At 44.2% G+C, this 70,949-nt stretch overlaps 4 protein-coding genes across 4 annotated transcripts; all 4 read left to right on the top strand.

Annotated features, from left to right (window-relative positions):
* Window positions 1–14,296: 14,296 nt before the first annotated feature.
* On the top strand, window positions 14,297–39,550 carry lratb.1 (lecithin retinol acyltransferase b, tandem duplicate 1). Its single transcript, XM_069671921.1, has 20 exons — window positions 14,297–14,593; window positions 15,489–15,589; window positions 15,996–16,065; window positions 16,199–16,329; window positions 18,601–18,689; window positions 18,959–19,058; window positions 19,211–19,254; window positions 19,344–19,421; window positions 19,627–19,823; window positions 22,606–22,670; window positions 22,791–22,897; window positions 22,993–23,095; window positions 24,239–24,338; window positions 24,975–25,014; window positions 25,098–25,149; window positions 26,107–26,215; window positions 28,959–29,042; window positions 30,292–30,409; window positions 33,660–33,750; window positions 35,123–39,550. The coding sequence occupies exons 1-20, from the start codon at window positions 14,341–14,343 to the stop codon at window positions 35,195–35,197; spliced, it is 2,007 nt and encodes a 668-aa protein (XP_069528022.1). The 5' UTR covers window positions 14,297–14,340; the 3' UTR covers window positions 35,198–39,550.
* A 3,550-nt stretch (window positions 39,551–43,100) lies between these two features.
* On the top strand, window positions 43,101–47,333 carry LOC138600701 (lecithin retinol acyltransferase-like). Its single transcript, XM_069672179.1, has 2 exons — window positions 43,101–44,300; window positions 46,455–47,333. Exons 1-2 carry the CDS (start codon window positions 43,734–43,736, stop codon window positions 46,605–46,607), a joined length of 720 nt encoding a protein of 239 aa, XP_069528280.1. The 5' UTR covers window positions 43,101–43,733; the 3' UTR covers window positions 46,608–47,333.
* A 2,208-nt stretch (window positions 47,334–49,541) lies between these two features.
* Window positions 49,542–52,615, top strand: lratb.2 (lecithin retinol acyltransferase b, tandem duplicate 2). Its single transcript, XM_069672181.1, has 5 exons — window positions 49,542–49,750; window positions 50,238–50,343; window positions 50,465–50,539; window positions 50,651–50,803; window positions 52,409–52,615. Exons 1-5 carry the CDS (start codon window positions 49,542–49,544, stop codon window positions 52,562–52,564), a joined length of 699 nt encoding a protein of 232 aa, XP_069528282.1. The 3' UTR covers window positions 52,565–52,615.
* A 1,042-nt stretch (window positions 52,616–53,657) lies between these two features.
* On the top strand, window positions 53,658–64,053 carry rbm46 (RNA binding motif protein 46). Its single transcript, XM_069671920.1, is given in 10 exon segments — window positions 53,658–53,671; window positions 53,761–54,087; window positions 54,266–54,422; window positions 55,743–55,790; window positions 57,803–57,874; window positions 58,554–58,660; window positions 58,746–58,798; window positions 61,959–62,131; window positions 62,285–62,387; window positions 64,043–64,053. Coding segments are annotated over 10 exon segments (1,065 nt in total).
* Window positions 64,054–70,949: the final 6,896 nt, after the last annotated feature.

The following is a 70,949-nucleotide window of genomic DNA, read 5'->3' as shown; positions in this document are numbered from 1 at the left end:
CATACAAATGATTTGCGCCCTGTGCAAATACCTTTTCCCTGAAATAATTAGTGTAGCAGTGAAACTCCTACATTTATGGAAACCATGTGTGCTTGGAATTATATTTTTGTTATTTCAAGATCCTCAGTAATGGTTGTGTCTCAGAGATTATTAGTGCCATGCCAAGCAACTGACAACAACAAGCAACTGATTAAAGCGTAATATGTCAGATCAATGCCTCTTGCCAATGGCAATCAATGCCATCTGTTAATGATCAACACACCAGACTGTACTTAAGTTCAGTCATGAATCCTCTCCAACTGTCATGACGGGAATCTTGAAAAGTGAAGTCGATCTCGTTATCTCAAGATATCGGGCCGTTGTTTCTGGCGGTCTCAAGATAACAAAGTATGTCTTCTGTAGATAACAGCTCTGAAAATACCACCACAGTTCATGACTTCTTCGGGGTAGCTTTTAATGGTTCTTATGAAGAGTGAATTATTATGTAAAGAATTGTTTTGGTGTTTATGAAAGTAAGTAGGGATGAAATGAAACCAAGTACATGTATTTAATGTACTAATAAGACACATATGATTAGTTTATGAAGTCCCTGTGAAAATTTAAAGTATCCCTTTTTGTTTAAACCTTTTACTTTTCCTGTTTGACTTTCAAAATAAAGCTTTTTGACAAGTAAATTAACAATGTAAATTAAATAAGTATCAACGTATGTGTCTCGTTATGTAACCAACTGACACTCTTACATTACCTAACAAGTACATACTTAGCAGTCCACTTCTTCTAGTGTAGATCATCATATGTTGAAGCTTTGACCCACTGACCAAGCTGCTGTTTTTGACAACTGATCAATATGATTATAATAACATGGGATGATTTTTTTTCTTTAGAACTAAACTTCTTATCTCCGCCTCTCTTCTCCCTCCTTTTCAGACCTCCGTATTATGAACATGTCAGTCAACTCCACCTTAGCTGATTTCCCCTTTTACACTGCTAACCTCTCCTCCAACTACACCTTCCCTGCTCTGGAGTGCTCCTGGTCCAGACTTGACATCTTTATCCTCACAGCCTTCTTCATTACCAACATCCTTCTACTCCTTGCTCTCTCCACCCTCATCTTATTCCTGGGGTGCAAGCGATGGAAACGACAGCGATCCAATTCCAGATCAGCAGCAAAGACCAGCCACTCTGACGTCTTCGCCTACCACATGGTCACGATGGAGATGATCATTGTCCTGGCTTCTTTCTTCTTCTGTGTGGGTGTATACGCTGACCTGCCTGGCATGATGAAGTATGGCTATGATATTTTCTCCTGCACCTGGTGTGTAAAAGTGAACTTTCATTCCGTGACCTGTGTGGAGCGCTACCTGGCTGTTGTTCACCCCATCACCTACCTGCATCTAAAGAACAAGGGCGGGGTCAGGATCAGAAACATCAGCATTGGATGTGTTTGGCTGTTGTGCTTGGTGTGGGCATGTGTAGTGGTGCTAACCAGCGTACAAGCTAACATGATTATGTATTTCTGCTTTGTGGCTTTTGCCTTAGCAGTGGTCTGTTTTTGCAGCCTCTCAGTTCTCTGGGTTTTGAAGCGTCCAGGCCCGGGAGACGTGGGTGGGGACAGGAAGCCGCTTGATCCAATGAAGCTCAGGGCTTTCCGCACCATTGTGACCATAACAGGAGCGCTGTTGTTGTGCTTTGGAGGGATGTTGGTTTGTGATGCTCTTGAGGCCTCACAGCTGCTGGACAGACATGTTGGGTGTGCAGTGATGACATCTGCAGTCTGGTTCTCTCTGCCCAGCAGTCTGGTGTTACCACTGCTGTTCCTACATGGGGCAGGAACTCTCCCGTGTTGTAAACGTAACAACAAATCTGGCTGATGCTTGGACGAGAGTAACGTCGGCCTGCTAACTGTGATACACCACTTAACTCATAAAATATTCCACTCCGCCAATCTTAAACTAAATATAACCTTACATCCACCATGTGAAATATTACTCTTTCTGATTTAAAGGAAACAAATAAGAAGCAGATATAAATTTCAATCATGCAGATTATCTTAATGACCTGAGAAAAATAAGGCTACCCATAAAATATGTCTTAACAAACACAAATCTCATCCTATGCTACGTTTGAGTATCTTAATCAACAAACTTTATTCCTTCAACTACGCACGATACTAATCAGAAAGTGCAGCTTAGCTCGACATGCTGGAGCTGGATACTGATGAGAAGTTGTTGATACAAGTAAAAAGGATTCGTCCTCAAAGACTCCAAAAGATTAAATTCAAATTCTGATGAGAGAAAAAAAATTACAACAGTACAAATCCAACCATATAATTAGTACATGTTTCTTACACTGTTGCTAGGTGGTTACAAGGGTATTTTTGACGACACATTCAGAGCAATACCTGTCTTATTAGCAATCTTAATTTGCCAATTGTTACTGGTGGCATTGGAGTGTTATTATTTTTGCTAAAAGACTCTGGACAGTTGCTTTGGGGTATCTAGGTGCTTTGCACTAGGATGTAGGTAATTCTTTTTTGGACAGGTGTTTTCCAGGTCTTGTTTTTATGGTGCTCCGGGTCGTTGATAGTTGCTTCGTAGTTTTTGCAATGGTTACTTGAATGTTGTATATTTATGTCTGGGGTCTTGAGTGTCTTGAAGTTTTATATGTAGATGCTGAGATATTACTGTGAACTTATTAGGTTGGCTTTAATTGACATTTAATTTGTATTGTGCATGATAGCAGTGTTTTAAAACCTAATTATAACTTGCTCTGTTGTACTTTCTTTAAAAAATATTCCAGATAAAACAAATGTACAAACTATTGAAGTTTTTCATTTATAATAAAGAAGTTGCTACGCTGCCAGTAATTGTTCCTCATCGTTCTGTTGATTGGTGGATATCAGATCTGATAAGTTTCAGTCTTTCTGTTTTCTTTGTGGTATTTGACTAATTCGTGTGTATTTGTGAGCTCTCCAACAGATGGACACAAAAAGCAGCAATAGTGTACCCGGGATGAAAATAAGTCTCTTAATCTAATTATGAACCTCCTCTGGCCGTTTCATCTGCTGCTATGTTCAGAGCTGGAAACAAATGCAAAACAGAGGTTATGTTGTGTATCTAGTGGGCACGGAGGCAGAAGAAGCTAGGGGCCATGCAAATGACACAATAAATCATGTGTTATATAAAACAGTGCCACAAAGTTACTGATGCGACCTTTTCTTTTTTTAATCTCTATTATTTTGAAAACTTTGCTGGGGTTTGAATTCCAATGTGGCAACAGAGCTTCAGACCCCTGAACAAATGATTTACACTTCGTCTCAGTTAATTGTTGCTCATGACACGTAGTGTACCACAAATGCTGAGCAATGAAACAGCAGAGAACTTGGTCGATGTTCAAGTTTGCAGCCAACATCAGGCAGGTCAAAGAGCTTCGGTACGCTGAAGATGATGCAGTTTGTTCAGCATCAGTTCGTTCACTCTAAAGTTTCTGACATGGGTTGTTTCACTTAAAGATTTAAAACACAGACACATAAAAACTCCAGAAAGTCATCCATTATTAAACAGTTAAAAACATAAAATCAATTCAAACTTTAAGAAAAAACAATAAATGTGGTGTTGGTTATGAATCCATGCATTAAAAAAAAGCAAAAAGTGAACACAAATAACAGGGTAAAACAATACATTGTTTTTTTTATATTAGATATTAAGAAAACTAACGACAAAGGTAAAACAGTTCATTACACTGCACAGGTTCCATCACACCCAGGACTTCGCTAGTCCTGACGGCTCTGATGGGCCCCAAATTAATCTAAACTATTAAAATCCACTTAGCTGTTCATGTTATTGTGAACTGCACTCTTAATAATGCTAAACTATATTATACACTATACTCATGTTTCCATAAGTTTTCAATAAAAAAATTACATCAAACAAAGTTCAGAGAATGAAATACACTAAAACTCCATGGAGTATATTAAAACGGTAAAATAAACACATTAAACAAAGGATTGAGAACAATAAAACATAGTGCTAACAATGATAAACATCTTTAGAAATATCATTGAACAGAATATAGATCTTGGTGTCATCTGCATAACAGCGCTTGAGAATGTAGCAGAGTGGGACCATTTTTGTAAACAACAGGGGGTCATGTATGCAGCCTTGGGGAACGCCACAGAAGAGGAGACTTCAGCAGTGACTACTGACAAATTCTACATGACAATTCTGAATCATAGTGGAATACGGGACAGGTAACAGTGTTATTTAAAATGGAAATACCCTGAAGCAGAATTCATTTATACAATTAAACAGTGAAGGGAGTCCCAATGTTTATCCCTGCTAGTGACAAGTGAGATCACAAGTGGTCTCTTGAGAAGCATATGGAGACATATGCTAATTCAAACCGTACAAAGGGCCTCAGTCTTACTCAAAACTTTTTCTTAAACTTTTGATAAAAAGAGAAACTTACTGTGTCGACCCCTGATCTTGACTCTTTATCCTGATTCAGTTTTGTGCTGACAACAGGCCAGTTTTCCTGCTTTGTGTAGAAACAGCAGAGGCAAAACCAAACTGCTCGGCAGGCAGAGCCAGAAAGCTGACAATAGCAACACACAGAAATCATTGCTGCTTCTCATCACCAGACTGACACCAATGCAAACCAGAAGGCCGCCAAATTTGATCAACAGCACTCCCATTATGGCCATGACAGTGTGAAAAGCCCTCTGCTTTGATTGGTCAACGCGATATCTGTTCCTGTCTACGTCACCTGGCCCTGGACGAATCAGAACACAGAGAACAGACAGGCTGCAGAAACAAACAACTAATAAGGTAAAGGCAAAGAGGCAAAGAAATGGGATGATGGGAAAGTTTGGGCAGAACAGAATTATCAAACCAACCCATCCGAAACAGAGCAGCCAAACACACCCAATGACGATATTTCTGATTCTGACCCCACCTTTCATCCTCAGGTAGGTAATGGGGTGAACAATAGCCAGGTAGCGCTCAATGCAGGTGAGGATGTGGAAGTGTGAGTGTCCAGGTAAGATGATGGAGCAAGCGTAAAACCCCAACATTATGCCCCCCCGGCTGTCTGAGTAAAGTCCACAACAGTAACAGCCGGATCCTAAAATGCCGATGATCTCCATTGCGACCATGTGGTAGGTGAAGATGTCGCAGTGACTCATTGTTGACCCGCAAGAAGCAGAGCGGTGTCGCTCCCACCGTTTGACGCCCACATAGAAGATGAAGATTGACAGAGGGAGGAGGAGGAGGATGTTGGTCACAGAGAAAGCAGCAAATGTGAGATTTACAACTGGAGAGTTAAAGCACTCAAAGTAGAGAGGATGGAGGTGAAGGAAGGAGGAGTTGACAGATGTGTCTGTAAAAACCATCTGTAGAGGAAGTAGAGGAGAGACAGAAAATACAATTTAAGGTCCGTCTTCCTTAAAAGTTAACAAAGAAGTAGGAGTGTGTTGCCATACAGTGCGGTCATAATCTGTCTTGCTTTAGCACAACAGCATGGATAATCAGTGTCCACAAAGAAACGTTTTCTGGCTTGGTCCTGACGATAACTCGCAAAACACAAGACATGGGCAAATTTCAAAATGGCTTGATATTGATGCACCTGACTTATACTGACAGACTTGTTTCGACTTTTTGTGTTTGCGACACTTTAAGTTCAAAAGTTACAGGTCAGAACAAACAGTTCATCACTATAGAGCCAAACTGCACCAAATTCTAGACTGCACTTCTTTAAGTCCTCAGCAATGCACCTGACAAATGTAATGTTAAATTAATTAGCTGACAGACAGACTGTACTATACATACATACCTACATACAGAAACCCCTTCCTTTATCGTGAGTTAAAGTTGCACAACAGCTACATAAATGCAGTATCTAAAAAAAGTTGCCACTCCTTGAATTACATTAATATGACCAACATTAAATTACTTATGAGGTGGTATACCATAAGATTCTTAAACTTAAGCAACAACTGGGAAGTCTTTTCCTTTGTTGTCTAGCTGGAGCCAATTATTTAAACATCATAAAAGCACACAAGAACAAAGGGTTACCTTGCTTTTTCGTTGCTTCTCCACAGACAGGAGACGTTCCATAAGTGTCCCGTCAGAGAAGATACTGAGTGATTGAGTTTTGTGTTGGTGTGGGAGGAAATGAACAGGATTGTGGGTTCTTTGCATGTTCCAAACACTCTTTTAGTTTTGGTCAGTTTCCTTATTTTGCATGAAAATGATCTCCCCATTTGCCTGCTCAGACCGCAGGAATATTGATCAGCACATCTTTTCTGCCATCAGTGAGTTATTACACAACAAGGTGTGCAGATTTGAAAGGTCCCTTCGAAACTAAAGTGTGAAGGTGGGACAAAAGAAAAGGCAAGGCTTCTTGCAGTTATTTTTTTTATTATTAATATGATATCCCATAAACCAACAAAAAAAAACCCTGAAACAAGTAAAAGTGACACAACATAGTTCTGGCTTTTGAAGTTATACATTTACAAATATACATGTTGAAGCAACATCGTCATGAACCAAATAAACAGCAACCCGAATCTAAATAACTGGCAATTGAAATATAATATAAAGACACAATTAAATGTGATAAATAGTGACCCAAACATAATATGAAGCAGTTTAAACACAATACAACACAAACAAACTAACAGCAGCTAAAATAACACAAATGCAAATAACACACACACGTCCAAATGTTATATAATATAGCAACTACCATACATACAATATAAAATAACAACCTGCATATAGATATACAATCCACAGCAACATGTGTCACCTCCTATATGGGTGTTACACTTCAACTATAAAATTACTGCAGATTTCTTTGTTAAAGTCGAGCTGAGACGGCATTTCGAGAGTTTCTAGCTTCCGTATCGTGACGTATTTCCGAGTGAAACAGGACGTGCAGGCGGGACATATCATTAGAGGGATTTGATTGGATCGTTGAGAAGTGGGCGTAGACAGACGTTCTCCACAGCGCAGCAGCTAGCTAACTGACCGAGCGTTCTTGGTGCTCTGCGGTTAAATGTTGCAGATTGATTGGTTGAAATTGTTTGGTGCTAACTTACGTAAGCACGCGTGAAATTTAGTTTTACAGGAAGAAAAAATGATCCGATTTTGATATAAGAATATATGCCCATATAGTCAAATAGATGCACAATGTTACCGGGGATGTGATCTAAAAGGATTAAAATGACATTTTTCATTTCACCTCGACTTTGAAGAATTAAAATACCTTTTGCAATTTTTTGAACAATACATTAAACCGTCAGCTTTCTAATGTTGCTGATGCAACTGATGATACTAAAGCTGCTGGTACCACTGCTACAAGTACTAACACCTTAATAACCCAAAAGTACAAGCAAAAAAAAAAAAATTTGCTGGTTCCAAATCGACTGCGAAAGGTTGTCTGTCAGCCCTGTGATTGACTGGCGACAGCTGGGATAGGCTCCAGCCCCCCCGCGACCCTGAACGGGATAAGCGGTATGGATAATGGATGGATGGATGGATGGTTCCAAATCTATGTAAGGATTTGTTGCTCTTTGTCCTTTTGTAAATGAAAGGTCTTGTGTTTTAAACTGTTGGTTGGACAATAGAGAACATACGAGTTGCACTGTACCGAATCAAAAGCTGGATTTTTAGGCGTTTGCATTAAAACAATTGTCAGTTGGATTTAAAGTTGGTTCTTGTGCTTCTGGAACTACTGTTAATCAAAGCTGCTCATTTAATTGACACGTTATCCTGAAACAGCGCTGTGCCAACAATACACCAGTTTTCCTGTCTTGTGTAGAAACAGCAGAGGCAGAACCAGACTGCTAGGAACAGTCAAAAAGATTCCAAAATCCATCAACACACACAAAACTTCTGGTTTGATGGACTCTAAATGGTACAAGCCAAAAGTACAAAGAACCCCTATAGACCTCAACAGCAGCACTCCAGTTATAGCCATTATGATACAGAAAGCTCTCTGCTTTGATTGGTCAACCCGCTCCTTGTCTCCGCCCACATCTCCAGGCCCGGGATGCATCAGAAGAAAGAGAACTGAAAGACTGCAGAATGAAATAAAAATTAGACAGACAACAAAAATGCAGATCAGTGGGATGGCAGGAAAATCGGGAAAGTACATCGTTGTTACCCCAACCCATCCAAAACACAGCAGCCAAACACACACAATGCTAATGTTTCTGATCTTGACCCCGCCTGTGTCCCGCAGGCGTATGTAGATGATTGGGTGAACAACAGCCAGGTAGCGGTCCAGACAGGTCAAGCAGTGAAACAGTGTCTGTCCGGGGAAGATCAAGCTGAATGCCAAAATCCCCAATGTAATGAGGATGGAACTTTTTACTGACATGTAAATGTCTATAGTAAAGAAGAATGATCCCAAAACACCAAAAATCTCCACAGTAACGATGTTGTATGTTAAGATGTCAGAATGGCTCGTTGTCTGCTGCCTCAAGTGTTGGTAACCGGTGAAGAGGACAAAGATGTACAGAGGGAGCAGGAGGAGGATGTTGGTGAAGGTGTACATGGAATACAAGACCTTGCTGGCCAGAATGTCAGCGCATTGTGAGTAGAAAGACAGGATGGAAGAGTTGGAGAGGGGGAGGGAAGAAGGGACAAGGGTGAAATTGGGGGAAGATGAAGAGTTGACGGACATGGCCTGTGGAAAAGAAAATAGAAGAAATATATGAAGAATGAGAGTCTGGAAGGCAAAATATGGAACTATTTAATACTACTACTACTGTACCATTACTCAGTATAGGAGGATACTCTGAGTTGAGGTATCAGAACAGGTACATAACTTGTATACTATAGAACAAGGCGAAACAGTTCCTGACCTTACACTGAACAGACTTGTTATCAAAGTACTCAAACAGCAGGAGGAAGCTGTAGTCTCAACGCAGACGCCAGGATTCTGTTCAGCTATAAGATTCATCACGAATACATTCATTTGTCTAGATTAACCATTATTTCGTTGCCTCGTCCAAAGAAGATTTTGGACCATTTAATAACACCAAAAAGGCCTTTGATAAACTATAATTCTTTAAAGTACTACACATGAATACATTGAGTATACTAAAAGAAACAAACCTTGTCAGTCTTGTTTTCTTTTCTTCCCTTTTTTCAGGTGAATCAAGCTTCGTTCTTTTCCAGCTTCTCCGCCGACTGCAGCTCACACCTGAACCTGTCAGAACATCTGTAGTTGAAGTAGGTGTGTCAGGAATATGTGGAAAATAAACATAACTGGGAGTTCTTTGCATTTTACAAACCACCAATGACCACCTGGTTAAATCTGAACTGGGCACTCATGGTCTTTCCATTTGCAGGGCGAAGTGTCATGTGTATGGAGCAGGTAAAAAAAACAACAAACAGGTGTTGCTGACACAGCCCTTGGACCTTTGGCCAGGTTGGCATGAGGTTTTGTATCTTTTAAATGTCAGAGCTTGGAGCCTTGGCCCAAAGGCGATTGAGTCCCACGATGTGGCTTGCTTTCATGCTTAGCAAGAGTTATTGTCCAGGTTGCCATAAAGACGTCCTACAAGGGCAACTTCCTGTCAAACTTAGACATCGGATTGGAAAATTCCAGCCACAGTTTGACATCCAGGAGCAGCTGATTTGTACAGCTTGCAGAACAGTGGACCAAGAGTGTACTCCCAATCTGATAGTCATGTAAATTGACTTAAACTGATCATGTCCTGATGGATGTGGAAAAGGTCTATCACCATGATTCTCACATTGCCTGGCCGGTTGCACTTTGGAACCTGTTAGCAAACACAACGATTTCACAAAGTAATACCCTTAGCTGCCCCATACACCGAAGCAAAAACCATGACACTACTTACTCATGCACCAACATACCAAAACCAACATACCAAGTAAAGTTTGTCCAAGCCTGTATGTCAGCATGTATTAGCTTATGCTAATATCAGTGCATCAACTGGACTACAGAAATGCTTAAAAAATATATTTATTTCAAATTATAAACCGCCTCTATTGTTACCAAATTTTTCAGTTGAGCAAATGTCAGTTTTGGGCTCAACAATAATATTGTTTGGGCTATAACTGCAACCACCTAGCATAAACCACCCAAGCAAACACTCTGATAATCACACAATCACAACACCCAATCAACAAATTAACAATGTCCTTATCATATAATCTTGCAAGACTTGAGCAATAACCTGTTATACCCTAGCAATAACCTAGCAGTGTCCTACCTACAACCGAACAGCACGATAAACAAGTCCAAGCATATATCGCCTTTTAGAAATCACTCTTACCAAAGTTATCTAAACGAACAGTTTTCCGACTGTATCTGTCGTTACCTGTTGCGACAAAAACATGCAAGTCTTCCTGCTCTTTGTAAAAACAGCAAAGGTAGAACGAAGCTACTTGGCAAACAGAGCCACATTCCAGACAATAGTATCGCAGATGCATTTTCATCATCTATTGAACTTGAGCTGAATATTATAATGCAAACCAGTATCCCACAAAACCTCAACATCAGTGTTGCCATTATGGCCATGACGGTATTCAAAGCCCTCTTCTTTGATTGGTCAATATGTTCCCTAGCACCACCCACTTTGCCCAGCCCGAGGCGAACCAGAGCATGCAAAACAGAAAGGCTGCAGAAAGAGGCAACAATTACGGTGAAAGTTAAAGTTGCAATAGCCAAAGTCGTGGGGAAATCAGGGAAGTACAGTGCTGTGATATACATAAAAACAATGCAAATCAGCCAAACACAACCAATGCTGATATTTCGGACCTTCACCCCGCCTGCTATTCTCAGGGATCGATAGGTGATGGGTTGACATACAGCTAGGTAGCGGTCCACACAAGTAAGGCAGTGAAAGAATGTTTGTCCAGGGTAAGTGAGGACAAAGAAATTATACCCAACCATCATCATCTTTTGGATACAAGTGTACATGCTTAAATCATACAAGACCATTCCCAAAGTACTAATAATCTCCATGGTGACCATGTGGTAGGTGAAGACATCGGAGTGGCTCTCTGTTCTCTGTGATATGGGGCTCTGTTGCCTCCATCGTTGGAGACCTGTCCAGAGGACTAGAGTGTTGAGTGGAAGGAGGAAGAGGATGCTGATGGAGACGTAGATGGTGAAGCTGATTGAGTGAAGATTGGTGTTAGAGCATGTAAGAAACCCTGAATAGAGGAAGGAGTTTTGGGTGAATAGCAGGGAGAAGTTGGAGGAGTTGTTGACGCGCATGTTTGATGATCGAAAGCCTATGGAGGAGAAGATACATAGACTTCATGAGGAGATAAAAGTTACGTTTTGGTGCCACGTTTAAAAACAGAGGTTAGTAAAGAGTAATTTGACATAGGGCATTTGTAGTCACCATTTGTATTAAGTACACAAAGCTGTGCATCGTCTGCATAACATGAATGAATATTTGCCAAAACCCACATAAAACATAGCACCAAATCGTAGCCTTATGACACATTAGCAATTACATTAGCTTTAGTTGAGAGCCTTGCTAAAAACAATAAACCAAGTAGTTTGACATTTTGGGCTATGGTTTTGTATGCCTCTTTGCACAGAGTAAAATGACAAAATAACTACCACAGTCTTATCTGTCCATAAAGCTATTAGTGGGATGTGGTTGGCTTGAGTACAAAATACTAGACGCAGAAAAAACAGCTAGCCAGACTTTGTGAGACAACAAGTCCAACTATCAGAATCTCTACAGCTCAGATTTTTCACTTTTTCAACAACAAGACTCAATGAAGTCACTGTGCTTGACAAAGACAGTCCCAGAAGAACCCCTTCTAAAACCAGAAGTTGATGATTTTACGATTATGTTAGATATTGATTAGACATGAGACTAGCCACTTCTCTCGGATCTATTTTTTGTGCTAAACTAAGCTAGCTGCATCATGCTTGTATGAATGTGGAAACTATTTCCCAAAATATAGCAATGTATCAGAGCCAATTACACACTTACACAAAGCATAAAGATTAAAAAAAGTAATTTGCTGGACTGCAGTGAAAGCAGTCACCTGCATCAGATGCAGCCATAGACGTGATAAGAAAGTGGACATAGCCTCAAACATGAAATATAAAGCCGGGGGTGACTTCACTGGTCTAAATCTATGAGCCTACTTCTATCTTAATTTACTAAATAAACATTTTCCTAATAAGTTTATGTGAAGTTAATTACGTTTCTAATTACATTCTGTAAATCCATATTTTGTTAGTTAACCTTAATCCAAACGTTATTTAAACGTAAAACACATTTAAAAAAATGTTAAATAGACCCACCTTGTATATTTCTGATGTGTATATTTGTGTCCAACGTTAACAAGTCTGCTTTCAACTGTGTCCTGATTATGATGATTGACTGTGTTGTTTTTGTCTGCATTGGAGGGAAATCTGCAGGTTGTTTGCATGTCGCCAAACCACCAATGTTATTATTCTTATCCATTTTATCTTCCAATAACAAGTCTGCAACCTATTCCGACAATAAAATACTTTGTTACTCCCCTTTTCTACGTTTTAAAGACCTTTAAAGAATGTTTTTTTAGCTTGTGTAGATAAATATCTTTGCTGCTTCAGGCTCAAATCAGGAGATATCAAGACCATCGTAATCAAGCCCCTGAGTATGGCACTAGGTCATGAGGTTAACCTTTGACCCTGCTGGGTAACTTGATGAAACTGCCAAACACAGAAAAAGAGAGAGAAACAGGAATCAGTTGACACTTGCAGCCGACCTCGCAGTGGCTCCAAAGACAGGCAGGGACTTCAGCACCATCAGGACCTGCACCAACACACATTTCCAGTCATTTCAGTTCTTATAGAATGGAAGACTATGTTAAAAGGGAATAATTCAAGAATATACTAAAAACGTAAATCTTCCAGACATTAAAAAACACAGAAGAACAGAGTCAAACAGGGAGGGGACACTTCACAGAGTCCTACCCGAGAGACACATAGAGGGGTTTAAACACATGAATTGACTCATATAGTCAGTGAATGTGTGCCTGTTGTTTCTCAGACCTCAGGTTGGTGACAGGATGAACTACTCCAAAGCATCTCTCCTGACACACACATGCCTAAAACGGAGAGAAACATGAGGAAAAAGTGGTGCATTCGGATCGACATTTCAACCCCGGCTCAAGTTCATTATGGTGTCCCCCAGGGCTCAATTGTAGGTCCCATCCTTTTCCATCCTTTATCCAATGTTGCCAAATGCTTTGTAATGTGATTACTGATCATCAGTGCAAACTCTTAAACTGAGTCTGACACCTATACATATAAACATGTTTCAAACAGTACACGCACTCATTGATTTTCTCTTACAGGGTATTCAGGCCACAGCACTGATGTTTTGCATAATAGCTCTGCACCTGCATCCCAGCTCTGACCTGATGTGCTATTTGCTTTCTGCATCAATGAATGATTTGTTTGTTTGTTTTTTATTGTAAACAAACCATGAAGATGTTTTTAGAGCCTCAGAAGGGGTCAAACATGCTGGACAAACCTTTATGGATATGAGCAGGTAGACTGCTACTTTTTTGATGTTTTTTATTCAAACTAAAAAACTGTTTCAAACTCTGCATCTTTTTTCAGATGCTGTAGGCGTCCATCCTGTCAGTGTTTTCACTCAAGGTTGTGCACGAAATAAATACACTTACAGATACGCCTCCAGAGTAAACACTACATAAATGAACCTCTGGATGTAGCCTCACTCTCATCATTGTCTTCCTTTCATCAATATACCACTTTAGAGCTCATTGTGGACTATTAAAAGTAAAGTAATATGAGTTTTTTGAAATTAAAAAAGTGTTAAAATAAAGGAATTAATTTGCAGGTCAGTTAGGTTGAGCAGATCCTGTAACCTTATGTATGTTTACCCTTTAAAATTGCTCTATTTTTCATACTTAAACACAACAGAATGACGAGTGCTGGATTGGATTATATTAAATGATGCATTTATATGTTTATCACTTTAATTTTGCTGCTGGTAAAACCTCATTTGGACTCATTTATAAACAAGATTATTAGATTATTATCCCTTATTAGTATGTTTTAAATGCTTCTACTCCTCACAGAATCTTTTTACAGTGTGAAATTAATAATTGTACCTACATAAAGTATACTAATACTTTTTTTACATGTTGTCAGATGATACAGGAAAGAACAACCCGGATGGACGGAACCTTTCTCTGACGTGTTTCCGGTCGGACTGTTTTTATAGATGGACCAGTGCACCTTGAACTTATCACAGACAGTCCAGTCGCCTTTCTCTTTTCTTCTCGATTTATGTGTAAATAATAACATTAATTAACGATGTCTAGTTTTACACATTTACTGCGTCACGCGCCGCGTCCCCTCGTGCGGTCGTTGCGCGGCACGAACGCAGAAAAACGCGTTAGTTTGCGTATTAACTTAGAGTTTTTGCGCTTTAGTTCGTCTGCTATGTTGTCACCGAGTGTAATAAATCAAAACAAACCCAGCTCCAGGTGCTACATGAGTTCCGCCAGGACGACACCGGTCCGGATCGGCTGTGCTTCTGGGTTCTGGGGGGACACAGCCACCTCAGGTGACAGCCAGGATTAACCGTTACAGCTAACCGAGTTAGCATAGAGTCATGTTAAAAACAAAGGTTTCAACAGGTGTTTATCTTTATTAAATGTACTCTGTGGCTGTGACCAATAACAATTACAACTTTTTGTGTTGTCTTTGCCTTTATTATCTCTTACAGTGGTGGAGGAAGTGCTCTGACCTTTAACTATACTTCAAACAGCAGCACCACAGTGTTAGCATACATTGTCACAAGTAAAAGTTAAAAGTACTTAGATGCACTATAACTATATCTTTAATTTATTAATGAATCAATTAATATAGAGACAATCTGTAACAGTTATATATAAGAATGAGCTCTTTAGAGACGTTTCCACCACTTAGCTATAATAAACTTTATTTAGATAGCACTGAAAACAATTAAGAAGTGGTTGAACCAGGATTTAAACATTTTAGTGTTGCAAAGAGGCACATAACGTCTGAAGGTGAACAATATGATATAAAAACTAGGGATGCACGATATTGGAATTTTTGCTTTTTCAAATGTGCACATTCACTGGGCAATGTAAGAAAAGTTAATGTGGTAGCATTACGTCAAGCTTTTTTAGGGAATCACCGAGCATTTAGGCAGAATTAAAGCGTTGTTTTATCAACGGAAAATATCGGCAGAAAAATTAAATGTCTGCCGATTCCGATATGTCATACCGACAACGTGCCGATAATGTCGTGCACCCCTAATAAAAACAATAATAACAATATAAATACACATGTGACGTGTTAGAAATAGAAATAGCAAGAGATAAGACAAATTGTTAGGGCCTTTCTTTTGCTGTTGAATCTCCTTCTTGTCCTTCTGTTTAACTGGTGTGTGTGTGTGTGTGTGTGTGTGTGTGTGTGTGTGTGTGTGTGTTCAGTGCCTCAGCTGATCTACAGTGGGAAGCTGGACTTCCTGGTGTTTGACTACCTCAGTGAGATCACCATGTCTCTGCTCACAGCCGCCAAGACCAAGATGCCTGTGAGTCAGTGTTAGGGTTATAATTGTCTTTCTAATGTACATCTCTGTACCTCTTAAATATCCCCTTCCTCTTCTTAATCACACAGTTCAGCTGTTAAAACGTATATTCACTAAAATATGAATAATAGTACTCAAAGTGAGAGAAATGTTGTTCCTTTAAGCTGTGACTGTGAATAACAATCAAACTAAAGTAGTCTTTTATCGAACAACAAAGATCATTCACGCAGAGTTCACTGTCTGCAGTTTCCCGTGTTTCTGAGGATGCTTTGGGGTAAAAGAATCCAGAGAACAAACAACCTGTCAGCTTCTGCTCCTGTAGTGTCTGCTGTCGGCCTGCAGGGGGCAGCGTGGAGCCTCTGTAATCTCTCACAGTAGATGATTGTTGTGTCTGTCTGTCCTGTCGTAGAATCTGGGTTACGCTCCAGACTTCGTCCAGGTCGCTCTCGCTCCGTTCATCAACGACATCCACAGGAAAGGTGAGTTCTTCATTTTTATTTCTTGTCTTTAATCTTATTTTATTTCTTTTCTTTTACTACATGTTATTTACCCTGGTCAGTGAAATCTGGCCCCTTTAATGTAATCTCATAAATCTCTTACTGATTCCTGCAGGTATCCGTGTGGTGAGTAACGCAGGAGGCGTGAACCCTCTGGCCTGCGCTGAGGCCATACAGGAAGTCATTAAGAAGGCGGGCCTCGACCTTAAGGTTGCTGTGGTGACAGGCGATGACCTCATGCCCCATGTAAGGCCTCTTCAGCAACAGTATGACATCATTGTTATCTTTTTGTTAACATGGTTACCACCGATTCATTCGTTTTATCTCCTCTCTGTTTTTTCTTCTCCTTTCCTCTTTGTTTCCTCCTTTCCTCTTGTTTCCCTCCTCTGCTGCCTTGTCTCCTCCTCTCCTCTTGTGTCCTCCTCTGCTGCCTTGTCTCCTCCTCTTCTTTCTTGTCTCCTCCTCTCCTCTTGTGTCCTCCTCTGCTGCCTTGTCTCCTCCTCTCCTCTTGTTTCCCTCCTCTGCTGCCTTGTCTCCTCTTCTCCTCTTGTTTCCCTCCTCTCCTTTCTTGTCTCCTCCTCTCCTCTTGTTTCCTCCTCTGCTGCCTTGTCTCGTCCTCTCCTCTTGTTTCCTCCTCTCCTTTCTTGTCTCCTCCTCTCCTCTTGTTTCCTCCTCTGCTGCCTTGTCTCGTCCTCTCCTCTTGTTTCCTGCTCTCCTTTCTTGTCTCGTCCTCTCCTCTTGTTTCCTCCTCTCCTTTCTTGTCTCGTCCTCTCCTCTTGTTTCCCTCCTCTGCTGCCTTGTCTCCTCTTCTCCTCTTGTTTCCCTCTGCTGCCTTGTCTTGTCCTCTCCTCTTGTTTCCTCCTCTCCTTTCTTGTCTCGTCCTCTCCTCTTGTTTCCCTCCTCTGCTGCCTTGTCTCGTCCTCTCCTCTTGTTTCCCTCCTCTCCTTTCTTGTCTCCTCCTCTCCTCTTGTTTCCCTCCTCTGCTGCCTTGTCTCGTCCTCTCCTCTTGTTTCCTCCTCTCCTTTCTTGTCTCGTCCTCTCCTCTTGTTTCCCTCCTCTGCTGCCTTGTCTCGTCCTCTCCTCTTGTTTCCCTCCTCTGCTGCCTTGTCTTGTCCTCTCCTCTTGTTTCCTCCTCTCCTTTCTTGTCTCGTCCTCTCCTCTTGTTTCCCTCCTCTGCTGCCTTGTCTCGTCCTCTCCTCTTGTTTCCTCCTCTCCTTTCTTGTCTCGTCCTCTCCTCTTGTTTCCCTCCTCTGCTGCCTTGTCTCCTCCTCTCCTCTTGTTTCCCTCCTCTGCTGCCTTGTCTCCTCTTCTCCTCTTGTTTCCTCCTCTCCTTTCTTGTCTCGTCCTCTCCTCTTGTTTCCCTCCTCTGCTGCCTTGTCTCGTCCTCTCCTCTTGTTTCCTCCTCTGCTGCCTTGTCTCCTCCTCTCCTCTTGTTTCCTCCTCTGCTGCCTTGTCTCCTCCTCTCCTCTTGTTTCCCTCCTCTGCTGCCTTGTCTCCTCTTCTCCTCTTGTTTCCTCCTCTCCTTTCTTGTCTCGTCCTCTCCTCTTGTTTCCCCCTCTCCTTTCTTGTCTCGTCCTCTCCTCTTGTTTCCCTCCTCTGCTGCCTTGTCTCGTCCTCTCCTCTTGTTTCCTCCTCTGCTGCCTTGTCTCGTCCTCTCCTCTTGTTTCCTCCTCTGCTGCCTTGTCTCCTCCTCTCCTCTTGTTTCCTCCTCTGCTGCCTTGTCTCGTCCTCTCCTCTTGTTTCCTCCTCTCCTTTCTTGTCTCGTCCTCTCCTCTTGTTTCCCCCTCTCCTTTCTTGTCTCGTCCTCTCCTCTTGTTTCCCTCCTCTGCTGCCTTGTCTCGTCCTCTCCTCTTGTTTCCTCCTCTGCTGCCTTGTCTCCTCCTCTCCTCTTGTTTCCTCCTCTGCTGCCTTGTCTCGTCCTCTCCTCTTGTTTCCTCCTCTCCTTTCTTGTCTCGTCCTCTCCTCTTGTTTCCTCCTCTCCTTTCTTGTCTCGTCCTCTCCTCTTGTTTCCTCCTCTGCTGCCTTGTCTCCTCTTCTTCTCTTGTTTCCCTCCTCTGCTGCCTTGTCTCGTCCTCTCCTCTTGTTTCCCTCCTCTCCTTCCTTGTCTCGTCCTCTCCTCTTGTTTCCTCCTCTCCTTTCTTGTCTCGTCCTCTCCTCTTGTTTCCTCCTCTCCTTTCTTGTCTCGTCCTCTCCTCTTGTTTCCCTCCTCTGCTGCCTTGTCTCGTCCTCTCCTCTTGTTTCCCTCCTCTGCTGCCTTGTCTCGTCCTCTCCTCTTGTTTCCCTCCTCTCCTTCCTTGTCTCGTCCTCTCCTCTTGTTTCCCTCCTCTGCTGCCTTGTCTCGTCCTCTCCTCTTGTTTCCCTCCTCTCCTTTCTTGTCTCGTCCTCTCCTCTTGTTTCCCTCCTCTGCTGCTTTGTCTCCTCCTCTCCTCTTGTTTCCTCCTCTGCTGCCTTGTCTCCTCCTCTCCTCTTGTTTCCTCCTCTGCTGCCTTGTCTCCTCCTCTCCTCTCCACCTCTCAGAGGAGCGGTCTGTCTGAAGTAAAGATGGCGGACGACGGCAGCAGGCAGCAGTTACCTAAAACTCTCCACAGTATGAACGCGTACCTCGGGTACGCACACACTCTAACACACTGCAGCACACAGACACACTCTTTGTTTCATGGCGGATCATCGTCGTCATAATTCTTCTTATTAGCTTCATTTTTTAACTTTGACCTGCAGCTGCTTCCTTGTCAGCGTTTTGCTAACAGCATACAGCTGTGAAGTTGTTGCTCTTCCTTTCTCTTTCGTTTAAAGTCAGTGGCTTCATCAGCAGAAAACAACGCTGCGTTTGGGCAAACAAAACGCACTACGTGTTAAAGGAAGCCTCTGTTTTCAGGGCCGTACCGATCCGTCGCTGTCTGGACCTCGGGGCTGACATCGTGGTCACTGGACGCTGTGTGGACAGCGCTGTGGCTCTGGGGCCGCTCATGCACACAGTACGTTTGATTTATATGTTTCTGTCTGTTCCTTTTCATTTTCCTAAAGTCTTAAATCTTAACTAAAGAGTAACTCACGCCTCCTGTCTCTAATTACGGAAGCTGCTGGTTGTGTGGCTCTCAGGATGTAAGGATCTGTTTCTCCTTCACAGTTTGGATGGGAGACGGACGACTACGACCGGCTGGCAGCTGGAAGGTGAGAAATCAAGAAAACAAACTATTATGGATTTATTATGAATGCAAGAAAATCAATTAAAATCATTAAAATCGATGTGTGCGTTTCAGTCTCGCAGGTCACCTGATCGAGTGTGGAGCTCAGAGTACAGGTGGAATCTTCACAGACTGGCACAAAGTTCCTGACTGGTGAGGCCGAGTCTTAACCACGTTTTAGATTCTGGTACTTTAATATTTAGCTGATGTTAGCTCATAGATTTAACCACCTATGAAACTCTGTATTTCATAGATCAAACTGATGTGACAGCTGACAGGTGTTCGAACATGAATATCACAATATTAATGCAATAAACAAACCAGATGTGTGATATGGAGCTGTAACCGTGTGTCTCAGGGACAACATGGGCTTCCCGGTGGTCGAGTGCTCCAGCGACGGCTCCTTCGTTCTCTCCAAACCTCCAAAGACCGGCGGCCTGGTCTCCTTCGGCACGGTGGCCGAGCAGCTGGTGTACGAGATCGGAGACCCGCGGAGATACCTGCTGCCCGACGTCATCTGTGACTTCAGCCGGGTGGTCATCAAGGAAGTGCCAGGTATCTGACACACACAGAGTCCACAGTGAGGACGCGACCACAGGCTGAACTGTTGGCTGTGTTTATAACCCGTAAACATTGATCTGGAAACCTTAAACAAACTCTGACTGAACCCCTCACCCTCCGCTGACCCTCCAATAAACTCTGCATCAGCTCCCAGTGATTCACTTCCTCTTTAAAAAACTAAACATGATCCATCAGCACAGATTGAACCCGCCTACCTCTAACCTTCCTCTGATCCTTCTCTGAACTCTCCCTCTCTGATAACAAACTCTACTTATCCTCCTTTTGCTCATTAATTAGCTGTTTTCATGTTTGTGTTCCCCAGTTTGTAAAAAGAGGTGTAAACACTAAACAGACACGACTGACCCTCCTGCTGCTCTGTTTGGTTGTGTATGTTGTGTTTATGTGTGTAAAGAAAGTCCTGGATATTTCCCTGACAGAGACACTAACTCTCCTGTGACTCCAACATGACCCAGTGCCTCCTGCAGCATACTGTTTATCTTGTCTTCAATGAAGGAATGAGTTCCTCCTGCCGGCTCGCACCTGATGACCTGCTGAAGTATAACATGAAACTAGGTCAAATCTGGTCTGCAGGAACAGCCAGCAGTTAAAGGGTTAAGATACTGAGGTTATACCAGTTCTGTTGTTAGATGAAAAAACCTTCTACACGGAAAAATACAAAAATAAAGCAACAAGATCTTCCAAAATAAGGTTGGGATTTGCCCCTGAAATCGCCCCCCTTCATGGAGTCATAACTCAGCCAAATCTGAACACACAGACATGATGCTCATGTTCTTAAATTCAGTGTGACTCCCGTTGTCTGATGATAAAGTCCAACATCCATCGTGTGTAAAAGTCCAGAAGTTTGCCTACAAATCATGCAATAAAAACGCACCCAACAGGTCCAGAACCGGCCTCAGCTGTCCTTCCTCAGTATCAGAGTAATCCAGTGATAGTTGTCTGTACATCCACAGTAACACTGCAAACAGGCGCTGCTAATAGTGTATTCAGCACACTGTCGATGACCCCAGTTTGCCAAAATGTACATATAATAATGTTTATTTAAAAAGCACTTTACAAAAGCTACGTGCAGGTGCTTTACTTAAATAAAACGGACGATCGTAAATTCACCTGATTTTAAAGACAACAGATACCAGAACTTAAGAGACATTTAATACTCAACTCAACTTCATTTATAAAGCACTTTAAAAACAACCACAGCTGAAAACAAAGTGCTGTACACAAATAGACAAAATAAAACCATTAAAAGCAATAGAATAAATCAAATGAAATAAAACAAGAATATCACTAAAATAGTTGTTTCATTGTTTTTAAAACAATCAAAAACAATAAATAAAAACAGACCATAAAACAATAAAACAAGAGTCTCATGCGGGGTCGAAAGCCAAGGAGTAAAAAAGGGTTTTAAGACGAGTTTTAAAAATACATTCAAAGAAAACTAAACAGAAATGACTAAACAAATACTGAAATCAGGAAATGCTCTCTGAGGACAGAATGTTTGATAAGGTGTCCTGAAGGAGATTCATTTATCACCACAGGCGGCGCCAAAGAGAACGAAACTGAGATCTGAGGTTATAACTTTAAATAAGAGCATTTAACTGGACTCAAAACTGCAAGCTTTATGCAAGTACATCAACTTCACCAGAAAAACTACTTCCTGTTTACGTTCCTCAAAGTAAACTTGGCTTGTGGACCATTTTAAAGCCCTGAGTTTGTCATTTTAGCCCCCACCATCTTGTTTATTTTGGGCCATATTATGTGACCATATTAGGACAAGAGGATGAAGTGGAGCAAGGTATTAGAAAATGCTAAGTATTTAGCTAGTGCTAGTATAACACTAGCACTAGCTAAACACTTTTCAGACAGTAGCTTATATTAATGAAGGTGCTAATTTTGGCCCCGTGTAAAAACAGCCAGAAGTGACCATATTTGGATGTGATGCAGAGTTGATGAGGTTTATTGACTCAAATTATCAGCAGCTCAAAGAGGCCACGCCCCTCAGGCTGCATCACTGTAAGCCTTAATATAATGTAAACAGGTGAGCTGTATAAAGATTCTCCCCGTACAGTTGTCATGAAGAGAGAAATGAGCTATAGAGACCCAAACTGTTTTTTGTACCAGGCTGTAAACATGTTTATTTCTGCTGTACAGTTTAACATGGGGCTCTATGGGGACTGACTCACTGCTGGAGGCAGCCTCAAGTGGACACCAGAGGAACTGCAGCTTCTGGCACTTCCATAGCTAAACTTATAGGTTACTTTGCATGTACTTTTATTCTAGTTTCGTCCCTGAAATTGAAGCTTTATTGTGTATTTTTGTTCCACTTTATCACTAAAGTAAACTTATCATCATAAGCTGGAATGTGACAGTGTGGGAGTTCTGGATCTTTCAGGACCATCACGTCCCTTTTCAAAGCCGGGATGTGAACTCTCAGCGGCTGTTGTTGCTACAGTTGTAAATAATTCAGTCTAATTGAGCCTCAGCTGAACTCTACAGCCTGGTTTGACCACTTCATGACCTCTGAGGTTTATTTTTTAGCATGAAGAAGCCGGAACGTGAACTGAAGATGAACCGGCGTCTGTGGTCTGTGGTCCGGTTCAAGAGAAGTGTCAGGGAGGAGACGGGGATAGAAAGAGAACAGAGTGAACATCTTCCTCTTTCTGTGGGCAGTCACAGGGTCAGTTCCTCTGGTTCTGCACTTTTTATTGACTGATTTGCTAAAACGTGTGTGTGTTTGTGTGTGTGTGTGTGTTTTCAGGCGTGGATGGAGGTGCTGTGAGAGTGACGGGGGCTAAAGGCCTCGCTCCGTCACACGACTACAAGGTGAGACTTCATGATGGTTTAAGACTTAATTTCCACATCAGCAGATTTAGTTTGCCAAACAGAGGACGCTGCAGCTTTAACTCACATCCTGTTTCCTGTCCACCTGCCTCGTCTCTGCAGGTGTGTGCTACCTACATGGATGGTTTCAGGGCGACCGCAGTGTGTCCGGTCGGAGGGCCGAGAGCGACGGAGAAGGCCCGACGTACCGCAGAGAGCATCATCAAACGGTGCGTTCAGGAGCAGACTTCCTGTATGAGGACGTCCCTGTCTTTTTAACCCTGACTGTGTGTGTGTGTGTGTGTGTGTGTGTGTGTTCCTGTAGGACGAAGCGAATGTTTAAGCACCTGGGGCTGGAAGATTTCAGCTCCGTCAACATCCAGGTGCTCGGAGCTGAGGACACCTATGGCGCCAACGCTCGCTCCAAGGTAATGCGAACACACCAACAGGAACACACTGTCGTAACACACCTTTTCCTTTAGTTTTAGTGAAGCTGTCCTTCAGACACACCCCCTCCCCTCCTCACCACACCACCATCATCTTTCTCGTCTGTATCTTACCAGCCTCTTTCTTCTGTTTAGATGGTTTCATTCAGAAATACTCTAGAGAACACTGGCCTAATATAAGCTTAGCGATATGTACTTCCTGTTTCGTTTCGTTCTTTCTAAGTATTTAAAGTTTGCTTCATCTGAGCGTCGAGTTTGTTTCTTCTTCTTTGGATTTTCACTTCTTGTTGAAGTTGTATCTGTAGTCATCCATCTTTTCTTTGTTTGTTCAGCCATAGTAGATTACTGTTTACTCGCAACACTTGCAGAGAGCGGAAAAGCAGCCGCTTAGTTCTGCCTACCCTCTCTGGCAGACCAACCACTGCTGGCTGATGGGAAACATGTCACTAACTGGGCGGCGCCACAGACACCTAGCCCATAATAATACTATATACTGCAGATGAAAGGCTTTCATCAGCGGGCCATAGTGGGACTGTACTTTCAGTAGAGCCTGACTGATCTGATTGGATATCTGACTTGGGCCTTGTGGTATCGGCAGACATATATATATAAGATACCTGTTTAAGAAAGCAGCCATCTGATTGGACAGTCATATCGGTGCACAATCCACATAGAAAAGTCGCCTAAATGTGTTTTTTTCCATTGTCATCCTCCCATTTCCTCCTCTCTTCTCTCCATCCGTTCGTCTCTCTGCCTCTAACACCAGGAGCAGTTTAAGGTCACAGCTGAGCCTGTTTTCACGCCTCTGCACTCTCCTTCTATCACTCTTTTTCTCCCAGTTTAACACAAACTTAATCCAACACGTCTCCGCTACCAGAAGCAGGTCAGGGTCACAGTTAAGCCTGTGTCACGCCTCTAACCTCCCACACTCCTCTCTTCTGTTTCTATCTTTTTTCTCCACGTCTTTTCTTCTCCCCCCTGTTCCTGGTTCTCCTTTGTCTTGTTTGTCCGATTTTTGGAGACAGAAGACATTTGGGCTGGTTTGTGGAGCGTTACGAACATGCACACACGGCTGTGGTTAACATTATATCTGAGTTACTGTCCCTGTTGTCTGCGTGTGTTCAGGGCAGCAGAGAGGCGGTGCTCTGGATGGCCGTCCACCACAAACAGAAGAAAGCTCTGGAGCTGTTTGCCAGAGAGATCGCTCCTGCTGGGACTGGCATGGGTACGACACACACACACACACACACACGCACACACACACACACACACACACACGCACACCTTTTCTTTGGCATGTAGAACCCAAATGACCCTTGTACGTACTCTGTGATTGGCTACTTATGTGCTAGCTTGCGTGACCGGAGTTGGACTCAGACTGGGTTCGAAAAGTGTCTGATGCACCTCACAAATAGTCACGGCACTGAGCACGTGTGTGCTGGTGTAAACAGGAAGTAGATTGTTTTAACCTGCGCTAATAAGAGCAGAATGTAATGGTGGTCGTCAGGACCCGCGGTTAACGAGGGCTGCTTCGTCTGTGATTAAAGAATGACATCATGCACGTACCGTCCAGCTCAAACAAGCAGCTGCAGTGGTTTATTAATATCTATCCCTCCTCAACACACACACACACACACACACACACACACACACACACACACACTGTCACTGCAGATAAAGAAGCTTCTGTCCTTCTGAACCAGAATTTGTTTATGGTGACAAGTTCAAACCCACCACACACACACACACACACACACACACGGACTCATGAAGTGTGTGTGACTCTTGACAGCAGGTGTAGCAGCTGTCCTACTGACGAGACTATTTTTATAATTGTGTTCGGCCATTTTGTTCCTAACAGCTCCTGGACTGACCGGCATCGTGGGCGGACGACCTCGAGCGTGAGTCGATGATACCTCCTTCTAGTCCACGGAAGTCGTCATTCAAAGAACACGTCCTCACATTTAAATCGTTTTGTCTTTAGGTCTCCCGTCCTGAAAGCGTTTTTCTTCTTGCACCCTAAATCTCAGCTGAAGGTGAGTCTGATTGTTCATGTAGAAAAAACAAATGTCTCGACACTTTAGAGGTTCGTTAAAAAGTTCCAGAAACTCTCGAGTTAGCTGCTTCTGGCTAGTTTCACACTGAATCAGGTTGCACCTTAAAGAGGAGGCTCATGGGTAATAACGACTTTCGTAATATGTACATCGGTTTCAGGTAAACTACCCTCCTGCTGTCCAATCAAAAGCCATCAGCCTAATAAACAGGAAGTCACTGTAGCATCTCAGGTTGTAACATAAACCAAAAACAGTTCAGTGTTTTTCCTGCTCGGCTCCAGGCCTGTCGCACCTCCTCCGGGGCCAACCTGTTAGCTGCAGGGCCATCAGCTGGGAAACACCAATCATGGATGTTTCGCCCCTTAGACCAGACCATCTCCTGGTGGTGGGGCGGTGAACAGGGACGTCTTCCTGACACTCCCTGGAGCTGACCTTCTTCAGGTGTTGCTCGCTCCCCGTGCCTTGTCCCTTGTCTCCACCTCCTTTGTTGCCTTGTGTCCCTCTGGCTTCCCGTAGCCGTCGGTCTTTTAGCAGACGTGTAGTTGAGTCTCCGACAAATCCTCTAGCGCCCGCTCCCAACAGGTAGATCCTCGTGTTCCATCCGCTTTCCTTGCACTCTGCAGGTCAGCATATTTCACTTTCTTCCTGTCAGGGGCTGCCTCCAGCCCCTCAACCAGTAGAGCTGATTTCAGAGGTCCACAGGACTGCGTGTGGCCGCAGTGGGGTTCTGTACATTGCCTGCCCAGGCCCACCTCCATCTTCTCCTAGCAGAGAGCTAGCTCTAATCAGAGACAGAAATGCTAGAAACAGGTGCTCACCATAAACTTTTTGCTTTGTTTTAGGACTTTATAATTTAACGAGTTTGACGCTTTTGTTGAATTCAAAAGTTTTTTTAAAAGTAAAGAAACTTGATGAACAATCATTCACTGATGACTGCAGGTGGATGTTCACGTCGATGGAGAGCTGATGGAGTCTCTCACAGAGGCGGGGCCAGGCACACCTGAGCAGGAGGCCCCTCCCACCTCAGAGGAGGACGCACCGGACAAAGGTAATCGAACGTGCTCCAATGTTATGTTCCTTCATTTACACCTGAGAGGTTCCATTTGTTCTTGAAAGGGTGAATGGATCCTAGACAAGAGTTGAATGGACTTGAAGAGGTTACAGGGGGAACTTGAGAGGGCACAGATCATCCATGATGAGACTGTGGGGGTCCTTGACGTCTTGTTCCCATAGTCCTTGAGTGTTCTTTGTGGGTTAAAATGGTTAAAACTGGTCATTAAGTGGGCTCGAATGGTGTTTGAGGGGGTTCTAAAGGTCTTCGTGGGGGCCTACATAATCCTGGAGAAGGTTCCATGAGTCCTTAAGGGGGCTCAGGTATTCCTTGAGATGCTTCCCGGGGTCCTCTAGGACATTAAGAAGGTCGTCAGATGGTCCATGTGCAGGCTCAGTTTACATACCTGGCCAATAAAGCTGATTCTGTATGAGGGATTCCACTGGTTCCATGGATCAAGGTTCCATGGGTCCGTAAGGAGGATCTGGGAATACCTCTGGGGCTTCTGGGGGTCCTTGGGATGGTTCAAGGGTATTAAAGCAGGTTAACCGTCTTTGAGGAGACTCTGGGGGTCCTTAAAGGTGTTAGTTTGGTGCTTTAGGGTCTCCTGGGGTTCTTAAGGGGGCTCAGATTGTTCTTCAGGAAGTCCCAGTGTCCGGGCGTCCTTGAAGTGCTCGAACGGTCAGATTTCTGGCCTCAGAAGGACCAGGCCTTCTGCTGAGGTTGCAGTAGAACATCTCTGTGTTGCTGCGATAAATAAGATAGTTGTTGATAAAAGGATGACAGGTCTATGCTGTAGATAAACAAGTGGTGCAGTTACTGATGTCTGCTGCAGAGGGCGACATCTTCCCATTTACCTCCGCATAGAAACAACCTGACAAATCCATTTAAACACCATGAACTCCAACGCCAACACGATATCACATGAAACCAACACGCAGTAAAAACATGACTCGCAACAATCTGTCAGAGGCTGTGGGAAACAATCTGACTGCCATGGTGTGTGTGTGTGTGTGTGTGTGTGTGTCTGTGTGTGTGTGTGTGTGTGTGGCATTTCCTATCCCTTTAAAAGAGCACATGCTGTGCCACTTTTCATCCTTTCACCAAGGCTGCATTCACATGGCCCTGCACTCACACATCAAAATACTGAACACACACACACACACGCACACGCACACGCACACAAACACACACACACACACACACACACACACACGCACTTTGCTCGTGGTGCTGTAAGTATAATGTGATGCTAATACTTGTGTAAAAAAGTTGCGATTTGAATGCAGGACTTTTAGTTTTGTGGCACACACACACACACACACTTACACACACTTACACACACACACACACAGTCCTGGCTGCCTCCCTACCTTCTTCACATTCCAGTCTGAAACAGGAAAGCCTCTTCAGTGACAAAAAACAAACCAAAGAGCATAAAAAACATTCAAATGAAGCAGAGAAGATGGAGCTGCTGCTTTTAATATTCATTCACCTGTTTTCACTTTAAAGCCTTCAGCTGTGATTTCTTCTGTTTCGCTCTCTGCGAGCATCTGCACATGATATCACATTGTTCTACACGAGACATTAAAAGGATGAACAAATATGTGTGTGCATGTCTGTGGACGCAGGCATTACTAATGGATTACCCACCACACAGGCAGAGATAATCGATCTCTTTAATCCATCCTTCCTGTTACTGCGACAACGTGACGAGCAGAGGACAGGGAGACACTTTATATTCATGAACGACAACTTTATTTTAATGAATACAGCAATGCTATAACGTATAACATAATGCTATATGCTGTCGTAATAATATAAGAGAAAGTTTTAATTATTCTGATTAGCTTTTAGCAGCTGAAGTTCTATCACTTAAAAAGATTCTACATTTTAGCCGCGATCCTGCTGCTGAGTTCTATTGAAAGCAGAGCAGCTAGCAGCTAGCAGGTAAGTAGCTTGATGCGTTGTCCACGTGTACAGATATTTTTGAAACACATGTTTGCCTCTGTGTTCTGGCCTCTTGTCCAAAGGAAAACTTTTATGTCACTTAAACAGAGCTAACTTTTAAGGCCTTGTCTGCACATCCAGACATGTATTCTGGCCTCAGGTTGCCTTTCAGGGCTCTGAAAACTGCTGTTAACTTTTAAACATTTGATATTTAACCAGAAGCGCAGACTTCAGAGTTTGTTTCTCTCTGTCAGAAGAACAAGACGTCAGATCATATTCTAGCAAACAAACAAAACAAAAGCACACAGATGTTGCGTCCGTAAAACGATAACACCTCTGGCACTGATAAGATAATACTTAATTTTAGATTTGATCAAGTACGAACACAGGTCGAAGGAAAGGTTTGACTTTAAATATGTGAAAGATTAAATAAAGTATTTTGTTTTTAAAGACAGATCCTCTAAAGGGGTCAAACTGTTTCCCTTTGAGGTTTTTCACAGAGAATGTTTGAGGGGTCTTATTCCACGTCTCCAGCCTTTCTTCCCTCAGCACTGAAGTTCCCTTCAGTTTGTTAATCCAGGTGAGAACGATGTGTTTCAGACGCAGAAAGCCTTTTCACATCCACAACAAAAGCTCCTCCAGACCTGAGTTGAAAGCAGACCTGCATGAGAATAAATGAGGCTGCTGGAAGGAGAAGCCTGATTCTGGTTTTGCTTCTTTGTTTGATCACCGTTAGCTGAGCCAAACAAACACGTTTGAAGGCACTTTTGTTTTTCTGGTCTCTGTCCAGAGCTGCCCAGTGGACCACACAGCTACAGGCTGGAGGAGCTGGCCTACACCCGGAGCGGCGACAAAGGAGACTCGGCCAACATCGGTGAGGAAACACTTCAACCTCAGATTAAACCAAACTGATGAAACAGAAAACATCCTCTCTGAGGTTCTGCTCTCTGTCCGTGATGGTGCTGGAGGATAGCAGCATTATTGTAGTCGCATTTCCACTGCAAGAACTTTCCCAGAGTCCAAGAACCTTTGGTGGTGCTTCTACCGCAGGGACTAAAGTCTAAATTACATTATTTTACCCTCCAAAAAGTCCCTGATCGAGAGCTATTACTTTCCAGAAGTACGGGAACTTTGGGGGCTTAGTCAAATACTCCTAGAATTTTATCTTGGCGTCAATGTTTTCTTTGTATAGTTGCTCTTAAAAAGGTCACTGGAAACACAGACAACCAGCTGACGGGACCTTTCAGCTTCTTGAGTGTTTAAGTATTTCCATTCACTCATCCATTTTCCTCCGGGTCGCGGTGGCAGCAGGCCAAGCTAGTTAGCCCAGACGTCTCCCTCTCCCTAGACACATTTTCCAGCTCCTCCTGGGGGATCCCGAGGCGTTCCCAGGCCAGATAGGATATATAATCCCTCCAGCGGGTTCTGGGTCTGCCCCGGGGTCTCCTCCCAGTTGGATGTGCCCGGAAAACCTCCACAGGGAGGCGCCCAGGAGGCATCCGTATCAGGTTAAAGTTCTGGGTACTTTTAGTCGCCACTGTCCTGGGAAAACAGAGAATGACTGGTCAGAGAGGGAGGAAGGAAGTCGGCGAGCTGTTAACGTTTACTTTACCTTCAGCTGTTTTTATAGAACGAGGGAATATAACGTGAATAAACGTGAATACATTTATTATGATTAAAACTCATCAATCCACATCTGTAGTTATTGTTTGGACTGAGAGTCATCTAGAAGAAGAAGAAATACACACTGAGAGTTTTACACCGCACTCAACGTGTGCTGGGATCGGTCACTTCCTGTTGTCTCTGCTTGTTGCCTAGCAACTGTTCTGAGACGAGTAATGGTTGGGCACATAACTCCTGTCAAACAGTAGAGTATGATTTCTTACTTTCATTTTTATTTATGCTTATTATACAAGCGAGAACGTTCTCCATGACTCGTTAACCTTTGACAGAGCCAGGCTAGCCATCCCCCCTTGCTTCAAGTCTTTATGCTAAGCTAAGCTAACGATCTGTAGCTTCACAATCAAGGCAAAGACTGTAGAGTTGTATCAGTCTTGTCCTCATGTGTCCCTCACTGTGAACCTCTTCTCTGATATTCATCAGCATTGCTGTTTTCCCTTTAGGAGTGATAGCTCGTCATCCCCTCTTCTTCCCCTACCTGAAAAAACACCTGACTTCTTCTTTGGTGGAGGAATACTTCTCCCACCTCATCCAGCCAGGGGTGAGCAACGCCGTCACACGGTGAGTGAATAAACACTGTGTGCTGAGAGACAGGAAGTATGAGAGGAAGTGTGATGTTGACATCGGATCGGGAATTACCCGAAAGTTATCATCGGAAAAAACCTGAACCAGGTTTGACCCTGTTTTTTTTAATATGGGGCTCTATGGGGACTGACTCACTGCTGGAGGCAGCCTCAAGTGGACACCAGAGGAACTGCAGCTTCTGCTGCTTCTGAGTCACGTTGTCACCTTTGAGGTTAAAATGTTTGTTTTGATACTTAGAAATAAAACATTGGATGTATCGTCATGACAATTTAGCACTTAAATTCTTTTAGATTAAATGTTGTGTTTAGTGCAAATTAGCTAATGTTAGCATGCTAGCTTGTTAAAGAAATGGTGACCATGGTAAACATTTGGTTTGAAAGAAGCTTTATTCATGATTCAGTATATTATGTGCGTGCTTAAAAGAGGAAGTGGTCGTGTTGTGAACAGGCACTTTAACTCCTCCACCCAGGACTCACAGATTTCAATAGAGCACACACACACGCACACACACACGCACACACACACGCACACACACACACAAAGCAGCAGAGATGAAGTTGTGGTTCGTGTAATCGCTGTCAGACGTCGGCCTTCAGCAAAAAGACACAACAGAGCAAAAACAAGACGCGCAATCTGTGGTTGAACAGATGTTAGTCACATACACACACACACGCGCGCGCACACACACACACGAAACACAGGACAACCACACTAACCTCCTCCATGTCTGTTGAGCCGCCAGTACGACTCCTCACTTCCTCCTGCAGACACACAAAGTCACAACAAGTCAAACTGCAGCATATTTCACATATCTGAACTCTGATGCCATAACAAGCAGAGTTTTCACCAACTGACCGAGAGGCTTCCTGGACGATGGGAGCAAGTCCAGTGGGGCTGAAGCCATCCATCAGTCCTTCCATCCATTACCTTCTGCTTATCCCGGTTGGGTCGGGGTGGCAGCAGGCTAAGCACGGCGACCCAGGCGTCCCTCTCCACAGCAACATTTTCCAGCTCCTCCCAGTTCGACGTGCCCAGAAAACCTCCAAAGGGAGGCGCCCAGGAGGCATCCTGATCAGATGCCTGAACCACCTCAACTGGTGGCTCTACTCCGAGCTCCCTCCGGATGTCTGAGCTCCTTACCGTATCTCTAAGGCTGAGCCCAGACACCCTCCGGAGGAATGCTAAGCTACAACTGTGGAATTGACTAGCCTAGTTTAGCATCAAACAGGAGCTACTCGTGAAGTGCTTACCTGGCTCTGTTTGAAGTTGAAAAAACGCCAACCAGCACCTGTCCGCCTTCTTACCGGAGTGACGTCCTGGAGTTGGGGTTTCCAGGCATTTAGGGAAGAAGACTTTGACCTCTGAACTGTGCATCCAAATTTGAAAAACCCCAAACAAAGAACATTTTGTGGAGTAAAACTTAAAGATCACACAGATTGATACCTAAGGCAGGTACACTTCCCAGAGGATGATGGCAGGGCCGTTGCCTTCTGATTGCCTGATGTTTCACAGCTGTTTGTTATATCGTGTGCACCACAAAAGGAGATCTGTAATCCTGTTCAAAACATCTCAACCATGTTACTGGCTCCGTCCTCAAACCAAACAAATACCACACAGACTCCAGAGTTAACCGAGTGCTGCAGATGCTGAAAGACGGCTGCGGTTCAAACGTTTTACTGAAGTCAGGAGAAAAACCCACGACGGACTGAGAGAAACCAGCAACACAACTTCCACTGACACCGAGACACGGCACCGTAAACATCACTGCCAGTCATAACCCTCCTCCAAGGTAATCACCCTGTCACGACGCAGACGTGGAGACACAATAGAAGCCAGAAGTTTGATGTTTGGACATCCGGAGGCTCTGGATGTTCAGTTTGTCTCCAAACAAAAGTATTGATTCTTTAAACTCCTCGCAGACGGAGACGAGCTTCCTGAACCATCACAAACACTCGGAGGCAGCCTGCACGCGTTAAGCTGCGGAGCTATCGTGGGAACGGCACTAAGTACTGTTAGGATGAGTCCAGTGCGGTAGTCGACACCAGTTTCTATTGATTTATGTCAGAGGATGTGGGAAGACAATCTCAGCATTATTAAAGGGTATTGATCACAGGTAGCCCCGCCCTAACCCCTCCCCTCTTCCTGGTCTGTGTGACTCTCAATGGGAGCATCAGAGACTAAATGAACATCACGCTGTGTTGAAGAAGACTTGAAACTAGAGACTGAGACCATAAAGTCATTAGGAACATGTTTACTGAGGGAATACATCAGGTGAGGAGGAGGAGCATTTTCTCATAGACTTCTATAGGATCAGACTTCTTTTTACAAGCAGTGGAGTCCTCCTGCTGGACGTTACAGAGAATGCAGGGTTGTAACGATTAAAACAAGAAGTAACCTCATGAGAAATAGCTGCATATTCAGTAATCTGACGTCCTGTAGTTACAGCTTGTGGCCACAGAGGCCGCTGTCGAGCCGAAGTTCAACTCTAAGACGTCAAAGACGAGACGTGTAGCTCCACGGCGAAGCAGCCGTAGGTGTTAACCTGCAGGTAGGACTGCTGGAGGCTTCGGGGAAACGGTTGAACAGACGGCGGACATGTTTGAGCGATGAGTCAGCGCGCGGCGTGTTAGCGATTAGCTTAATGAAGGGGGGGAGGCCGTAAAGCTCGCTGACCTGCGTCTCCTCTCACACCCCGAAACGCCTCCCTGCCGCCACAGACGCTTCATTAGTGCACCTCCACCGCTCGTTAAAGCTGCAGGAGGCACGCACACACGCACACACACGCACACACACACACACACACACTTAACTGCTTTCAGACACACTCGCAGGTTTTGCATATGATCTCCCCCTCTCTTCTCTGCAACTGTAGACATGAAGGTGCAAAAACACACGCTTTTTCACACACACACACACACACACACACTGACCGAGCATGGTTAACCATTACACACTCAAACACACACACACACACACACACACTTCTTTTAAATCTCAAAGAAACAGAAACGCACACTCCTTCAAACATCAAAAACACACGAATTACCTTCCAATAAACCGCCACACCGACACATGGTGCCGGGCTGTGCTGGCAGACCTGAGTGTGTGTGTGTGTGTGTGTGTGTGTGTGTGTGTGTGTGTGTGTGTGTGTGTGTGTGTGTGTTTTAAATATGTGGAGGCATGCATTCCTGTGGTAATGAGTGTTTTTTTTCTCTGTGGTTTGTAGATACACTCTGCCGGGGATCCACGCCCTCAACTTCGTCCTGAAGAGTTCACTGGGAGGGGGAGGGGTGGCCTCCCTGCGCAGCGACCCCCAGGTAACACACACACACACACACACACACACACACACACACTTTCTCCTCTTTCTTCACTCTGGAGCTTCTTCCTCTTTCGGCCGTCTCTCGTTCATCACCTCGCCTCTCTCTTCCTGTCCACACGTTGGAGTTAAATGTGTCCGGTCCTCTCAGTGCAGATACAGCTGCTCATCCTTTATATCATTATTATCTAGTATAAACCTTAAATACTGAATTCAACTGTATTGTAAGGGAGGCCAAGTTCCTCCCTTTCTCGAGCCCTTTCACACATGCTCTCCTAAAAGTTGTCTGAACTTTTCCAGAGTTGCCCTTTCACACATCTCCGTCGCAGCAGAGATTTTCCCTGATGTATAAAGTGCGCTGCATCAGCCAGCAGCTCCTGACTCTCTCCCTCTCTCTGCTGTCGTCGTGTAAACGATCCTCCTTCTTCACCCTCGGATGTTTTTAATCATCCGGTCATGTGTCGCTCTTCTGGTTTCACACCGGTCACATGATGTAGACGTCATCACCCCGCCCACTCGCTCGCAGTGAGTGTTCCTGCTGACTTCTTGCGGACATTTCAGCAGGAGGCTGCAGGAAAAGTCTGCAGAAAGCTGGGGTGAAATATCCGGCTGTTTGCGTTCACACATGCCGCCCACCCGGACACTGTGGGGACGTTTTCAGGAGTGTCGTGCAGGTGTGAAAGGAGCTTTGTTAACTACCGTCAGATTAGATAGAACTTTATTCATCATGAAGGAAATCCTGGTGTCGGATTGCTCCACAACTGCAGAACGAAACATGAAAATATGAATTCAGTTTGAGTTTTGTCATGAAACATATCACGGTCTTCAGTTTATATCACCTCACAAAGTCCAGTTTTAAAGTATTAAAGAGGTGAAAATCAGTAAGTTGTTGCAGCTCTGCAAAAGGAGTTCTGGATGCAAACTGTCCAAGCTTTAACACACAGTCCTTTGTGTTTATCTGCGTTGGTCGACATGTTTATCTTACCTGTTTTTCTTCTTGAAACATTTGAAGCAACTTGAAGCAAAGTGATTCTGATGTTAAAGAAACAGAAATCAGCAGAGAGTAAACAGACGAGTCATTAGAGCCTCGTCTCTCCTCATCAACGCACAGCGAACCAGTCCCTCCCCCTCTTTAACACCCTTCTTTTCCACTTTCTCCTCCTCCTCCATCCCTCGTTCAGACGCTCCTGTAAAGTGTTTTACCGCCTCGCTGGAATCCACCGCACATCAAAGACACACACACACACACACGATGTGCCAACACACGGCCGTAAAACTCCAAACACACTAAACGTGTAAATCCAAACACAGGAGTTTTAAGAACAAACTGTTTTGATGCTTTAGTGAGTGAATCATTTGTCCTTTCTCAGGGGAAAGCTTACGCTCAGATGCTGCTGGACCTGAAGCTGAGAGGGCTGCCCGACCTGAAGTCTCTGGTGGACTGAAAGAGAGAGAGAGAAGGAGGTGACGAGGGGGAGAGCTTAACAACAAGCACGGGAGGATCATTCACACATCAGTTAAAGAGATTTTATTTTGTCCTCAACCAGAACCTGAACAAGTTACATTTACATTTCAAAATGAAGTCCTCATGAGGCTTTAGAAGCTGAACCACACGTGAGATTTAGCGCAGATTCACTCGCTCAAACCAGAACAGAGCATTCAGGAAATAAAACTCCACCATGAAGCGTTTTAACGATTTTACAAGCCCGACTTAAACACGTGCTCTGTGAGTCACGTCGCCCGAAAAACTAGAGAAAACCACGAATCACAAAGCTCAGATTTCAAACCTCTTTCCTCCTCCGCAGACATGAAGGGCTCAGTGTCATGGTCAGGGCCCCGATGGCTGCGTCCACTTGGGTTCCGTCTTTAATCTCTTCCCCCTTGTCCTTATTAGTGAAGATAAATGTACCAAAAAGTAGCAGCTTGTAATTTCAAGCTGCTGCTGCTGGTTTCTTTTACTCAGTAAAACTCCAAAACATCAGGAGCAGATTTAAATAATTAACTTTAATTACTTAATGGCTAAAATTTTACAGTGCCACAGCTTGGACAAAGAGTGTTTGTGAGGGAAGGAAACCGCCCCGATGAGACGGTAGCAAGGAGTATCAGGAGGTCGTAGAGGAGTCTTGTTTTTCATGATACCACCATCACGTGTTCCTCAGATACATGACAAACACAGTGCAACAATCCTTAACATGAACGTCCTGAGTTCTTTGAAGCCTTGCATGGAAGCAAGTCAGGTACAAGAGAAAAAAGAGGCTTTTAAGTCCTGCGGGATCGGATCGGTTGGGGGTGAAGGGATCAGTCTTCAGGGGAATGAGCTTCAGGAAAGTGACCCCTGACCTCTGACTTCCTAAGAAAGGAGTGGTGGTGGTTTGGGTTTCCATAATGGCTGCCAGTGAGACATCAGAGGAGACACTGGCTGGTTTCAGGTGGACCAGGCTCGATGCCTGGTTCCCCCCGGCTCGTTCACCTCGACACGACCCGGCTCCGATGTTTCGCCGGCCCGCAGGAATGTGCGTCTCCCTCCACCAAACCGACTCTCTGGCCTCCAGTCTGTTTATCCATAATTGCAAACAGACTGAAGCCGCAGTCGGAGTCACTCCACAGCTTCCGTCGTGGCTGAAAGCTCATCCCACCTCCTCTGAATCATATCCCCCTCTTCCCCAAACCGTCGTCCTCGGGCTGATGCAGTTTGCTCTCATTAGTGAAGACACGGACTCTTCCAGCTCTTTCCTGGCGCTGCCCTCGTCTCGCAGTATTTCTACGTTCCAGGAAAGTTGAGCAGCCGCTGTTGCTCTAACCCATGACTCTGGCTTCTTTGGGTTCTTGCTGGTGATTGCGGTATTTTAATCGGATTTTTGCTGTTGGGTTTCTGCTAAATTTCCAAAGCATGAAACTAAAGAATTTCTTCCAATGGCAGAACCCAGACACACAACAACAGCACATGAGACAGGCTGTCACTGAACAATGGTCTTCTGAGAGATTTACACACAATAAAAACATAATGAAGGTCGTCCTGACATGAGTTGCAGCAGTGTTGCATGAGTATAAATCAGACTAACACAAAGGCCGTCTCACAGGACAAATAAAATCCAGCAGCCTCTTCTCTTGATTAAAAAGGAGACACTGAAGTGGTCACATTTGCATAGCGAGGTGTTGAAATGACGACTGTAAATTCCTGCTCATTTCCTGTTTTCATGAAAGCCCAAATTAAAAGGAAAAACAAGCTGCAATGTCAACATGGACTCATCTTAATGATGCAAAAGAGCTTTAACACTCACATCTGTCCTGCATATTGCTGCTTCCCAAAACCCCGACCTCGTTATTCCCAAGAAATATTTCCAAGGCTGCGCCGTTAATAAGTTGGAGGGACACTGAACAACGTTTTCATGAGAATTCTTCATTCAACCATAAAAATAACTCTGAGTGTTTGATGTCCACCCAAAGCACTTCGTGTAGCCCTGAGTGTGTAGAGAAGGATTTCCAACACATTTGTGAGCATGTTTTAGTCATTTGGGAAGCTCTCTTGGACCATCCTTCACTCCGATATTATGAGTCAAAAGTTTGAGAATCTGCTGGCGTTCAACGTCCGTCCCAACCTCCTGAGCTCACCTGGGACGTCCAGATCCACAAGTGAATGGGAAAGTGTGTCCAAGCTTTTGACTGGTAGCGTAGTTAAACTTTTCTTGTCGTCTGGTATCAGAATCAGTTTCCGTCCTATTTTTACAGTTATTGAGCTTCTTTACTGACAGTTGTTTCTAAAATCAGGGTTGAAAAATAGTTCTTTATTTACGTTTTCTTTAGTGAGTGAGTGTAAACAAGCACAAATATATATATAAATATGTAGATTCTATGTATATATACAGCAGTTTCTGTCAGTGTGCAGTTAGTAACAATAGAAAACTCTGAAATGTAATTAAATGACATTAAAAAGATAATTTGCAAACTGATACATATGAATAGAGGAGAGATATTTACTCTCAAAGTTTGAATTGTACTTTAAAGTAAAATTAGCTTTTTAAATATTATGGTAACCCGTCCAGTAGCTGTTGAACTATTTCATCTCGGTATAATGTTTCCTGTTTGAGAAAAAGCAAACGTCCAAGCATTGAGCCTTGTGGAACACCACGGACGTTTTTCATCTGAATAGAATGAAAACAAAACAGTTGTTCTTTGGCCAAGTTTAGTCAAACTCTGCAAAAGAAATCAAGTGATTATAAACATCTGTCCTAATTTTCAAGATCATCTCTTTGGTAGTTTGTTGGGATATTTCAGTGCTGAACAAAGTGTTGCTAGTTGTGCGAAAAAAAGTTCCATGAATTGAACCTTGTGGAACACCGTGGAGTTTTACTACATTTCATTACAGTAGGGCTCAAAAAGACATTTAATATCGAAGCAATTCAAGTTCTTTGGCTGAATCTGGTCAAACTATGCAATATACAGTACTTATTAAATACATTGATGTTATGTTTAGTTTCTTTATTTGAGCAGGGACAATACACAGGAACATCAACCTTATATAAAACAGGGAGAGATGTATTGTAGCAGGTTTTAGCAAACTGCTATTTTCCGCCCTTAGTTCCTGGGTAGGTCAGTAAAATAATAAAATCCTAAGAAGACCTAGACATTAAAAACGAGATTACACACAAAACTAGACATTTAAAGGACCACCCTCAACCATACCCACACAGAAATAGACATTAAACGAGCCCTGCCTCCCCAACACACAAATGCACACATTCATTCATCCTAAATGTCATGGTAACACTTTCAGTAGTTAATGAGATATTTCAGTCCGGTCCAAAGTGTTTCTTGTTGGGAAAACAAATATAGGTTCAAGAATTGAGCCTTGTGGAACACCAGATCAGCTTAGCATAAAAGCAGTTTTAAACATTATAAGCCACAAAGGTTCAGTATAATCCATCCAGCAGTTGTTGTCGGTCTGGGACAAAAAGTTGCTTCAAGGGCAAAAAAGCAAAGGTCCAAACATCGAGCCTTGTGGAACACCAGAAACTACATCGCAAACATCAGGCAGGTCGTCTCCTACCGGGGCAATAAAGCGTTCAAGTGCCTTGTTCATGGGCAGCTCATTGTTATAACTCCTGTAGATCTTCAGCTTGGCATGGGATTCAAACCACTGGCTGTTTTTTTCCCATAAAAATCAGAAGAAAACTCCAAGAGCGTCGTACTCTCGTACGTCGTACTTTCTTTTGATTTTTATGTCTTTGTGTTCCTCTCTAAAATCCAGAGAGAACTCCAACCCTTACATTTTTATGCTTTTTAGTTGTTGTTTTTCTGTATGACTGAACCAAACCCTCTGTGAATCATTTAAAGTGTCAAATCTGCATTTTGGGGCAAAAGAAAACTTTTTGTCACAGTTTCATATTTTCTGTTCTAAGTTTTTGAGACATCACAAGTTTGCTGGACTGTGTTAAAGCCTTACAGTGAAACCACAAGTGCTTGTTTTTACCACCATGTTTGCTATTAAAGGGAGCAACACTTCAGTTTGATCTTTTTCTTCCATTTGATCTTGTAACTAACTCGTCAGTGTTTTAGAAGTCTACGGTGATTAAACTTCTAGAATCATGAATCGATGTGATTAAAGCTAAGACGACTCAAATGTTGTAAAATGTTTACCTGTTAATGTTAAACAATTTCCACCTCTGCCTTCTTTTATCAAGTTTCATATCGTAGGTGCTCGATCCTTCTGCTTCTGCCCTTTAAAAATCACTAAATGCATTAAAGCAGTGAGGTAATTTCTGTACGATTTGTAGATACTAAACTGAAGAGATTAAACATATTTTTATGAACAAAGCTTCTGCTTTAAGTTTGTTATTGGTTGTGTGTGTGTGTGTGTGTGCGTGTGCGTGCGTGCGTGCGTGTGTGTGTGTTTCCCTCCTCTGTCTTGTTAACCACTAAAACATGTCACAGGAAGCCGAGCAGCAAAAGGTGTCGACAGCAACAAGACAGAAGCCTCAGTGTGTGTGTGTGTGTGTGTGTGTGTGTGTCTGAGTGCGTGTGTGTGTGTGTGTGTGTGACAGCTTGATAACATTTGTTTCTTTGTTCTTCAGTATTTAAATGCTAATATTTCGAGTTTTCTCAGGTGCAAAATAGTTTTCTTCTGTATGTTTGCTGAAAGTTTCCTGTTCTGCATAAATCTGCCTCAGTGTGAAAAAAGCTCATTTAAACCATGTAAATGTAAAACTGTCATGAATATAATTACCATAGAATTGTGTGTATAAGACGCACTTTAATACATGTTTTTCCGTCTAAAACGTGGGCTGTGTCCTGTACACTGGTGCGACCAATATACCAGTATAAACTGCAGGGAGAGGTATTTTACTGTTCCAGGATTTTACCAGATGTTGCCGCTGTAAGCTTCATGATCGCCGGTGCAGTCGCCTTCCATCTCTAAAAACATTAACAAATAACCACAAAGGTGATTCATTAAACGTGCTCGTTTACAGATACCAGGAACGCTCCTCAAAGATGACAAAGATCACGTTTACATGTTGACCTCCATCAAAAACGTAAAAAACATTTTCTCCTCTGAAGACGGTTTCATTTCACGAGGTCACTTTAAAAGTTAAGAAGGTAAACTTGTTCTTCATAAAGCTGATGTATGTTTTTGCTGAGGATGTTCTGCGCCTCATTTTCTCTCCAAACAGAGAAATCTGTTTTTAAACGAGCTCAACAAACTAAATTCAGTCGTCCTGTTTGGAGGCTGAAAGGAATAAAAACATTCTGTGTTCTTGTTTCCCACCATCAGCAGCTTCAGCATCACTCTGACAACCTGAGGATGAAAGATGGTGATTAACATTCATCACGAGCAGACAGCATGGGAACAAGTGTGTAACTGTGTGTGTGAGTGTGTGTGTGTGTGTGTGCAGGAGCTGCAGGTCGTCCTCTGAATCGTTTGTCATGACGCTGTCGTCTTTGTGCTGCAGCGACACATTCACAGCTTCTGTCCGTCCGTCAGGGAGCAGAAAAGGAGATAAATGACATCATTATTCTTTTCTTTCATTTTTAAACCTCTTTTATTGTCCCTGCTCCGTTTTTGTCTGCAGACAGACGCACAAAGACTCCCGGCGTTCCACTGTACGAGTCCGAATCTCATCTTTACATTGTGTTCACCACTTTCTGATGTTTTACGTCAAGATAGTTCACACAGCTTGTTATCATCCGGAGAGCGCACCAACCGTCCTCTGGTGTCAGTCTTTTCTCAAGTGTTAACCCTGCTTCAGCGGTGTTTGTTCTTTCAGAGAGAGCAGCTCCTCAGGTCACCGGAGACAAACCACAGGATCTTCAGCGTTTGTGTCCACCACAGTTTTAAAGGTGAGTGTCTTATTGTGTTTCAATGTAAGAATGTAAGCATAATGAACCATACACAAGGTCATATTTAGACATGTTGGGTATGTTGAACTGATTTAGTTGTTCCGTTCAAAGAGGTTAAATGTCCTGCTTAGATGAAAGTAACGTTTGTTGTACTTATGTACTTTGTTTGTGCTCCAAACCATGTCATTACGGTCTCATAAAACATGATCTCTGTAGGCAGGGACGTGGATTTCCGTGAAGGCAAGTGTTTCCTTTTGAACTACACTTGTAGTCCAAGTAGTGTTGACCAATCACGTATCAGCAGGCAGCGGTGTATGCAAGAAAAGCAGGCGGAACATAATCTGCCGTAATGACGTCCCGGCATCTGACGACGATTTAGCTTCTTATTGATCTCTATAAACAGACGTCTGCATGCTAACAGCTAACAGCTAACAACTAACAATCCATTCTAGATCTAAAATTCAGCTTGAGATGACTCCCTTGACGCAGTGTCACGAAAGCCGTTCAGCGTTCAGATTTCCCGACTTCCTCGAATGCATCAGATCGATCTGACCTCCGCATTTTAAACGTTTCTTCTCCTCTCGAGGACAGACCTGACAAAGCTGAAACTTTTACTTCTTACAAACCTGCATCGTGATGTTGAAATCTGGGCGAAGGTAAGACCCGTTAGTAACAAGTTCATCACAAGAGAACGGTTTCTCTTTCTGTAACGACGCAGCACGCGAAAAAGGAAGTCTCGCCGGGAAGTCGTTTATTGCTTACCGCCCGGCCCGTTCACCGGTGTCCCCAGAGGCTGTATCGTCTCAGAATGTAGTTTATGGGATCCCAGATTGCATAAAATATAATGTAAAAAAGGAGGATAAAGAAGATCAGAGCAGCCTCCTCGTTACTCCACACTCGTCTGATGTTTTTAGAGGAAGCTGAAGAGAAAAAAGAAAGTCCTAAAAAGTTAAATTAATCCCAAAATGTGACTTTAATTGAGCAAAACCTGCTGAATCACCTGTGAAAACGATGCTAATTTAGCTTTTTGTTTGTGTTAATCTGCAGCTTTTATTCCTTTAAGTACCTAAATCTCCTCCCCAAACTGCTGGGGAGCATTAACACCATGCAGGGAACACACACACACACACACACACACACACACACACACACACACACACTGAGCAGCCAAATCTCGTCACTCGACTCCATTCACCTTTTTCACTCAGTCTCAGCCGGGGTCAAAAGCTAAATCTCATCCTCCTGCTGTCATTCAACACCCGTCAGGCTGACTCAGCGGGGGGGCAACTCTGTGTGTGTGTGTGTGTGTGTGTGTGTGTGTTTCCTTAATCTGCCTCTTAATCCCCAAAATCCCCTTCTCCTGTTTCCTGTAAAGAAGAAGAATGAAGAAAGACGAGACAGAAAATGAGCTTCAGCTTTAGTGTAACTCAGCAGTAAATTACCCATCATGCTCTGGGAGTGGTGTCCCTCCTGTCGCATATAGACACATGGACAACAGTTAGAAGATGGAGCAAAGATTGAAATAATCCTGACACCATTTGAATAGAACCCAAATCATTAACGTAAACAGGGAACGGGAGGGGTCCCAGAACAGAACCCTGTGGAACACCTTTGGTAACATTAAAGCGATTGTTCTGTTTGTTTGAAGAGGGGTTGTATGAGGAAGAAAACGCTGAATGATCCAGCTGGACTCTTGCTAAAGAGCAGTACCGTACCTAACCGTCAGGAGAGCTAGCGCCAAACAAATGAATGAAACAGCTCACCAAACAAGTCTCCACCCAACCTGCATCACTCACCTGATCCAGCCCCTCCCTGTACAATCTACGAGGTGAGCAGGACAGTCTTTGTTTCAACAAACAGAACTGTCCCTTTAAAAAGGCCCGCTGAGCTGCACAGCCGTGTCCATGCAGAGAGTCTCTGTCGTCACTGTTTAACCAACAGAAGCTGAGTCTGCAGTTCACACACTGCTCTGTGTGTGTGTGTGTGTGTGTGTGTGTGGAGCCATTTGGTGGTTTTGGGTTGATGGACCTCAGCATTGCTCCGTTTGAGTGTCAACCACTCGCTATAGCCCGTAAGGCTCCTCGTGTGTGTGTGTGTGTGTGTGTGTTTGTGTGTGTGTGTGTGTGTGTGTGTGTGACATTTGCTGTGGTGGAAATTGTGAGTGCATTTGGTTGGCCTGGTCTACGTGTGTGTGTTCTTGTACTATCTTTGTGAGGACTGACTGAAATGTGATTAATGCATGAACGACATCAAAGCTCAAACAGAATGTAAGTCACGACTTAAGAGTGTCTCAAACACCTTTAAATCATGACTCATCCCGTGTGACAGACTCCAGGTGCCTGGTGGTCGAACAGGAGCTCTTCTGCCTCTTTAAATGAAGGACCAGGATCCTGCTGCAGACATTCAGACAGAAACACTACACTGTTCTCTCTCTCTCTCTCTCTCTCTCTCTCTCCGTCCATCACAAACTTTTTGCTCTCATGACGTCACGCAGTCCTCCTCCTCCCTCCGTCTCCAAATGTCCGTGCAGGAGGGCAGACCTGCAGAGAGGAGAGAGGAGGGAAAGAGGACAGACATCAGTCACACACAGATTTTCTCTCTCTTCTTCTTCTTCTGTGGTTTTGTGTCCCCCCGTGTGTCCCCATCATGCTGGACACACTCACCTTCCTCCTGGAGAAGCTCTTCCTCCTCGCGCACATCAAGCTGTCCAGTCTGCTGCCTCCCCTTGGCGCAGCGCGCGCGGACCCGCCGCTCACGAGACGCTGTGAGCGGGATGAGTGTCCTGGATCCGGATCCGCTCAGAGGTTCCAGCGGGGGGACCTGTTGGAGGTCCCGCGGACTCTCTTCACGCACTTCGGGATCTACCTGGGGGAGAACCGGGTGGCGCACCTGATCCCGGACATCCTGCCGGCGCTGACCGCAGACAGCCGACGGATCCAGCAGATGGTGACCAACAAGCGCCTTCTGCTCGGGGTGCTCTCGAAGCGCGCGAGCATCCGGACGGACTCCGTGGAGGACTTCGCGTACGGAGCCGGGATCCTGCTGAACAACATGGACCGGGCGGTGCTCCGCAGCGCGCTGTCCGGGGAGGAGGTGGCGCAGAGGGCAGAGCGGCTGGTGGGCTCCGTGTCCTACAGCCTGCTGTGGAACAACTGCGAGCACTTCGTCACTTACTGCCGCTACGGGACGGCGCAGAGCCTGCAGACCGACCAGGTGAGAATCTGCACCGGGTGGCGCTTTTTACGCGCGGGATTGCTAGCGGAGGCTTTGATGTAGGGGCTTTCATGTTTGATGGTGTTTCTTTCTGCTTCTCACACTGACGCACGTGCTGCAGTTTCACACAGACTTTCAGAAGTTTGTTGGTGAACAGCAGATTCAAAGGGTTTAGCGACACCAAGTGGGGGATCCCTTTGCTGTTTTACGCACCAGCCGAGCTTCAGCTCTGTGTTTGTGTGTGTGTGTTTGTGTGTGTGTGCGTGTGTGTGTGTGCGTGTGTGTGTGTGTGTCGGTCTGCAGCCTTGTAAAATGGAAAAACTGCTGACTGTTCTGGAGTCTAGATCTTTTTATTTTCGGCATCAGGTCTAAAAAAAAGTCGCACAGACTCTTTGAACAATTGACTATGAACATATAAACATCAACAAATTTATCCCGAACAACTTTTCCTAAGAGTTACTTTTCAGATTTTATTATTTCTCCTCCAAACCACAAATGTTCATTTTACTAAAATAACCTTTTTACTTCATCATCAGACGACCCGTCACATTAATCATGTGACCCTTTAAAGGGGCCCAAACCTTAGGTTGGGAATCACTGGGCTAAACTGTGTATAAAGTAGATCATAAAGTGTCTCCACCTGAAGCCCCAACAGTAACGCATCAGGAGCCTTTAGCTGTGGTCTAACAGTTTAGAAACAAAGAGGACGAGGGGTAAACCTCCTCCTCCTCCTCCTCCTCCTCCTCCTCCTCTGTGTTGAGGTGAAACTGTTTTTAAACGAGGGGAAAATCTGGGTCACTCCTCAGAGAACAAGAGGCACATTGAGAGCAGAGAGCAAACAGCAGCACGAGTCAGAGTCGGGACAGACGGAGGAGGGTGATGATGAACGAGGGCGGCCCCGGTGTGTGCCTCTCAGCTGGCAGAACACTCTCAGGTCACAGAGGTCACCGTCACTTTCCTTTTAATATATATCATCTGGTGACGATAAGAATAAAACCCAAATCATCTTCTGAGCACCAGGTAGAAGAATTTTGACATCTATCCAACATTTCCGCAGAGTGTCCCGGGTTTCTGCAGCGGCCATCTTTGTTTGGATTTGAAAAAAGAGGCCAAACTTTTGGAAAAATCATTTAATCTTTTGATGAACCATGGATGACCATCGTGGTTCCTGCAGCTGCTTCACAATAAAATGTGGAAAGATTTGGGAAACAGACAGCGCTAATTTATCAGTCGGGACGAGAGGATGGCTGTCATAAAGAATACTCTAGCTGCTGCCTCGCTGTATTTATTGATCTGTTATTTATGCAGCAGCACTTTTTGATTTGGGGTTACGATGGTGACACTCCCGATATGAAATTCATCCTGTGCCTGAAGAGCTCAGGGTCAAAGTTCAAAAGAGTTTGTCGAACTTTACGAGGAGCTTAGTTTCACATTTAGCCTCAGCTTGCTTAGTTTCCAGCTTTTCGGTCAAAGTTGCTGGTAAACGGCGCCCTCTGGTGGTGAGGAGGCCTCAGAATGTTTCAGGTCTTTTTAATGTGTAAAGAAAATAAATCAACAAACTGAAAGATAAAAAAACCCACTTTATTTCTTAATAGCTGAGATTTAAGAATGTTTAAACAGGTTTTGTTTGACACTAATAACTAATAATAAGTCGTGTTTCATGTTTGTAGAAACGTGAGGGGGCGTGGCCTGTGTGTCCGTCAGACTCTGAGCCGCAGCAGGGAGAGTTTTCCCTCATCGTATTTCACTTCCTGTAATTGCTAACCTAAACATTAAACCTGCCTGCAGTCTGGGAGCTGACTCTGCTTCCTACAGGGTCATTAAAGGGTGGGGGTTTGGGTGGGGGGGGCACAGGAGCTCCTTCAGGGGCCTCGGGGGGCCTCAGAGTAAAATAAACAACTGGTCAATTATATTCTTGATCCTTTTACTAGAAGTTAGCTCGGATAGTAGCAGAGACGACACGGCTGATGTTTTGCTGCTTTTCTCTTTTAGATCAAAGTGAACTTAAAATCTTTGAAAAGTTAAAAACTCTCTGACAGAAGTTATGAAGACTAAAACATCGTTGGTGATTGAACACATCTGGAAGGTTTTTTATGATACTGTCTCTTTAATTATATCCGTGCAGATGCTTTAACATAATTCCTCCTCTTCCAGTTCTGTGAGTGGCTGAAGTCGCTGATCCGGGACCAGCGTAACATCCTCCTGACGGCGCTGCTGGGACTCCTCTCCATGGCATGTTTGGGAATATCCCCCAGCACCGCCCTGCCGGCCCTCCTCGTCCCGTTCACCCTGTGGATGGCCAGCTAGGAGCGTCAGCGTCTGAGCCTCACCGCCGCTTCTAAACAGACTGATCCAGCAAAACGAAGACTGACGGACAGGAGGGAGTCGTCTGCAAACAACTTTATACCAGTTAATGACTCACACTGCATTTAATGCTCATAACACAAGAGATATGTTCTCTTTCCTGCTGCACAGAGTGAACAGAAGGAGAACAGGGTGGTTAGCATTAGCAGCATTAGCAGCATTAGCAATATTAGCAAATTTAAAGGACATAACAACATAGACGGAGACGACTTTAAAACACTTAGAGGCGTGTGTTTCAGTTCTGAATGAGGTGTTCAGGAGACCAAAGATCATTTCATGATTACTGCAGCTGTTGTTGAGGCGGCAGCTTTTATTTTGAAGGAGTGATTTAGGAAGCAAGTGTTCCAATATGGCGGCTCGTAACTTCTAACCAATTCCCAACATCACATCCAACATCCAAGAAATCCACATTTGGACTCTGGTGGTTGTTTGTGGCAGCAGGACGGTGTGTGTGTGTGTGTGTGTGTGTGTGTGTGTGTGTGTTTTAGACTGAGTCAACATAAACTACAGTGTGAATGTTGGAATAAGCCCCGCCCCCTGTGCACTGTCAGCAGCTGAAGCTCTTCTGTAAATACCTGTAGATATCCTGATTGTTCTCTAACGTTTGTACAGATTTTATTTTTATGACGCTGTAACACTTTATACTTTGTTTGTTTGTAAATAAAGGACGTGAACATTTAGCACACGTGTTCTGTGCATTTAATCAGTATTTATAATTTGGCGGGTCAATACGAACACGATGGGTTCAACTGATTCCAAAATAAGAGCATCAGCAGGAATTCAGGCGACCTTTATTTTGAAAGAATTTCAAGCTTGTAATCAAAGGAAATGTTTGGCATCCACATGAGAAAGAAGATTAAATAGATGAGGTGATTCCTACAGCAGAATCTTAATAATGGTTATGAAAATAAAATTATATATAATTAAAACAAATTGTTTACACTCATAAAAATGTGTCAGAGCATCCACTGAACCTGAACCAAATCATTCTGCAGCAAATCCCACATATTCAGAAATATTCAGCTCAGTCCTCCTCTCATCTTTGACCTTTGTCTCCCTCTACTGGCAGACTGCAGGAACTACAGCAACAAAGATCTCACACAAGGTGCAGAGCAGGAACCTCAAACGGTTATTGGTTATTAAAAGTCAGAAAAGGAATTCATCTGGTCACTTTGAACCTTAACCGAAGAACTTTTAATCTTTAGTTTGATTCCAGGCGGGGAAGTTTCACATTATCGCAGAAAGTGGTAAAAACTTAGAAATGAATAGAAGGTTCCTGGTTTGAATCCCGGTTCAGACGTAGTGGGCCTTTCTGTGTGGAGTCTGCATGTTCTCCCCGTGCATGCGAGGGTTCCCTCTGGGTACTCCGGCTTCCTCCCACAGTCCAAATGTTCACTGGTGACTCTAAATTGCCCGTAGGTGTGAATGTGAGCGTGAAAGCTTGTCTGTCTCTCTTACCACTTTCCCATCAGAATTAGCGCATTGATGCAGGTTTTTCAGACCCGAAAGACCCGCTTATAGATGTCGATTGTCTCTTTTCCCATTGCCAGTGAAGTATCCTCCTGTCGGTCTCTTTTCTGCTGCGTCACTGTCTGACGTCACAAACAGGAGACGGGGTTAGTAAACAGTGAAGATGTTACGGTGGTTAGGTCTTTATTGTCTCTGTTACTCATTCAGTCTGTTTATCAAACTCATGTTCGAGCGCTGCTCGGACGGAGACGGGCAGAGTTTGTAGCTGAGATGACGAGGAGTCGCAGAAGTTACCGATGGAGCCGAGGCGATACTTACCCGGTTCACTGCAGAGTCATGTGACCCGGGTCTGAGTGCAGATTGTAACCTTTCACACTAAGCAGAAAAGCTGAGTGTTAGCGGGTCTTTTGATCAGTGGGAAAGCAGTTATGTGTCAGCCCTGTGATTGACAGGAGATCTGTCCAGGTGTAGCCCCGCCTCTCGCCCAGTGACAGCTGGGATAGGCTCCAGATAAGGGATGGATGGACTTGCTGAGTTGATGTGACATCACACATGACAGAAGAAAGTCAGTGTAGTTTTGACTTCAAACTCATGAACTCACTGAAACCAGAAGAAAAACGAGGAGCTGAGATTATCTGAGCAGCACCTGAACGCAGCATTAATCTTAGATTAAAAGGAGCGTCATAATTCTTTTCATTAAAGCTCAGACTTCGCAGTGAAGTAACAGGAAGTAACACTGTAATGCTGAGGGACTGAGCGGACTTAACCACGTTTAAATGTGTGACATATTTTCTGTTCCATGTCCGTGTGTGATCAGACTTTAGTCAGCCTGTTTCTCTGGGAGCTGCTGTTGGGAAACTACAGCGGGTGAAGTGGGTTGTGAAATGGTCCCACTGTAGTTGCTTAATTCTAATAATCCTGATGTTGAAGCAGCTCTCAGCTATTTGTAGCTTTCTGTGACTTGGCTGAAAAAAGAGTTTAATAAATCCAACTGCAGACTCCGAACTCCCTAAAAACTGAGCTGTTCCTGCATCCTGTGCAACACGTCCTCAAACCTAAAGGCCAGAACAGGTCCGTTTATGCTCTTTGGCGCCCCCTGTGGTGATAAGTTGTAACTGCAGGTGTGTTTAAGGACTTTTGTTCTCCTTGTGTCTCTTTGTATTTGCACGTGTTTTTTAAGACGAGAGAAATCTAAAACATGCAGGAAGGTAGCTCTGCAGGAGCAGGGGTGGGCAGCCGTGGTGTAGAGGCTGGTGATTAGAACTGTGTGCAGCTCTGACCCTGGATCAGCATCTACTAATCCTCCTCCTCCTCCTCCTCCTCCTCCTCCTCCTCCTCCTCCTCCTTCTCCTCTTCCTCGCACGGAGAATAAAAGCACCTGCGAGGAGTCGGCTCCGTCCGCTCACCATGTTCCCTCTGCAGCTGCTCGCTCTGCTCTTCATCTCCACGCCGAGACTGGAGAAGAAGAGCGAGGTGGAGGAGGAGGAGGAGGAGGAGGAGGAGGCAGGCGGACGGAGAGGAGAGAAGAAATGGGAGGTGACGCTGAGGAGGGGAGACCTGCTGGAGGTGCCTCGCACCCTCTTCACACACTTTGGGATCTACCTGGGGGGAGGAAGGTGGGTCTGACGATGATGGACTGATTTTCTGCTTTCATGTGAAAATGTAGGGGTGATGATGCTTCCTTGTCTCCTCCTCCCTTGTTTCTGTACTTGTCCATTTGAATCCTTCGTTTCTTTCTTCTATGTGCTTTACTTTCCCCTCTCTCTCTCTCTCTCCTTTCCTCATCTTCCCTTTCCTCTCCATTTCTTGACTTTCCTCACTTGTCCTTCCTGTGTCTAATTTCTTTCCTTTGTCCTTTCCTTTTCTTGTCTTTCCTCTGCTTTCCACTTGTCTTTTTCTTCCTTTTCCTTTCTCTCCCGTCCATATATCCTTGCCTTTCCTTTCTCTGCTCTGCTGTCCATATTTCCTTTCCTTTTATGTGTCCTTTCCTTACCTTTTTCCTTGTCTCATTTTGTCCTTTCACTCTTCTACATTTGTCCTTTCCTTTCCTTCCTACCTTTCCTCCCCATGTCCCACCTTTTCCTTTCCTTCCTTTTTCTCCAGAGTCGCTCATTTCATCCCGGACATCCTGCCTGTCATCTCCAGGAACCAGACTCAGATCGGTCAGATGGTCACCAACACGCGGCTCATAATGGGAGTCCTGGCCAAGGTACCAGAGCTCCCATCACTCCCAGACCAACATCAGACCAACTTCAACGATCACAGATAGACAAAATGTGTTTGAAAAGTTTAAATGTGATCAGTCAGGTGTGTCTGTGTCCGTCTCTCAGAGTGGCAGCATCAGGGTGGACTCGCTGGAGGACTTCGCCTACGGATCCGAGATCCTCATCAACACCAAAGACCAGGTGATGTTAGAACAGAGAAACTTCCTGTTTAATCAGGAAGAACAGATCAAATCAGGCCGGATTCATCTTCATCATCAGCCATCAATAACGCCAGCAATGTTTTCTGTCCAGGTGTGCAGCCGGCCGGCGCTGCAGAGCGAGGAGGTGGCCCGGCGGGCGGAGAAGCTGCAGGGAAACGTCGACTACAGTCTGCTGTGGTACAACTGTGAACACTACGTCATGTACTGTCGCTACGGTACCGTCGTCAGCTTCCAGACCTTCCAGGTGAGCGGAGTCAAAGAGTCACTAGTTACAAACTAAAACTAGCTTCCTGTTGAGATTATTTCCCATCATGCTCCTGGTGAAAGAAACAAAGCTGCCCTTATGTGTGCAGTAGTTTCACACGTTAGCTGGGTTAGCATTACAAGCTAGCAGGCTGCTAGCAAAGCATTAAAACCTTAACTGGAGTTAACTGAAACTGTCTTTCCTGTTTGCTGCTGCAGAGAGCGCTCCTGTTGGTCGTTAACGTGAGTGAACTTCAGTGTTTGCATGAGCCATAATATAAACAAAGTTAAGACAAAGACTGACTTACAACAGAGATTTATGACCTTACATCAAACTATCGAGATGACAGAGGCATGTAGACTCCACGCTCATGTGTTCCTCAGTTTGAAAGCAGGATCGTTTGTGTTGCTTACACTGACCTGCAGATTTAAAGCACAGTAAACAGGTTTAAAGGATGCTGAAATAACAACATCATCATGCAGATTAGTGTATGGTAAAATTCATGCTCTGTCAGTTCTGTCTGCAAGACGACAAGCAAACAACTTTAAAATGCTCGTTTTTTGAATGGAGTTTGGTTGGACCATTCCGGATGCAGGACGTCTCAGATCTGAGAATCTCAGCGCTGAAAGGCTTTACCAACACAGCATCAGGCTCAAGTTGAAAATGTCTGACTCATGCAAACACCTAAATCACCTCTGGGTTATATAACAGGTGTTTCAACAGCACTGAAGGGACTGTTTTCAGTGTGACGCTGTGTTACCTAAGCACAAACACCAAACTCCAGCCGAAATTAGCCCGATTAGCCCAAATTCTTTTGACATTTCAATCAGCCAAAGCGGGCGTACCAGCAGGATGTAATCTGAAATAGACTTTACTTTGTGTATAAAACTGAGCGTGTATTCTGGTGCAGATTTTCAAACAGCACAGGCGTCTTTGAGCTAAGACGCGTTTCATTCCTGCCGGAGATTAAAGCTGATCACAGATCAGACCTTTAATTGGGTAAAGCCTCCTCGTTATAAGAAAGCTCCTTTGTTTCTCTGCTTTTGTTCTCAGGCTGCAGATGTTTGATTGCACACGTGATGTGATGGAGTTTTATTATGAAAGAAACGAGGCTGTGGGTTTTAGATGGACGGACAGAATGATGAGGAAGAGGAGGAGGGAGAGGAAGACTGACAGTGAAACATTTAGAAGTTTAGGAGCTCGTCTTTTACAGTTTTTCTAATAAAGCAGCTTTTGGAAAATTAATTTTTAGGTTTTTACACAATGAATGAATAATTATCAATAGACTTTTTTTTAAACGTCTCTATTTTCAGAACATTTCAGTTCTACAACTATCAGTAGATAATAATGAATTAAAATGTTTATTTTTGTTACTCTGAGTCATTTCATGAAGTAAAATTAGGATTAGGAGGAGTGCAGAACCTGTATTTACACTGTTTATGCTTTATTATATCAAAACATGTTAAAAGATGACACATAAGAAACTGACAAAACGGGACTAAATAAACTGTGCAACCACTCCACCTAGTGGTTGATAATGGTAACAACACACCAACAGTGATACAAGTGGTCCTCTTCTTCTCTTCTTCTTCTTCTCTCCCTCAGTTCTGTAAGACAGCCAGAAAGCTGCTGCTGAGTCGGCGTGTTGCCAAGGCGACGGCGGTGCTGGAGGTGTGTGTGCTGCTGTACCTGGGCTGTTTGACTTCCTGCTTCGCCCTGCTCGCCCTCCTGCTATCCGGCCTCATCTGGATGGCCTCGTAGACGCACAGAACACATCAGAAAGCACTTAAAAATGATGTCTGTGAAGAAGATAATGTGTAGAAATGTCAAATTATGATTGTGTATTAAAGATTGTATTTTTCTCATATTCTTCGTTTGTTGTATTTACATTTTAAGGGATTATCCTTTATACCCATAATTGGTATTAAAAACAGTTTATTTGTAAATCTTTTTCTTAAAAATATAATAATTGCAAAATTGGCCATATTTATTTATATTTTTTAATAATCTTTTAAAATGTTTTTTTTCTAATTTAACGTATTGATAATTCATTTAAATTTTAATCAATTTAAAATGTTATATTTGACTATTAACCGTTTGAACCCATTTGTCCCGCCTTCTGTGCCTCAGAGAAACGAGCTGATTGGCTCAGAGGGACTAACCTTCATGTCAATCATATTTCCGGCCAGTTGATTTGAGCAAATGACGAAGCTCGGGAGTTGTTGCTAGATAAGCTTTTATTTCCTAAAGTACGTATCTATGAACTATCATGGTTTAAGTTTTAATTCCATCAAGAAAAAAGTTTATAGTGAGAAAAAATGGCGGAAGACCGGACAGGTAAGAGTTATATTCAGGGTTAGTTTGCTTAAATAAACAAGCTAACCGTTGGCTTGAAAAAACGGGGAGAAAAACGGTTGGAAGCAAGGACTGTATATAGGCTTTGGCTGGAAGACGCTACAGTTACCGGAGCCGCTAGCATAACATTGGCTAACTTAATGGTAAATGCTATGCTAATTTGTAGCCCCTGTGGTGTCGTTTTGTCCATGTTATACTTTATAGATTAATTAGTGTAGGTTACACACTGTGGTTAGTGAGCTAACGTCAGCATATTACGGGTTAATGTTGCCAAAAGGCGGTACCGGGGACTTTCAGGGGTCCTTGAATTGGTTACAAGCGGTCCACAGAAAATAACAAATGAAGTCAGCTAACGTTAGCTAAACAACACATTGAAGGGGAAGCTAAGCTAACTTCATTTTCAGCTATGTGATCATATTAGATGTATTGTATTCATTGTTTCTGCAAGCTTTCTTTGCTTCTAATTGTTGTTTTGTTATTCATGATTACAAACAGTTATATGTTGTTCACCAGGTAAGTCATTCTCTCCTCCTGAGCTGACAGCAGCAGTCCTGTGACCCGCCTGTCTAAAGCTGACTGTACTCTTTGTTGGACGTGGACAGAGAGTCAGACGGAGACACGGCCGGAGACTCTGGGAAAGTGAGTCCTCTGCTGGGCGAGGACGAGTTCAAAGAGATGGCTCTGCTGGACCTGATGGAGAAGACGGGCTACGACATGGTGGAGGAGAACGCACAGAGGAAGCGATTTAAGTGAATGGAGTTTGGTTTGGCTGCAGCCTGTTGATGTAGAGACTCCACTGGTCTGGGATCAGCTCCAGTGAAAGTTCTGTCTGACCGTCGTTGTGTTTTCTTTTGTGCCTCAGGCTGGGAGGGTCCGATGGAGTTCAGTGGAGAGAACCGCGGCTACGCCTTTGTCATGTACACCAACAGGTGAGTGTGTCTATTTATATATTCAGTCTGACAACACAACAGAAATGATCCCTTTAACTACTAATTCTATCATCTTATTACATTAAATCAGAATCAAGTGGAGGCAGGTAACCACAAACAAAGATCCATGTTGTGATCATTTATCCTGATTATTGGTGATTATTGGTTATGGGTGCAGAGAAGCAGCTCAGCGAGCGATCCAGGTGTTGGACAGCTAAGAGATCCGTCCAGGGAAGTTCATCGGCGTGTGCGTGAGTCTGACCAACTGCTGCCTCTTCATCGGCTCCATCCCCAAAGACAAGAGGAGGGACGAGATCGTGGACGAGATGAAGAAGGTACACACACACACACACACACACACACACACACACACACACACACACACACGCCTGAGCCACATGTGGACACACATCTGGAAAACTAAAAGCATCTGTTTACATGTTTGTGACTGACAGTTTAACCAGCCGTGTAGAGAAACAGAAGACGGATCAGCTGCGTGAAACACTTGATTCTAGTTTTAATTAAGTGAAATAATTAAAGGTAGAGTGAACTAAATGGACGTCTAAGTACTTCCCCTGGATGCCAAATTAAAGCTCCTGGAGGAGTGAACACAGTTACAGAATAAATTCATCTGTGAAATGTTTTTCAGGAGCGACGCCTTCAATTAAAAAAGGTAAAAGGAATCTTTGAAAACTTGGAAACAAAATGAAGAAAACTTTAGCGAGAAGGCAGCAGAGCCTGTTGGTTGAGAATGAGTGATGGACAGACGTGTTATAGTCAGACAGACTGGACACGAGTATGAGGACACTTTGGAGCGTGGCTGCAGAGATGAGCAGACAGCAGTTAGTTGCTGTGTTCAACCAGCAGCTGGAAACTCAGCAGCTCATTGAGTCGTGCTAACAGATGCTCAGTCATCCCTCATGTTAAATGTCAGCAGCACAGCTGCCAGCATTTACATGTTCTTGTGCTTATTTATTCTGATGGGGGTTTTTAGTGTCTGTTGTTTTGCTTTTAAGAGCCAAAGAACGTTTAAGGAGTGTTTTTCACAGCTTCTCGTAAATCTGGATGCAGAACGTTTTTGTCTGCAGCTCACTGACTGGATGTTTGAATCCCTCAACCTCTCCATATTGACTCAGTCATTGAGCAGGCCTGCAGACCGGCAGCTTGTTCTTTATGTGTTACAGCAGAGCGCTGGTGAGGACATCACGTAGTTTACATTTGACTTGATGACAGAAAAGTGAAGTTCCAGTTTATCCTGAAGGAGCTGGATGGGGGTTGGCTTTGTGCGTGTTGATGCGTGTTGAAACAGGAAACTGTTGTCTTAAATATCATCGTAACTGGAGCATGACGATCTGTCTGTAAGAAACTCAGGGCTGGAAACACGAAGGGCCCAAACTAAACATTTGTTCCCTCATTAACACAAACAGCAGCACGCGGTGTTTCAGGTCACAGTCATCATTTACAGCAACAGTAGAAGAAGCAGCAGCTGTTACTGTTTACATGTTAACCACCCCCTCTGCTCCCTCCTGTGTGTGTGTGTGTGTGTGTGTGTGTGTGTGTGTGTGTGTGTGTGTGTGTGTGTGTGTGTGTGTGTGTGTGTGTGTGTGTGTGTGTGTGTGTAGGTGTGTGTGTGTGTGTGTGTGTGTGTGTGTGAGGTGACAGACGGCGTGGTGGATGTGATCGTGTACCGAGGGTTCGCCTCCGTAGAGTACGAGTCCTCCATCCTCCTCTGACTCCGTCATCACAGCTGTCCGTCTCTCCGTCTTTATTCCACCTGCTGACTCTGGGTCACTTCCTGTGTTTGTCCAGCAGGGGGAGCTAGAACACAGAAAACTACAGCAAAGAATCTGAATGAGGATTTAACTCTCGAGTCCAGTTGATTGGTTTTATTTTCCTGTGTGAAGGCTTTTAATGTTCACTTTGTGTTCACACATACAGTACTGTACAAACCTGCTGCAAACCTTAATAGTTTACTTTCATCAGTTAACATAATGCAGGGAATGAACAGAAGATACCATCACTTCCAGGACTTCTTGTTCTTCTTCACCCTGAAGATAGTTCTTAATGACACTGGCTGCATGTTTGGAGTCGTTGTCCTGCTGCAGAATACATGTGGGGCCAATCATACGCCTCCCTGATGGTACTGCATGATGGATAAGTATCTGCCTGTATCTCTCAGCATTGAGGACACCATTAATCCTGACCAAATCTCCAACTCCATTTGCAGAAATGCAAACTTGAAGGAACCTCCAGCATGCTTCACTGCTGCCTGCAGACGCTCATTATCGTAGCGTTCTCCAGCCCTTCAGGAACAAACTGCCTTCTGCTGCAGCCAAATATTTCACATTGTGACTCATCAGTCCAGAGCACCTGCTGCCATTTCTCTGCAGCGCAGTTCCTATGTGTTCGTGCATCGTTGAGTGGCTTGGCCTTGTTTCCATGTCGGAGGCTTTGTGGCTGCAGCTCTTCCATGAAAACCACTTGTGGCCAGCCTTCTCCGGACAGTAGATGGGTGTACCTGGGTCCCACTGCTTTCTGCCAGTTCTGAGCTGATGGCTCTGCTGGACATCTTCCCACTGCACTAAGTTTCCTCGGCCGACCACTGCGTCTACGATCCTCAACGTCGCCCGTTTCTTTGTGCTTCTTCCAAAGAGCTTGAGCAGCACATCTTGAAACCCCAGTGTGCTTTGAAATCTTTGTCTGGCAGAGACCTTGCTGATGCAGTATAACTACCTGGTGTCTTGTTGCTGTGCTCAGTCTTGCCATGGTGTCTGACCTGTGACATGAAACTGTCTTCCACAGCCTCACCTTGGTAGCAGAGTTTGGCTGTTCCTCAGCCAGTTTTAAGCCTCCCACACAGCTGTTTCTGTTTCACTTAATGACTGTGTTTCAACCTGCATGTGACACTGATGATCATTAGCACCTGTCTGGTATCATTAGTTGATCATACACCTGACTATAATCCTACAACATCCCTGACTGTGTGCAGGTGTACCACCAGGTGTACAGCAAAGGGTCGTAACACCAAATATTGATTTAGATTTTGTTCGCTCACTGATCATTTTGTAAATTGAATTATTTATTCTTAGTTTACAGCATTTTTCACACCTGCCTGAAACCTTTGCACAGTGCTGTACATTCATTTAAATGATGCAGTTGCTTCTGTGACGCTGACAGCTGTGCCTCTAACCTGGCCTCCCCTTACTCTAATGTAAGATACATTTGTTCTACTGAGAAATAATCAAGTGTCTAAGTGATTCGTTCTTCATTTTTCAAGCATTAAACCCTCAACGTTTTGGTTACAACTTCTACATTTTGAGGATCTGCTGTTTCACAGCAAGACTTGTTTTTAAAACAGTAATTGATGAGCTTGGACGCTGCTTCGGCCATCTGTAGCAGCTCCGTGCTGCGTGAGGCAGGAGGAGGCTGCCGTCCTGTCGCAGCATGTGTCCGTGTTCTCTGCTGCAAGTCAGTGAAAAGAAGCGCTTTAAGGCGGAATTGAACTTTTGCATTGATAAAATATTTTCAGTCAAATTCCCCGATCAGCCTCAAACACACTTACTCCTGAACGCTGTAGGGAGGGAAAAACAACAGTCAGCTCAGCTCCTCAGAGTCATTACAGACAACATGTATGTATGAAACTGTTGTCTGACATGTCAGCATGTTGAGTGTACAGATGTGACCGTGTCGTGTTCCTGTCTCGTGTCCCTTCCAGCTGTGGGGTCAGTCCGTCCAGGTGCACTGGGCCGAGCGGCAGAAACACGTGGACGAGGAGGTGATGCAGCGCGTCAGAATCCTCTGTGAGTTTGTGTTTGATGTGTGTGTTTGTCCCTTTAAGAGATAATAATAATAATCACACACAAAAGAATCCCTTGTTATGACGCAGATGAGGTAAAATCCGGTGTAAGATTTGAATGCCTTCTCTTATTAAAGGATCAGAAAGGATTCTACCGGTTTCAGAGTCTCTCACTTCAGCCCGCTGTAGAGAAACTTTTTAGAGCCTTTAAATCAGAATGTCTCCAAACACAAAGGTCAGCCGCCGCACCGCTGCTCTCCTGGACAGGAAGGCAGCATTTTAGGAAGAGAAGTCTGACATATTCGGCCGACTTGTTCAGATCAGAGGTGAGAGAGAGAGAAGGGGGGAGGCTCACAGGAGCTGCACGTCCTCCAGGGGATCAATTACTGTGGAGGCTTTTACTCTGAAGCTCCGAAATGTAACCTGAGGTCAACAGATAGAGGCCGACATCACCTTACACATGCTGTACACAACGCCTCTGCTGTCTGCACCTTTTCTGCACTCAGTCACAGCTTGTTTTTAATCTCCACAGTGTTTGTCATCAGTATGAACATCGCTGTACTCACAGACATCGTGTAAGGAGTCAGACAAGTTGTGGAATATGGGACGTGTTGTATCTGAACAATCAGCAGCGGGGTCATAAGATGTACGATGTTTTTTGTCCCTGCAGGTGCGTAACCTGAGCATCATGAACGGGGCCGTGATCGACGGGGCGAGCATGGAGGTGACGCTGGTCAAACCGGCCGGGTTCGGAGACGGGAGCAACGCTGGGAGGAGGTACAGCACCAGGGCTTACCTGGGGACCAGCACAGGGACGGGGGAGGGGTGACGGAGCCATGATGGACGGATGCTCTCCACTCAGGACGGTGCCCCTGCAGCCACGCCTGGGAAACCCCTCCTACACAGGAGCAGTAGGTGAGGAAACATTGTAGACAGGCCATCACAGAGCCGGCTCTGTTCTCTGTTGTTAATGGATGTAAAAGAGCGTTTATGAATATAAATGAGCTGCTTTAAACTCCTTCACTCTGTAAGAGGGACGATGCATCACCTGAACCTTCAGGCCTCAGTAGTCTCAGAGTAACTCGTCTCTTCTGAAGTGTTGACGTGAGCGAGTTTTCGAGGTGGCTGAATTTGGATCCTGAGCGATCACTGTCACATGAAGCAGAATCGTCATTTACATTTTGGACGGCACTGTGCTCCTCGTGACCACACTGTTTATAAAGTCTGATCGCTTCTGTCCGCAGTGTTTCTACTTCCTGATCAAACTGTCAGACACTTCTGGCTCTGAGAAAGTGAAGCTACCGTCATCAGGAATATGCGTGTTATGGACACACAGAAGGAAGTGTCGGGAACGTTCTCTTAAAAGTTCTCCTTAAATGTCCTTAACTTTTTACCCCCCAAAACACAGACGTGCCTCTCAGGTCCTAACCCTGGAAAAGTCTTCTGGCATCAAAGGCATCAATTATAAATCGCCAACAGCTGTGACGAGCAGCACTGCTGCTGCATTCATCATAAGAGGACCTTTTTATGCTGTGTTAGCTTTGGGTGATCGGCTGTATCGTGGCTACGCGAGGCCATCGACTGGACCCATTCCAGTTTTTGTTCCTGTGAGTCATGTCAGCATCCACATATGTAAAAATAGGGCCCAGGTTTAAAGTACCTCCCCTTTTTAAGGCCTGAGTCAGTCTTAAGTTCAGCTAAGTGACGAGCGCTGTCCAACAACAATAAGAATCGTCAGCTTCCTGTTTTCTGGTGTCTTGTGCAGATGTTCATGTCAGCATCTGTAGTTTTGTTCTGTCAGCTCATGTTCAGGCTTCAGCACAGATTTCTTTTGTTTTGTGGATGTTCAGGGTTCGGGGTGTTTTTCAGAATCGCCAATAGATGTTTGTTTTTACTTCTGATTCGGGCTGCACGAGATCGGCCGACTTCAAATCAGGTTCTTTACCTGAATGTGGGAGCAGCTCATTCTTCCTCTCGGCCTTCACACACTCATCATGCTGCATTTTGTTCTTTCAGCTGCTTCAACAAGTTAGTCGTGTTGCTTTGCGGCGCAGACGCAGGTTTCATGACCTCTCTGCTGATTATTGTTTCTTCTTCGCATCACTTAAACCTGAAACACCTCCAAACAAGCGCTGACGAGCCGTTTCAGGGGAGCAGCTCTTCGTCTCCTGTTCCACACATGTGACTTTAGTTTCTCCGACCGTCTCTGTTGTTTACTCGCTCATCACGTGACCCTCCCCCGAAAGTGAAGCCCAAACCTGTGCTCTCAGTTTAGGGAGCGCTTGATATGATATGCAGCAGAGTTTTCTACAGGCGGAGCATTTTAAACATCAATATCACCGTCTGTCATGTTTGTTTAATCGTGGGAAGACTAAATGTGAGCAGGATTAATATTCCGTTTATAGTGCAGCCCTGCTGCTGATGTTCGGGGCGGTCCGGAATGTCTCATTGTATCCGCAGATGTTTCGCCCTCAGAGGACGGAACAAGACATCTGCAGATGTTGAGGGTCGGTTCAGGACGCCTTCTCTTGTGTGTGCATATTTGGGGTCAGCTGTGAATGTCTTTCTGTGTCTGTTGTAATGAACATAACTGATGTACGTTGGTCGGTGTGTCCTGATCTTTACTACTATACTACGTTTGAGTATGAGCATCCAGGCTGTTTGTACTGGACTCTGTCAGACTCACACGTGACCTCCAGCACTACCTTCAGTGTCAGACTGCAGACTGGCTCTTCTCTTTGATTCAATCTGACGATCGCTCAGTCTGAGCAGGATGCGACTTTGTCTCATCCATTATGAACCACATAAAGTTCTGCTCATACATCGATACAGCCGTGATAATAATGTGGTGATGAGGCAAAGCTTCGGCCTCCCGACGCCCGCAGACATCTGTGAAAATGAGAAAAGTTTCCGATTTAACTCTCCGTCAAACGGACGGTGAAATATTAATGAGGGGAGATGTCATTGCAATAAGCTGCTCCTCGCGCTGCTGTGAAGGAGTGAGTTTGGGGAGGGATAGATGAGTGAACGAGAGGAATTAGAGCTCTACTTACATAATGGAGGGAGAGACAGATTTAAGATTGAGAAGGAGACTCGGAGAGGGAGACGGGCGGAGGAGAGAGGACAGACGGAGACAGAGAGATTGATTTGGATGAAGGATGGAGAGATTTAGAGGACACAGATTTATGGAGGGAGAGAGAAGCTATCTGTGTCCAGCAGCTGAGTGAGTTTAAGCTGCTTAATGTTCAGATATTAATGAAGCTCAATAATAATGTTATTATAATTAAACATCATCACTGTCACTGCGAAAGGCTCTTAAAGAGACAGTAACACAGAACTCTTTAATTATCTGTGTGTTTAGGCGGATTCTTGATTGACTAAAAATTAGGTCAGATATTTTGTTTACGACCACAGACTGTACATATAAGAGTGACCAGCAGGGGGCGACTCCACTAGTAAGATCCTATAGAAGTCTATGAGAACATGCTCCTCCTCCTCTCCTGATGTGTTCCCTCAGTAAACATGTTCCTGATGACTTTATGGTCTCAGTCTCTAGTTTCAAGTCTTCTTCAGCACAGCATGATGTTCATTTAGTCTCTGATGCTCCTGTTTCAGGGCTCCACATAAGCACTGCTGGACAGTGATTTATTGCTGTTACGTCCTGAAGCCTTTAAAGTGCAAACATCAAAACGATCATACGTGTCAAAAACCAGCCTCTGATTTGATTCCTGTTCGTGACTCGAGTGTACATCGTGTGTTTGAGACGTGTGTGTGTGTGACGTAGAGGAATGTGCTGGCTCTGTCCCTCGTCAGTGTAATTAATGACATCGTTAGCATGAGTGGATCCATGTTCCATGTATCCTGGTGATTAAAGCAGCTTAAGTGTTGTGTTTGGTGACAGCGAGTGCTGCTCATACCTCATGCTGTCTGTCGGCTGACGGGCAGCTCAATCCTCTTTCCCACAGCGTGACCCTCACACTGTGCTCACTGTTCTCCACACTAACCCTACACTACACTGGTGTCTTCTTGGTACAGTGAGCAGTAATGCTGATCCTGCCTCTGTGTGTGTGATCAGATGAGGCAGACAGGTGTGTGTTCCCCCTGTTCCCCGGCACCCCCCGCACCCCCACCCGCCTGCTGTCACTCAAACAGAGTCGACTCGGCCGTCAGTCTGAGAAGCTGTCCACAGCCCAGTACGAGCTGTGCTCCGCGCCGGGGCCGGACGGGAGGCTGCTGCTGCTCTACAAGGTCTGCAGATACACGGCAGGCACACCTTCTCACCTCTACCTCTGCAAACCTTCCTGCCATGTATTTAAATCTGCAGAATACATGCATACAGAATAAGAACAGATTGTTTATATGTATACAAGTCAAACTATACCAGCAACAGTGTGTGTGCAGGTGGTGATCCCGTCCACGCGCAGCACCTACATCCCCGACAAGCTGTGTGTGCTGCTGGACGACGCCGAAGAGCTGGCTGCTCAGACCACCCTGTGGAACCTGGGTACTGTTCTCACACACACACACACACACACACACACACACACACACACACACACACACACACACACACAGAACTGCTGGGTGTTTATATGTGTGTATGATTTAAACGTCTTCTGCGTGAACAAGCAGGGCTGTGTGCGAGGGTGTCTCTGCTGCTCGGCTTCCTGTGGACAGAGGACGTTCATCAGAACTGTTTAAAGTCACAGAACATATAAAACATTTTGCCTCCAGGGTTTGATGCAGTGATGAAGTTTGTCTCAGCGTTTGTTTTGTTACTAATAGCACATTAAAAAAGTGGCTCACACCTTCGTCAAACTGCCTGTCGTGTGCAAACCAACAGATCAAACATGAAGACGTCTTTACTGTCAGATTAAAGAAGCTGGAACAAGCTAATGTTAGAAACTGAAAGGCTTAATTATCATAGTTAATCATATAAATCATCATTTTGAATCAGTAGTCGTGGCAGGTCGATGTTTGATCCCCACCTTTGGTGTAGAGTCCTGACACCTGCCTACCACCTCAATGTAGGAGCGCTTTTGTTCGGGCGGCTGTGGCTCAGCGGTCGAGTCCGTACGTAGCAGTCTCTGCATCAGTGTGGGAATTAGTGCTGCCAAAATTGGACATTTAATTATTCCTTCTAAAAAAACCACAAAGGTTGGAACTGTTCCAACATCTGTTTTTGCACAGTACATCCACAGGAGGACACGCCAACAACAAGGGACCAACTTACTTGCAAAGATGTATTTATTTAAACACAAACATGCCTTTAAAACTCAACATACCTGTGGTAGGTCTACCTGTCTGAGAGGCTCTGTCTCTCTGGCCGCCCCTCATCACCACACGGTTGTTGTTTAAGCTCGTTTCAGCTCCATTAAAGTTCATTATTAACATATCATGCGTTCAAAGACGCTCCGTAACCAAGAGAGCAAGGACAGACGAGAACACATTAGACGTTTTTCCACATCAAATATTAATTTTAATATCCGAATATCCGTTTTTTATTACACCTGGGTTATACATTAAAATGTAGAATATTCGTTGACAGCCCCAGAGCGGTCGCAAGACTAGAAAAGTGCAATTACCATTCTCACCGGCGCTTACTGTTGCTAGGTTACGGAAGTTATAACGCAGCACTCCCCCTGGTGATGACCGTTAATCTGCTCTGTGTGTTTAATGTTTGCTTTTAATCATGTCACAAAGAAAACATAAAACAATGTAACTGAATCGCGTCCTGACGTTAGCAGCGGCTCTACACGTGGAAATTGTACCCTCCAAGGAACGAAAGGATGAGCTTCCCCTCCGCCATTGTTGTTGACAAAGTTCACATCAGAAGTCCCGCCCCTTCTTCCTTTGTGATTGGTCAGTGTGGGAGAAGTGACCTTGACGAGCACGGTGGTTTTCCTGTTAGCCTGCGCTGCAGTAAAAGATCATTCTCTCTGCCAGCCTTTTCAAAGCAGCCGAGTGAAGCTGCAGAAGAAGAAAAACACACATGGCTGTTTAAATCCTGCTACAGGCCGAAGAGCAGAACAGCAGCTGCTGTAGATGTGATTCAGTTTAGCTCACACTCGACATTGGATGGATGGACTGGTGCCCATGTCCTGTTTTCATGTAAATGATGTGTAAAAGAAACTTCCTGTTGTGTTTTCTTCTCCTCAGAGTGCACCTGAGAGCTGCACTGAGATGAGTCTGATCCCCAGACGTGACTCCTCTCTTGATTTATCGGCCCTGTTACACACTCGTCATGTTTCATATGTTTATACTGGCGCAGAGGGGCTGTAAACTAACCTGTTGTTGCTTTAATAAGCATGGCACACTCAGTTTTATGAGATGTAAATCATCCACTGTTACACACACAGAGCAGTGGACAGTATTCATAGTGTTTTAAACAGTCTCTTTGTATTCATGCAGCCGGCACACAGGCCTGTGTTTGCATTATTACATTCTTACAGTCTCAATATAACCGTCATCATTTCTTTACATCCACAGTCTCGTTTCCTCGTCTCCTCTTTAACACGTTCACCGTGCAGAGGAGGAGAACTAAACCGGGTTAAAGGATGTTCAGTAAAGTCTGCAGTGTCTTCACTTCCAGCTCACCTGAGCGCCGCAGGAGACTCTCAGGGAAGGAGACGAGTTTGACCTGAGAGCAGATGTGACAGAAAGTTCTGCCTTGGCAGCCCGGCATGTTGTGTGTTATTGTCTGAACTGTGTGCTAGCAGCTGTCAGCGTGTGAACTGGTGCCATCTGGAGCTCCGAGCCCAGCGCAGGAGTTCTGTTTAAAGGTCTAAAAACTCTCCTGCAAAGTGAAAGAGGGCCGGCTGCATATAAATCAAGACTCCTTTGAATATTATTGAAGTTATGAATATTTGCATTTAAACATCTGCCTTGAATTTCCCCCCTGGTGATCAATAACAGATTATCTTCTCTCATAAATCCCTCGCGTCTAGAGAATCGTTAAGAACGGAGAACGTGGAAGTCGTGTTACACTGATATCCGTCCTCTCTGGAGCTGTCGGAGGAAACAAACAAAAGACATTTAAAGGAACAAATATGATGACAGAGGATATTAAAGCCATCGGGACAGCAAAGCCCTGTTAAAGCTCATCATGTACACGGTTGTATTCTTTAAGTTTGGTGGTTTTGCACCAATAAAAGTTTGCCGAATAAGCTTTTAGAAGCTCTGCTTTGCATTGTTTCCACTGAGGTTCAGACACCTCATCACTGATTACTTTGACACTGAAGAAAAGTTTAAAACAGGAGATCTTCAGGCAGCTTCTGCAGTAATGAGCTGCATTTTTCCCTCAGTTCCAAGTGGATTCATGGACGTTTGTTCTGGACGGACATCAGAGACAAAGAAGTCGTCTTGAAGTGTCACACGGAGTCTAAAAACAGCTGCTCCAATTTGACAGAATTATGTCTCTGAGAAGAGGTGGATTCCTGAGCCTCACCTTCAACTCTCCAGCGCCCCCCTGTGGAGGCTTTTTGTCGCTTGGACGATGCTTATGCTGCGTTTTAACAGCCAAATACCTGCCGTGTGCGTGGCAGGCGTTAAAACATCCGTTAGTTCCACCACTGACCTTTCCAGTCTGGGGACTGACCGACCAACAGTCCATCATCACGTCTAAAACAAATGTTGGCTCATCTGCATTTCTGTGTCATGCTCTAACTTTTACTGTTTCTTTGCTATAAAAATTGGAGTTAAAGTCAGAGTTTAGAACGGACCGGAAAGTGTGACAGATGCTCCACAGTTCCACAATCAGGTCGTGGACTGATTCTTCTAACCAGACATTTAAACAATCCCCCATCAGGCCTTTCTCCTACCACACAGCTGCTCCGCCCTGAAAATAGAGCAGGACTGGAGTTTGACTAAATGTGTCTCTTGGGTCGGAGCCTGAGTGCAGCATCGATTCACCCGTCCATGCAGTAAAGTTCACATCAGCCTGAAAAAGGGACATTCAGAGCACAAGCAGGCCTGATTCAGAGTCAGAGAATCCACGAGGCGGGCTCGTGTCGCTGCAGCTCCCTCACGCCCCCGCGGTCCACCACAGCCAAACCCAACGCTGTGAAAAACATCTTTTAGGATCGGGAGCTGTTACTTGAAGAGGAAAGTTGGGAGCACTGGGGCACTTTGGTGGATGCTTTTAATCAAACTCTTACACTGCTTCAATTTTTTATAAAGCTCAGCGCTCCAGAGGGAACAGAAGATCTCTGCCAGTGATAGAGCTCAACTCCTCCTCGATAACTTCGCTCTCTTTCCCTTCTCCGTCGCTCGTCTTTATCTGCAGACGGCAGCCTTTGCAGGATCTCATGATTTGACTACTTCTGCAATAATTGCCTCCAAAACGAGTGAATTTGCAGTGTGATGGTACCGTGAGCGGTGCTGAAGTGCTCTTTAAACATATTATTGTTAGAGATTAGACTCCAGATTGTATCGGTGGTCCTCACAGGAAGCAGCTCATCAGCAGAACACTCACTTCTATGTTCACCAAAGATGTGCTCTTCACTGGTGACAGATCACGTTCTCCCTTCTCTTTTCAAGGTCCTATTTTCGTCCCCCTCTCTGTTACACTGTCAGCTTGATTTTCTTACTGACACTCAAGAGTTGCCTTTGGGTATTATCCTGAGCTCGCAACTAGCAGCAGTGTTTCACAAACTTCTAGCCCCGGGTTTCGCCTTGCAGGTTACTGTATGCGGCCTCAGAGGAATACCTGCAGACAGGACTCAGGGCTGAAAAGAGCTCCTGCCAACTTCTCTTTAAAAAGCAGCTAAATCACAGGGCTGTGAAGGATTTATATGCGAGTTCGACAGTGACCTAGGCCGGTCGACTGTCGCCAGCAGTTATGACTTCTAAGTTTTATCCTCCAGCTTACCGTAAAAGTTTCACAAACATCCTCACATTCTTAAAAATGGAAGCAGATGCGGCTTAAATGTAATTAATTCAACAATATATTGATGTAATAAGTCACACTGTATTTTGTAGTAGCCTACACGTGCCACCAGATGGCGAGCTGTATTTAAAGTGCAGCTCACTGAACGCTCCTCGCTCTGTTTCTGCAGATGTTTTACAGTAAAAGCCTCAATAAGAAACGAAGGGATCGTGTTCACTGATGCTATGGAACAAAATGTTTTTTAGTTTGTACTGATGAGGAAATAATGTCACAAGTCTGGTTCAAATAAAAGTCAGACACCTTCTGCTGGTGAGGTAAAGATATAGAGGCAGTGACGGACTCTTTTAGGGAACAGGGATGAGTGATTTTAAGTACTTAGCTTCTTGAAGAACGCGTCCCGTTTCTGAAGCCACTGGAGGATGTCTCGTCATCACATGAGAGCGGGAAGTCTTGGTCCACCTTAAGGAAAGAAGATAAACTACTAAAGGAAACATTTCCCAATTTCAAGCCATTCAACATCTTATTCCTGACGTACCAATCCTTTTGTATCCAGGAATCTTTCCAGGAAGATTGAGAGGACATCAACACTTCTGGCTGGGTCATTAACAAGCTGCTGACGGTGCTGAGAGGTCTCCCTCATCTTCTGGGAAATCAGCCAATTGTCCGCAGTATGGTTGAGCAAAGACACGGCCTCTTGGCAAGCCTCCCCATCAGGCTGACTTTCAACACGAACAGTCCTTTGGAAATTCAGGCCTCCTGGAGAAAAGTCAGTTGGGCTAATTGGTGTTTCAGATCCTCGCCGAATCTTCCTTTGGATCCTGTGCTGCTGACAGCGTCATAGAAGTGTTCCTGAATCCAAAACAATGTGTTAATAATGACTCTTAGCCTCCTTAAGGGAAGGAACAGCATCACAATCCCAAGGGCATACTCTTCTCTGATTGCGTTGGTGGGGAGGTGCCTGAGAGGAAATGTTCGATTAGTAATCTAAATGTATGAAATGTCAGATATTAGGTAGAAATATATGTCGTCTCAGAAGCAGAGGACGAGTCGGAGAACTCTGACGGAAAAGAAAAACATGTTAATAATTGTATCAAGGTTGTAGAGAGCCTGATTATACCTGCCTGTATTTCTCACCGTCTCCACAGAAAACTGTCAGCACCATGTTGTCCAATGAGATCGCTGAATATTTCTTCTTCTGTCCCTGTTGCATCCTTGTACGTTACGTTTGCATCAGGTAGCAGCAACATCTCTCAGTGACTGGAAAAGATGCTAAAATAGAACTGACTGTGCGTTTGAAGCCGGCCCTGCTTCCTGCCTCACAGACACTAACTGTTCATGTTCAATAGATTCATCCGCCGCTGTGTATCATTAAATACAGCTGCAACGAATCCCCTCACAAAACCAATTACAGTTTTACTCATTCGTTAAACTAACACTGCTGTGATCGCTCTGTCAAATAACACTGAACACAGTTTAACTCAGGATGAGTTATAGTCACACTTTGGGAGTTCTGAAATGTTGAACCCTGACATGTTAACACTCCAGTTTCTGCTGTGTAACCTGAAGAGCTCAAAGAGAGGCGCTGTTTAGGGTCTACACAAAACGAATCAAACTTTCTGTTACATGTCAGTGTCAGGCTCCCCTCTGGTTACACCTCATAATACCCATAATGCCACTTCAAGGACACAGGTATCACAACCTTACTCTTTCCTGCGGCTCCTGAACTCGTCGTCTCCTCACCAGCAGAAGTTTTACAACATCCGTTAACACCTTTGTCTTTAGGTTGTTCTGCCCACGTCGGGCTCAGTCTGCTTCTCTAAGTGCTCCATCCAGAGCCAGAAAATAACATGTATAATGATGGAGGGAATAAAAACACCTCCTCTTACAGCATTAAAGTCTGATATCATTTCCTTTCATCCTCCTATTACACCACTCACCTCTGCAGAGAGCTGAACACAGCAAAGCAGGTGACTAATCCACCGTCGTCTCCTCCTTTCAGAGGAGCGTCTGTGGCAGCGGAGGCCTTTCATGTTATCTGAGGGGAGATTGAAAGTGTCTCTGCCTTCCTTCTGAGATGATGAACCAGTTATCTTCAGGTGATGAGTCGTCTGAGGAGGACAAACGGAGCAAATGTTAAAATTAGAGAAGAGAGAGGAGGAAGTTGTTTCCAGTTGTTTGTCTCGAGTTTTAAAGCTCCAACAAGTAGAAAAACATGAAGCCAGTTCTTTTTCGCTTTTTAGTGTGTTCACAGCTAAAGGCCAAATCACTGTAATAGCTTTGTTTTGATCTGTTTCCTGATTGGCCAGATTTCTTCTTCTCCTCCCTGTGACTTCACATTATCGCCCTTTAAAGGAGAACGCGGTTTTATCAACTTTTAAACACAATTTAAAAACGTTTGCTGATTATATCATATTTAGATCGACATTACATTTGACGACTTTGAAGCCACAAAACACAAACATTCCTAGTTTTTCAAAAAAGCATTTCAACCCAGTCATTGAAATAATTTTGTTTGTTTCTTTATCGGACAAAAGAAAAGAGAAGCAGAGTCGAGCTGCTGTTGTCGTGTAAATATTTATTTCAAAAGCTACAAAAGGAAAAAAGTTCATCACAAAAATGATGAATTTGTGGAGTTAATTATTAACTGAACGTGTTTTACCTCAGGTTTAACGTCACACTGTGAACGTTTTGTGATCTTTTATCCCGTCTGTGTTTCATTCTGAAGTTTGTTTTCAGGCTCATGACATGAAAACGCGTTTAAAAAGTTCTGAAGCTTCTTAGTTTAGTTTTTGTTGAGGAGAAGTTGGGATGTAATACAAAAGATATTTTGTTTGAGACGGTGAACCAATTAAAATCCAAGCAGCACAGCGGTGTGATTATCTTTTGATCCACATTAATTATAAACAAAATAAAAAGAAATATTTAGTAAAATCCAGACAATAAAACACAATCAAAGGCGACAATGAAAAAAACAAAAAGGCAAAAATTAAATGATCCACTCGTCAAAAAAAGTAAACCTCAAAGCAGACGAAATGCTCCAAACTTTCCCTTCTTGTTCCTCGCAAACCAAATCCAATACGTTGTTTAATGGATCCACCAAACCAACTACAATACCCACAATTCTACTGCATTTCACTCTCCGACTGACCTTTCCTGAGCACATCCATTAAACAACATCCCTGCTTCAAAAACAACCGCCAACACTCTGACAGCCCGGTGGAAAGTCTACCCCCTGCACTGCCCCCCTCTCCACGATCACACCTGGGCACAAACATGTATCGCACACCTTCCCCATCTTTTCCGCAACAATCAGTTCATAGACTTCAAAGACCTCATAAAAAAACATCAGTATTTAGAATATCTACAGCTCAAATCTATAATCAAAACAAAAACCAACATCACCTCGAACCCTCTTCAATCAATCAATCAATCAATCACATTTTATTTGTATAGCGCCAAATCATAACCAGAGTTATCTCGAGACACTTTACAGAAAGAGCAGGTCTAGACCAACTCTTTATGTTATTTAAAGAGAGGCCCAACATGAATCACCATGAGTAGCACTTAGCAACATTCGGCACATTGGCAGAAAAACTTCCTTTAACAGGCAGAAACCTCGAGCAGAACCAGACTCATGTTGAACATCTGAAGAGACTGGATGGGCCGAACATGGGATAGAAGGAGATGCAGGATAGAGACAGGCAAAGAGAGCAACAACAACATATGTCCTTGTTACCACAACAACATATGTCCTTGTTACATGAACAACAACAGACACATACTTATGGTTACAATGCCAATAATAGTGGTAGACTAGGGTGAAGATTAGCAAAATAAATAAATTAGCGAGAGAAGCAGAGTAATGATAAAGGCTGAGGTAATCGTAATTGTAACAGTTGAAGTCAACAGGTCTACTATTAGCATTAGCAGCAACAATAATGATACTATGGGGAAGGCTGATGTTAGTAGTTGTTGCAGTCGAGCAGGTCCACAGCAGCAGGTGGTCTGCAGCAACGATCCTCAGGAACCTTCAAGACAAGGGAGCACAAGAACTCCCGGGAAGATATGTGGTTAGTAATGTTAATGGGACCAGAAGATACAGAGTTAATGAGCTGCATGAATATGACAGAGAGAGAGAGAGAGAGAGAGAGAGAGAGAGAGAGAGAGAGAGAGAGAGAG

This window comes from Semicossyphus pulcher, unplaced genomic scaffold, assembly GCF_022749685.1.
Source record: "Semicossyphus pulcher isolate SPU_LCO1_2020_fin unplaced genomic scaffold, fSemPul1.0.p SCAF_21, whole genome shotgun sequence".
NCBI classification, from domain to species: Eukaryota; Metazoa; Chordata; class Actinopteri; order Labriformes; family Labridae; genus Semicossyphus; species Semicossyphus pulcher.
This window is presented reverse-complemented; position numbering and strand designations above follow the sequence as displayed.

Bases quoted from the DNA above. Each gene is read 5' to 3' on its own strand.
- lratb.1 (XM_069671921.1), top strand. From the start codon at position 14,341: ATGTCTAGTTTTACACATTTACTGCGTCACGCGCCGCGTCCCCTCGTG. The intron at 19,059-19,210 runs GTACGTTTGATT...TCTCCTTCACAG, and splicing joins TGGGGCCGCTCATGCACACA to TTTGGATGGGAGACGGACGA. The intron at 22,671-22,790 runs GTGAGACTTCAT...TCGTCTCTGCAG, and splicing joins CTCCGTCACACGACTACAAG to GTGTGTGCTACCTACATGGA.
- LOC138600701 (XM_069672179.1), top strand. From the start codon at position 43,734: ATGCTGGACACACTCACCTTCCTCCTGGAGAAGCTCTTCCTCCTCGCG. The intron at 44,301-46,454 runs GTGAGAATCTGC...CTCCTCTTCCAG, and splicing joins AGAGCCTGCAGACCGACCAG to TTCTGTGAGTGGCTGAAGTC.
- lratb.2 (XM_069672181.1), top strand. From the start codon at position 49,542: ATGTTCCCTCTGCAGCTGCTCGCTCTGCTCTTCATCTCCACGCCGAGA. The intron at 49,751-50,237 runs GTGGGTCTGACG...CTTTTTCTCCAG, and splicing joins ATCTACCTGGGGGGAGGAAG to AGTCGCTCATTTCATCCCGG. The intron at 50,344-50,464 runs GTACCAGAGCTC...TCCGTCTCTCAG, and splicing joins TAATGGGAGTCCTGGCCAAG to AGTGGCAGCATCAGGGTGGA.